At 31.8% G+C, this 52,882-nt stretch overlaps 1 protein-coding gene and 2 long non-coding RNA genes across 3 annotated transcripts; all 3 read right to left on the bottom strand.

Annotated features, from left to right (window-relative positions):
• Positions 1–28,566: 28,566 nt before the first annotated feature.
• Positions 28,567–47,658, bottom strand: LOC145325549 (uncharacterized). Its single transcript, XM_080168527.1, has 5 exons — positions 47,573–47,658; positions 47,058–47,154; positions 46,614–46,700; positions 43,587–44,951; positions 28,567–29,764 (listed from the first exon to the last, which is right to left on the bottom strand). Exons 4-5 carry the CDS (start codon positions 44,925–44,927, stop codon positions 28,727–28,729), a joined length of 2,379 nt encoding a protein of 792 aa, XP_080024653.1. The 5' UTR covers positions 44,928–44,951; positions 46,614–46,700; positions 47,058–47,154; positions 47,573–47,658; the 3' UTR covers positions 28,567–28,726.
• Positions 35,902–41,853, bottom strand: LOC145325745 (uncharacterized). The gene is made up of 3 exons (XR_013881563.1): positions 41,757–41,853; positions 41,278–41,374; positions 35,902–35,985 (listed from the first exon to the last, which is right to left on the bottom strand). It is a non-coding gene; the product is annotated as an uncharacterized LOC145325745 (long non-coding RNA).
• LOC145325746 (uncharacterized) lies at positions 47,656–51,267 on the bottom strand. Its single transcript, XR_013881564.1, has 3 exons — positions 51,208–51,267; positions 50,120–50,193; positions 47,656–48,549 (listed from the first exon to the last, which is right to left on the bottom strand). It is a non-coding gene; the product is annotated as an uncharacterized LOC145325746 (long non-coding RNA).
• Between the last annotated feature and the right edge of the window lie 1,615 nt (positions 51,268–52,882).

Genomic DNA, 52,882 nt, shown 5'->3' with positions numbered 1-52,882 from the left:
TATTAAATTATTGAGATGTCAGAAAAGTAGGCGGAGCAACTGTCATAATTAATCCTTTTCTCAAATAAGGGTTAATAAATAACCTAAAATTTGCAAATAATCAATTCATTCAGTAGTATTTTTTGCCATTAAAAATTTATATTTTTTGGTGGAATAAAAAAGAAATAATTAGTTAACTTGTTTTTCTTTGTGTCTCATTATTCAGTTGCCAGAAAAACATAATATAACCATCCAAAAAATAAGAGAAACAAAAAAAAATTCTTTTTCTCAGTCAGTTTTTCAAAACTTTAGCTCTAAAAATCTCCGGTGTTAATGGAGGTAAAAAAAATATTTTTATATCTTCTTTTGTGGAATACTATGGACAACAAGGACATATGCATTTTTTTATAATTCATTGAGAAATAAGGGCTGCAGATGCTTAAAAATACTTTTTCGAGGGTCATGCTGTACTATTAACAAATCACATACAAATTACCATGAATAGGCTAGCGTTACCCATATATGGTGTCATATAGGTAGAGATAGGCCTATGAATGCATAAAAGGATACAAATATTGCCTTGGGCCTAGCTAAAGTAATTGTGTCTTGCGCCTGATTGCTACTGGATAATTGCGGGGCACACGTCAATCAAATGTTCATAATCTGCTCTATAAAGTGTTGACTTTATATCAAGCATAGATAGATAGATGTGGATGCGAAGCATTTCTGTAAAAGTCTTATATGTACGTTCAAAGAATTTGAAAATTGAGGATCGCATCTCCAATGGGGGTAAGTTGTTAAAAAAGAAAAAAGAGAAAAAGAAAAAGTTTAGTAGTCCCAGTGTAGGCATATATAATAAACTATAAGTATGTATTCCAAGCTAAGTTAAATACGCTTTCCATTAAGAAAGTAAGCTTTGCGTATTTTCATGGCTGGGTATACAAGATGATAAACCTCCTAAATAGAATACATTCTTTTCTTGAGGGGTTTAGTTTTATCTAATATTGTCACATCAATAAATGCTTTTGCTTTGGTTATTCTGGATAGTTCAGCTTCTTCTGATGATGAGCTGGGTGGTGAAGTAATCTCTTTTGAAGTGTAGACTGAGGTTGGGGGTGAGGTAGATATGTAGCTAAGGGCGTCCACTTGTGCTACCTCGTTGCCATTCTCGTCCAAGGTGATTGAGTGATTTTCCAGGTCATAGTAGAGTTGGTTGAGGTCATCGGTAGAGAGGGATAGTGTGCTGCTGGAGCTAATGTCACTATCGGTCTCCACTCTACTCTCTTCTCTGGTATTCAGGGCTGTATTTAACAAGAAATTCCTAATGGTGATGGACAGGTTCTCTGAGAATCCATCGTACTCCGGTGTGGTGATAATGTTGTTGTTCTCGTCTATAGCGTCAAGGTGTTGACAGGAACACAACCGTAATCCGTCCAAGGTAGGGTGGTGGTAGGGCTCCAATACTCCATGATCATCTAGGTTATTTCCAGACTGGTCCATGGTAGATCCTAAAAAGAGTTAGTGCGCGTGCTCCAACCGGTTCCTTGGGGTATCCTGGCTATGGTAATCTGAACAAAAGAACTTTTAATAATCTTTTATTAATTATTTTATCCCTGGGATATTCTAGAAATTCTTTTCGTTACAGATAGACCTATAATGGATTGATTAGTTATCTCTATTTCTGTTAAATATAACTGTCTCCTGAATTTAAACAATATTTTATATAAAAATTATAAGTACAATTAATATTTACATATCGTATTAATTTCTTTGGTTACATTACTCGTAAATATGTATAAGTATAAGGTTTTACTGACAATAGTTGGTAACCCTTGTTTGTATATTTTGTATATGTACATTTGGTTTATACCATTGTTGGTATTAGCTATATTTCATTTTATTTTTAACATGAATAAATTTTAATCAATTTGAAACTAATTTCTTACGTTACATCGCTGTCAAGTATACCTTTTAGACTTAATATCTATGAAATATCTCGTTCGACGTCCGTAATTAAAATTTGCGTAACAATAAGTTGTCAACCCTTTGTTTATGTTTGGGCGGTCAAAAGTGATAGGGGTTGGATTTGAGCGAGGTTATAAATAGCTGCCGGCCCAATAATTATGCTCATTTTAACAACAATTGTCTTTGCGAGCGGAGCTTGCGTTCGAGTGTTTAATTTTACCGCTAGTTTCAAGAAAATTTATATAAAAGTGAAAAAATATAGTAATTCGTTTGTTTTATATAAATGTTTTTTTTATGTTATAGATTGTTGATACGCCCATTATTGCATTCGTTAGTCACTATTTAAGACTCAGGAAGTGTATTTTCTTCGTCGATAAGGCCTTTATCACTATATTTTTGATCAAAAGTGGGTTAGAAACAATATGGGTATATTTTCAATCTACGACGATTTTGTTTTATATAATATTGGTAGTTTTGATAGGACATATCTGAATCATCAGGTAAATTGACGTACCTTGTTTTGTTTACGTCTTCCATCTGCAAAAGTTGAATTTGTTCATCGTAAGCAAAACTTATGTTGATACAGATATGTTCCATCATTTTATTCGTTTTAACTTTTGATTACAGCGTCCCTTTTTGTAATCAAAATTTATTGAATATTGACTTAAATCTTCTAAAACAATTTTGCTATAGATTTTAAAATAAGATTTTTGTTTTACTTAATTCAGTTATAATGACGTTTAATTAATAGGTTATTTACGTTACAAGTAACTCAACCATATTTATTTTAAAATGGTCGCTTACAAAAATTATATTTAGCTAGCTTCATCGTAGGTACTTTTAAATAAATGGTTCATAAGAGTATGTTTTAGGTAGCTCAACTATAGGTACTTTTAAAACATCATTAAAAATATTCAGATTTAGCTAGTACATAAGTCTTAGTTGCTTGATACATCATACTGAAAATGTTTTGATAGCTCAGCGATAGCTATTTTTAAGCTTTGAATTATGTAAAATTAATTACACTTCTATTAGCCTAATTGAATCTACTTTTAAATGACAAGTCAGAATTTTAATGTTTGGATAGCTTGACGATAGCTATTTTTAAGCGTTAAATCATGTAAGATTAATTACACATTCTTTAACTTAAGTAAGTTGACTTTTAAATGATAAATCAAAGTTTTAATGGTTGGATAGCTTGACGATAGCTATTTTTAAGCGTTAAATTATGTAAGATTAATTACACATTCTTTAACTTAAGTAAATTTACTTTTAAATGATAAATCAAAGTTTTAATGTTTAGGTAGCTCAACCATAGTTGCTTTAAACACAAAAAAATTCGTGTGTACAGTCTTTCTCTTAAAATTAAATTTTACTATATTGCCTTTCAGAATCACTAGTCCTTTATTTTAAATTTACATCCGCTCATTATGTATATTCCGGACAGCCTGGACGCGCATTAGAATATTAAGGAGAGATTCGAGGAGTCGATGAGAGCAGCTGCGGCCACTCTCGCCAATTCCTCGCTTCTCGAAACCTCCTTAGACGACTCGAGTTCAGTGTACAGCGACGCGTCTGGGATGCCAAGCCTTGCTGACGTTGACGACTATGGGAGTACTTTTGATGCTGCAGAGTCCGAAAGGGATCAAGGGGAGATGTTTGGCAACGAGCATCTCTCACTGATGCTTAGTAGAACGATACAGATCATCTGGTCTCTCCTCAATTCGGTGATGCGGAATTCCTGCGGTGACATTGGTGACAATGTTGTCGGAGGTGATTCTGGGTCTGCCGAGTCGAGGAGAGACCAGAAGACGAGTCTGGACGCACTCAACATGGATGGCTTGTTCAACATGTTGTTGGGTTTAGGCTTATTTTCTTGTGCTCTCTTAGTTGTCTTCTTCGGCGCTGTAGGGCTTGAGACTCTAACTCGTTTAGATAACACCTCAGACAGGTCGCTGGCTCGCTGGATAAGAGATGTATGTACGCGCCTCCGTGATATAGGCGTCCGGACCATTGAGCTTCTTCACTGCAGTAACAGGACTAGATCTGGAGTTGCGTCGCCGACCGTGGAGCCGTCGGATACAGGCATCTACGAAGCCGCGTCGTCTGTGATGGATGATATTCTGTCAGATACACAGGTGAGCTTTTCTTCTTTTGTACTTTTGTTTTCTGTTTTGTATTCTTTTTTTTGTATAGCCACCCATTTTGTCTAGTAAAGCATCATGTTGTTGCAGGATTGTTCTGTCCTATTCTCACTTCCTCAACGTTGACTTTCGGCTCTTCCATATATATCGCTCACCGCTTGTCATCGTTTTATGTCACCAGAGAAATCCGCTCGGTTACCGCAATCAAATTGAGATACCAGTTAACTTTTACTATAATCTTAATTAGCAAATTAATATTATTTCCCTCTGGGAAGGTTGAGAGTCTGCTCGTGCCACACGCTTCTCATTGGGGTTTTGAAGTTATTTCAAGGCTTTAATATTTTCCTTTTGTTTTAGGCTCCCTCTGTTAGTCCATCAACTCCAGCTGAGGTGAGGTCCAGAGTTGGGCTGTTTGCTGTACACTGCCTATCTACCACCAAGGATCGACCTACTGGAAGTAATGTGCCTGCGGGATTAGACAGCCCGTCAGGGAGTCTTGGCTTCCGCCCATTGATATTTGATCAATCAGAGCGTCTTCATGTAAGTATAGATGCTTTAGTCTTTTCTATATTAATTTTCAGAAAGAGGCTGTACCTTTGTACACGTATCTAGAAGTGTTTGTAACTAAGATTCTTATATGGGTAGAATATTAACCTTAAAATGTATGGTTGCGCAAATATTTTTGAAACGTTTTAAGATTTTAATTCTATTATAAAGTAGGTTGAGTCGCTACCTAATCATATAGCTTTACAGGATTTTAGGCCTTCTCATTTCCTGATTTTCCTGAATTCTGTTTTAGTGTTGCGATTAAACTAATAAAATCTATTATTCTATTTTAGGCGACAAATTCAGTTAACCTGGAGCAGCATTATACAACCATGCTAAGGTTTAGCCCGCCCAGTACTGGAGTGTCCGCGGAGAGATCCAGCTATAGTTCATCTCTATGCCTTAGTCGCATTGATTCTCCATCTGCAGCAGACCTGTCAGCGGTAAGTTTGCTAAATTCTTTTAATATTATTATTTGCCAAAATTACGTGACTTAAAGTAAAGGCTTTGGTGGGTTTAGCTATGCTTATATACAATAATTTATTTTAACTATAATTTTATCCCTTTCCAATGGTTAGTATTATGAATTTGGAGGATTTATGTAAAAATCTTTTTTTTTTCTAAAAGTATCAGGATTGTCCAATAATCTATATGGGTAGACATTATTATATTTCTCCCTAGTATTTATTAAGACTTTCTGTTTAATTTATATTTCCTTCCTTATTTTTAGGAAGCGGAAAGCACAATTCCTCTAGTGGACGTTTTCGAGATCGATATCCCATCCAGCCAGTTCGGTTCTATGGGTAGTGAGATTCAGTTCCCTTTGCCGGAGAGAATTGTTGGAGGCTTAGAACGGCTGCGTCTTACAGTTGAGACCCCCACCCCTTCCCTTCCGCCAGAGACTGCCTCAGAGACGGCTAGCCTGAATTCAGTTGCGCGTTCGTCAGATAATAGCAGGGAGGAATCCGAGGCTGAGGGTGTCCCTCGGCGACGGGGTTCTGCCAGCCCTAAGCGTACGCGTTGAAGTGGCGATTGTTAGCTTGGTCGTAGACACTGCGATTTTATTAGACAAAAACTGTTCAGACATGTGTGACAAAACTCTTAATCTATGTAACTAGTCAAGTAGTGATCACTATTCAGTAAAATATTAGACGTTATGACTTTTATACTGTACAAGACCAAATAATTTACACCGTTGCTATTTTGTTATGTATATACATGTTAGCTTGTAAGGAACTTAGTATGTAAGGAAGTAATGATGTAAGGTTGTATTTTCTTTTGCCCATAATTTAAAACTTCATTTAATATCAATTACTTTCTTCGTAAACGAACTAAATTTCTTTTCTCAATAGTATATTAACAACTTTAATTTCAGCCTTATGTCACAATTTATTCATTCTTGTTAGCTTTTAAGGGTTATGTATATATAGATATTTAGTCGAACTTGCGCCTCAGTACCTTTTCTCTAATCTTTCATTTATATCCATCCCTGTGCATTAATCGTGAATTTTAATTGTGCTGTGATATAGAGAGGACTTGTAAATAGCATATAATTTTTTTTTGTAGCCAATATCTGAGTAGACTGAAAGACTGACGTTAGATAAAGTTATTTAAATACGCTTATTCAAGTACCTTTAAGAGATCTCATGTAAAGACTGTTTGTAATTTTTAATATTTGAGCAATTAAAGTAGTATCATTGATCGGGTAATCTGATTAAGGAAGAATTGTTTAATTAGTAAGGTTTATAGTAAATATCATTTCCCTTCAAAATTATAGAACTTAACATCCCTTTTAATTCTTACTACAATAGTCGTAAAACTTAAGTTTCGGGGTAAAATTTTCTTAGGTCCGTCATTAAGCTAAATCTAAGTTTATTTCCATCAAATAGAATTTTCCTGATTCGAGTAGAATCGTTGATAGGCTATGTGCCTATATATATATTTATAAGTTTTTGCATTTATCGCTCAATTACTTTCAATGATCTCGAAGTTTTTCTTATGTGCCAGTATACAGCTTAAGTCCAACATTATTTAAACTTGTCAGAAATTTTGCTTATTATCGCAATTTTATTTCCAAAGATTTGTTAAATAAAAGTTTATATTCTGTTTTCAAAAATTGTTTTAACTTTATATTTTCACCAAAGAGAAATATTTGTCAAATTTTTATACCTTTTTCTAAAGATTATCTACTTTTGTTAAAATAAATATAGAGATTTTTGTAGTAACATATATACTTGTTAATTACTGGTTTAATATATGTTGTGTAAAATTCCCATCTACGTAGTTACTCTATAAGCGTTACTTGTTCGTTTGTCACGTTAGTAATGATAATAATTAAATTAAATTGTTACCTTTATGAAGCGTTTAGCCTGGTTTAAAATTCGCTTATTTTATAACGATTAAATAAGTAATAACATTACCCACACCCCACCCAAAGGCGTGTTAGGTTAGAAAAAACCCCCCGCAGAAACGGTTTACACAGGATGTACTGGGACCTCATGGTGGTTTCAGAACATGCTTTCCCTAAATTGAGTTAGTAGCTTCCCATAGTAGAAAATTTTAAAATTACTTTTGGTGATCAAATTTTACTTTTATTTTTAGACTACCTTCACCTAACCTGCTTTATTGTCTTATTTTTCCTTCATTTTTATCATGCAAATTCGCTCACATTACAGTTGAAATGACATATATTGGAGCTTTCTAAAAAGGTCTCTAACATTTTTCTAGCTCTAATACTTTTTGAGATATCTTATTTCAAAGTATTGCTGTAAAATCATCTTTTATACAGCAAAAAGTTGAAATATAAAATTAGTTATTTTAGAGTAAATTACAAGTATCTTCATGTAAATCTCTCTAATATTGCTCCAAATTGACCAAATTGGACAGTTAAGGTGCCTAAAACTATCTACATTCAATGGACAATCCAAATCCACACTTTTTGAGACTTTATAAGTCAACAGGAGAATGCTAAAATGTAATATCAAATAAACAAATGTAATTTAATTTTAAATAAAAATCACTTGTAAGTCATTTTTAATATTGTAAAAGGTGTTTTAAGTTAATAGAAACTCCTAATTAATTATGATTTATGATTTTATAAATCGCAGTATTAGTTTAAAGTACCTAATAGTGTATATTAACAAAAAAAAATGTGGCCTAAGAATAAATTGTTTATTTTATTATATGTGAGATCATTTATGAAAGTCTTTTAATTGCTATGTTTTCTTAGTTAAGGTGGCAAAAACTAATTTTGTTTCATAAGGCTATAAAAAATTTAAAAGGCCAATCAACTATTCTTTAAAAAAATTGCTAGAATTAGTAGATTACATTTGTGAACTGCTTGGGAATGCTTAAAATTCTAACCAATTTTTGGTTTATTTTCTATGATTATGTCTATTTTTATTAAGATATGTTCAAAATTTGTTCAAAATATCAGATGATTGTGTTTTATTGGCTTACTAATTACAAAGTGACAACTTTATACACCATAACTTACCTTAAAATCCTTGCTAAAGTCGATTATATTTCAATTTGTTAAAAAAAAAACAAGAAATATTTTTTCCTTTAGCATTTTTAAAAATCACTTCAGTATGCTCCTATTGGCTTATATAGTCTTAAAAAGTATGTATTTGGATTGTCCATTGAATGTAGATAGTTTTAGGCACCTTAACTGTCCAATTTGGTCAATTTGGAGTAATATTAGAGAGATTTACATGAAGATACTTGTAATTTTCTATAAAATAACTAATTTTATATTTCAACTTTTTGCTGTGTAAAAGAGGATTTTACAGCAATACTTTGAAATAAGATATCTCAAAAAGTATTAGAGCTAGAAAAATGTTAGAGACCTTTTTAGAAAGCTCCAATATCTGTCATTTCAAATGTAATGTGAGCGAATTTGCATGATAAACATGAAAGACAAAATAAGACAATAAAGCAGGTTAGGTGAAGGTAGTCTAAAAATAAAAGTAAAATTTGATCACCAAAAGTAATTTTAAAATTTTCTACTATGGGAAGCTACTAACTCAATTTAGGGAAAGCATGTTCTGAAACCACCATGAGGTCCCAGTACATCCTGTGTAAACCATTTCTGCGGGGGGTTTTTTCTAACCTAACACGCCTTCGGGTGGGGTGTGTACCTGCTATGTTCTTTTGATATCATAGTTACTATATATGCGATTTATTTCTTACCGTTTCTATCACTATCTTTTAAGATAAATCATATAATAATTACATAGAGATTTTTTTTTTTTATAAGAACATACAAGAATATAAGTACAATATTATATAGGTAAGTACGAGAGTATTATATTTCCGTTTGGCAAAGTCTTTTATATTATTGGGGAATGTCCGTAGGTCTTTCTATCTGGATACATTAGAAATTAAGTCATAGAACTCAGGTTAACCTGTATGTTTATCTGACTATTCTGTTTGAATTTCTAGGTCGGTAACTAGCGGTAGTTGCGGCGGGGTGACCTCTCCTGCCGTAGATTACCGTAAGGTTATGATGATGTGCATCTGGTCGTTGAGGGACAAGCGTTCTACCACGTATACGCAAGCTCCTCTGAAATAATCTTAATATCCTTTTCAAGAGTCTGACTAAGAATGTAGTGACCCTGTCTAGTATGAGAACCATGATAATTGTTATTGACACGTATATAGCTATTTCTTCTATATGAGCGAAGATGGTTCTAATGGTCAATGGTTCTTTAGGTTTAGGTGGGCACAATGATTCTGATGCAAATGGTAAAGTTCGTGCCGTGGTCTGTCGGTCATAGCCTAGTGCGAACTGTGTGATCGTATCTCCCAATGTGAGATTATATGATCCTCCTGTTATAATAAAAGGAGTGGATGTAATAGTTATTGATGCATTCTCTAAACTGTGATTAGTATTCTCACTCAAGCTAGTGAAGACAATTCCATCTTGCACATGCGCATAAGGATAAGTTTAATTTGCCAAAGGACAGTGCTTGGTTATCAATGTTTCATTAACGCTAAGTAGTCCTTTAAGGCACTGGTCAGCCTCAACCGGTAGATAAGCGTTATAGTAAGATTGTCTGTATACTCTTTTGGTTTTATCCAAATAATAAATGGAATCGATGTAGCATTCATCAAAAGGAATTGGTGCATATCTGTAGATTTTTATTGGCTCAGAACTTAATTCCATGGATAGTATAGTGGTGAATGATGTTGTACCACCACTTAAACGGCTTTGGACTTCCAATCCGAGATTATGAATATAGTCCAGTTTAAGCTCTTGCCTTACAAAAGTTTTAATAGTGTCTGTGATGTCCGTTTTTGCAAGATCTTGAATTAGAGTAAGTCTGAAGTTTAAGTCTGCTTTAAGCTCTTCTAAGTTTGTGATGGCTAAGTTGCTCAGGCTATCAAAATAAGAATATTCTGCTGTTTGCACAAAGTTAGCTGCTTTGGCATGAAGAGTTATACCACTTACGATTTGTGGTACTATCTCCGCAAGCAATAACTGTGTAAAATCAAACTTATCATGATCTAGCTTATAAGAAAGTTTATTTACATTATTAGTCACTTCAAGTGTTCATGAAGCAAGGGATACATTTGAAACAAAAATTTGATACATAGTTGGAATTACTAAGTTATTTAGAATCATGGCCAAATTTTGCTAAATTTGATATAAAAAGTGCCTTAAAACTCCTATTTTTAAATTTGCTACAGTATAACGAAAATTTATTGACACAATTCTGTGCTAAACAAACCTTTAGATTTGTTGACATTTCTCTTAACACAGATGGAGTTAATAAAATTCATACTTACGAAATAGAGATAAATTTCCGCTTTTTATACTGTTGTTATCAATTTTGCTTTATGACAACTGAAAAACTTGCAGGTAAGGTTTAAAAATGTTGTACCAAATGTCTAAAAAGATATTTTTCAGCTTATTTTAGTGCAACTATCATGACAGGCAATCAGAACTAGTGAGGAATAATTTATTATGGAAACACAACTTTAGGTGCCCTTAAATGGTTTTAGAGAGATGTAGTATTAGTTATGCACAGTTGTATTCAGTATAATTTTTGTTATAAATGTTGTGCCAAAGTGCCTCAATAAAATGACCCTCAGAACAGGAGGAAACTGGTAGTGGATGTATCATTTATTAAATAATACATAGATATCCAATTAAAAATATTTTGATTGTGTAATTGTAAAACAATAAAATATGTATAGTCTAAATATTTTTTACAGTTCTTTATTGATATCACAATTATAAATGGTGTTAATAGGAGCTCCTTTAAATCCACAAACAATAAAATATGTATAGTCTAAATATTTTTAACAGTTTTTCATTGATTTTATAATTACCAAAGAAGACCATTAGAGCCCCATAAAATCCACAAGCAATCAATTGGGTTATGAGGTGAAAGAGCATGCATTGATGTTCCCATTTGGCCATCATAAGTAGGTAGATTAGTAATTATACAATTCATTCATACCTCTTCTCAATGCAAATAAAAGGCTTCAGTATGGAAAAAAGCATGAGGCACTCTGAAATCAGAAGAAACAAATCATGTAAATAAGTGCCCTTTTAAATCTTCATGCCACCTATTGCTTTTAAAGGCACAATTGCCTTCTTGTAAGGTTCCATATAATCATCATTTTATGGGGAATTGGAAATCTAATTACTATTTGGTGTTGTGTGAGGGTCTACAAGTGTACACAAAAAGGGCAGGGGGAATGAAATATTTTCCCCTCATCAAAGATTATTTATATATATATAGATGTTCATCACTCATTCATCACTTCTCTGGTCTGATCATACATAAATGTTCTGCTATTAAATTACCCAAGGATTGAGAAGATGATTCTATATATGTACCACTAAAAGGGTCCCTTCAACATTGCCTATTTATCCTCTCAAACATGATACTATCTTGTAAAGAAATACTTTTACAATTGCTATTTTTATTGTATAGAGGGCTCTACTTGTCTATTCTATGATGATTTGGGGGTGACTCCAAATAGGGGAAGGCAGTTCAATATTTACAGTACAAAGGTTTATTTTGTACAGCCTTCCCTTGTACAAAGGCAGCCCTAAAACATCATAGACTATACAAAAAAAGGGCATGGGGAATTAAATATTTTTCCTTCATCAAAGATTATTTATACAGGGTGCGCCACATAAATCCGGACTTTTTTTAAACAGCCATAGCGCCAAAACTACTTAACCAATCAGGACGTTTGACCCCACTATAAAAAGCTTAGGTAATGTCCTTTTTGCCCATGAAAATCTTGGGACGATGGAAGACGTGTACGCCGAGCTGGCCTTGCATATGTTCAACAAGGCAGATTCGAATTGCGCAGATAGTTTACCGTGGATTTATGACTTGGGCCTCCTAAATCTGACCTCAGGCCATCTGTAGGTGAGATGGACTAATGAAACTTGCTGGAGATACTATCAGATACCTAGTGAAAACACTAGAAAAGACTAGAGCTCTCTATCCCAGCTGACTTGGCTGAAGGACTTCAACAAAGTGGATCGTAGTAGATTTTAAGATGTAAAAACGTCAAAAATCTTGAAAATTTCTCGATTCTTGACTTCAGGGGCACACATGGAACCTTGAAACCTTTAGACTATGTATTGCGCTAATAACCCTATCTTAATCTTCATGCCATTTTAAAAAGGTATAAAATGTTGTTCTAGCTTAACTGTGGCCTAAATAAGAGCCGCCGTGTCAAAGGGTAGCTTTAAAGATGGGTTAATTTGGATCCTGCGGTTACTCACGTCCTTAAGGAGATGTGGCCTCCCAGCAGCCCCGATCTTAACCCAATGGACTTTTGGGCCTAAAGCGCCATTTAAGCATGAACCAATAGACGCGCCCATACCAAAAAGACCTCTCTCATTGCCCCTATCATGGAGAACTTCGCCTGCTTGAACAGGGACATGGTGACCAGGGTCGGCGGGCGGTTCAGGGGGCGGGTAGAGGCGGTGATTGAGGCTGGCGGCGATTTTATCAAATAATCCAACAGTCATATACCCAGGTTGCTTCCCAATTTTTAAAATTTAATAAAATCTTTAAAATTGACGATTTTATGTTTATTTGTTTAAAAATAAGAAAAAGTCCGGATTTATGTGGCGCACCCTGTATATGTATGATTTGGGGGTGCCTTTAAAAAGGATAAGGCAGTACAAAAATTACCTCATCTGAGTAAATTATGTAGAACTTAACAAATTTTTATTGTCATAATAATAAATATGTTAAATAGAACATTGATACAGGAAAGGCATTATTTCCTATAAGTTATATTTATGTGGCATTGCAATAAGTATATTTTCTAACTAAAATTTTTTCTGTATCAATGTCCTATTTTACAAAATCATTATTTTTTTAAATAGCTATTTTATTTCATACTGGGCTCTATTTGTATAGTCTATGATGTGTTGGGGCTGCCTTTGAACAAGGGAAGGCTGTACAAAATAAACCTTTGTACTGTAAATATTGAACTGCCTTCCCCTATTTGGAGTCATCCCCATATCATCATAGAATAGACAAATAGAGCCCACTATAAAATAAAAATAGCAATTGTAAAAGTATTTCTTTACAAGATAGTATCATGTTTGAGAGGATTAATAGGCAATGTTGAAGGGTCCCTCTTAGTGGTACATATATAGAATCATCTTCTCAATCCTTGGGTAATTTAATAGCAGAACATTTATGTATGATCAGACCAGAGAAGTGATGAATGATGCTTTTTAAAGTAACTGTATGAATGTAAAAAATCAAACTACTATCACAATAAAAGAAATGGCTCTAGAAATATTCTTCAAATTTATTTATTTCTTTTTAATCTAAACATCTATATATATATATAAATAATCTTTGATGAGGGGAAAATATTTCATTCCCCCTGCCCTTTTTGTGTACATTTGTAGACCCTCACACAATACCAAATAATAATTAGATTTCCAATTCCCCTTAAAATGATGATTATATGGCACCTTACAAGAAGGCAATTTTGTCTTTAAAAGCAATAGGTGGCATGAAGATTTAAAAGGGCACTTATTTACATGATTTGTTTCTCCTGATTTCAGAGTGCCTCATGCTTTTTTTCCATACTGAAGCCTTTTATTTGCATTGAGAAGAGGTATGAATGAATTGTATAATTACTAATCTACCTACTTATGATGGCCAAATGGGAACATCAATGCATGCTCTTTCACCTCATAGCCCAATTGATTGCTTGTGGATTTAATGGGGCTCTAATGGTCTTCTTTGGTAATTATAAAATCAATGAAAAACTGTTAAAAATATTTAGACTATACATATTTTATTGTTTGTGGATTAAAAGGAGCTCCTATTGTCATCATTTATAATTGTAATATCAATAAAGAACTGTAAAAAATATTTAGACTATACATGTTTTATTGTTTTACAATTACACAATCAAAATGTTTTTAATTGGATATCTATGTATTATTTAATAAATGATACATCCACTACCAGTTTCCTCCTGTTCTAAGGATCATTTTATTGAGGCACTTTGGCACAACATTTATAACAAAAATTATACTGAATACAACTGTGAATTATTAATACTACATCTCTCTTAAACCATTTTAGGGCGCCTAAACTTGTGTTTCCATAATACATTATTCCTTACTAGTTCTGATTGCCTGTTATGTTAGTTGCACTAAAATAAGCTGAAAAATATCTTTTTAGACATTTGGTCCAACGTTTTTAAACCTTAATTGCAACTTTTTCAGTTGTCAATAAGCACAATTGATAATAACTGCATAATAAGCAGTAATTTATCTCTTATTTTACAAGCATTAGTTTATTAACTCCATCTGTGTTAAGAGAAATGCCAACAAATCTAAAGGTTTGTTTAGCACAGAATTGTGTCAATGAATTTTAGATATACTGTAGCAAATTTAAAAATAGGAGTTTTAAGGCACTTTTTATATCAAATTTAGCAGAATTTTTGTCACAATTCTGATTAACTAAGTAATTCCAAATATATATCAAATTTTTAAAACTTGCTTCGCGATCACTTTCAATATGGTTAGAACTTATTAAGGGAGTTATTGTTTCAATAGCTTCCTTGATCGTGCGGATAAGTTCCATTACATCAATAAGCAAGTCCCTAATCTTATTGGTATATAACTTGCCTATGAGTTTAGTTTGTGCTGAGGTGAAAGTGCGTCCATCGTAGTTAATGTCTAATTGCGTCTTCAGGCCATCATAGATTGCTATTTCAGGCGCTGTATTGCCTATAGATATATCAACTTGAATGGATTGAATTGCTACCGCTGTGTAGCCTATATACTCTCCACTTTGATAGTGAGTGGGTATCAAATCTGTCATTGTGTTTGCTGTTGTACTATAGTAGTACATACTTAGTATTATTAATATTATCTTAGGATACATTGTTAAACAGCTAAGTTTATTTAGTAAATGCTTATATCCAAAATCAAAAGTTACTTTTCTGATTGATACACTTACACTAATAAATAAGGTCTTCACTGCTGGGAGTTCTATGATAAACTAACTTATTTTTCCAAAATCTATTTATTATCCCACTTTCGCTACTGCTAGATTCTGAGTGGGCGTTTCCGGTTTCTAACTATAATTAAAGTTTTGACATATTTTTTGTATGTAGATTGGTTATAGGCTTAATAACTAATCAAGTTCATCTCTGTTCAAGGCATATATATAGGTTGTCTAATAATATTGTTATGCCTGTGTAATTTACATGGTTTATAATAAGTATTTTAACTCAATTCTGTATATATTGGGTTATGTAGTACCATGCGTATATTTGCACAGTTTGAATTACTCGTTTGACTCTGTTTAGACTATACAGATTCAAAACTTATACATATACAATTTACCTTCTATATATTTTTGCGTATAAATATTTTTGAAGGGATCGACTTATTTAGTCGACGTGTATTGTATATGGTTGGTCTCCCCCTGTTAATAGAGAAGACGTAAATTTTACCACTGGATATATAACCTTGAGTGGGAAAATTCTACATAAATTATGATATCTCAGTTATCAAATTAGAATAACATACTATTATATTGTTCCCGAGTTTACAGGGTAAACGGAAATGTAAGTAATTGTTATTGGAGTGAACTTATACCTTTTGAAATTTGATATTTATAATTTACGTTCAATGTTTCTTTAGATATGAACTCTGTACGTGTCCAGAATTATAGGTTTTGTATTATTTAAGTTTGCATTTTTGTTATAATGGTAATTATTTCGCTGCTTATTTGTGCATAGAGAGATGAATGTGCACATATTTCTGGTTGCAGATTTTGCTTTAGCCGGAAATATAAGCGGAAGCGTATTCGTTTAGTTAATTATCTTTTAGTCCATGAGTTTATTGTAAGACTTTATAATTACTCTTTTGTATCCTCTAGAAAGTGTCAAAATATTCGTCAATTGGTTTGAAATTCTTTGATTTTGAAAGGGTATTTAACTTGTCTGTATTTATATCAGATCTCCTTTCAACCATGTTTATTTTGAAAACTTGCAATTTACTATGTACTGTGAGAGGATATGTGAGCTGTTTAGAGTTGGTCTTATGTAGAAAGTGTTGCTTTAATTAAGTCCACGAATTTTCTGTAAGTTTACCTTATATTTTTATGTGTTTTAGTTGTATTTGCATTCTTTTAATTAGCAATTAAAGCAGGTTTTGATACGTTTTGGTATTTTTAAATTAGAAATAGGGGAATTTTGTTATTTAAACTTTTAACTATCCCTGTTTCTCAGAAATTGCGTACAGCATATAATATCGCTTTAAAGAAAGAAGAGCAAAAGTGTTCTCTTCTTATAGAATGAAATATAATTTAGCTTATATGCGTTTACAACTTAAATATTTTATGGCATTTTTATTAATTATGTTTGTGTTATAACAGTTCAAACTTTTACATTGGGGCTAGTGTTTTTTTTTAAAGTCAGTAGATGAGTATTTGTTACTGCATTATTTTTAGGCTTGTTAACATAGCTTTTATGTGTCTCTGTTAAGAGTTGATACTTGTCCTTTCTTCTCAGGAAGGATATTGTTATTTTAGTCTCAGGATTAAACAAGTAATAAATTGATTCTTTGGTATATTTAGCGATACTAAATATACTTTGGTTAGAAATGTAATAAACCCTTTATTCATTCGTTGACATGATGCATTGGTATTTGGGTTATATTAAAGTTCTGAATGAATTTTCGCATAAAATTTTTAAGTTTTCAAAGATGTCTGAGTACAATATGCAATGCCAAAAAGTTTTATTTTTTTGTTTGACTGAAATTTTCTTTGAGGTTTGCAATGGCTTCTTGCTTAATTACTAGATCTTTAAAATAAAGTCATTGATGGGTGAGATTGTGGTATATCACAATATATTAGTTGCTGTGTTCTCATAATAAAAGCATGAAAAGTATAGTTTTGTTCGCACAGATCTTCAATCGATAGTTATTTTTATCACTGTTATATACAAATTATATATACTTTTGTCGCAATATGGTTTTGGGCATATATTTCAGGCATTATTATATGTTGATAGGTTAAGTATCTGACATGTGTTTCCTAGACTTAATGTTGACTGCAAGGTCACTTAAGAATTATAACTTAAGGGTTTTCAGGATAACAAAAAGAAATCTTGAATTTAGGTGTTCCAATACTGTTTTCCTTGACTTGCAAACGCAATGATAAGCTTGGTATTTTGTCACCAGGAATGATATAGTATTATATGATTATATAAGGAATAGATCAGGTGATAAAAGTGGTCTGTGAGTTCTGGCAACGCAATTTATAATAAGACTACTGCATAAAAGCTAGAGGTGGTGCCAGCTTCATTTGACAGGATTATTTTACATGTCAATATGCTAGTTAATTTACTAAAATTGGTCCAGCTGCCAAAATTATCTTAATGTCCTCTAAGCTTCACCTTTGTGCTAGTATTGAGACGAAAGTTTTATTTAACTTGAAAATATAAGTGAGATCGAGTGTGCTATTGGTTCATTTATGCATACTGTTGTGAATATGTGCATAAAAAGTCTTATTTCAGTAAAATCTGTAAGTCCATATATCTTTTGAAAACTGCTAGGCTTGCTTTCAATTTATACTGCGATAGACATGTAAACTTAGAACCAAGGAAAAGTCAAAACTTTTCAAAGTAAGTGAAAATTTTCTTAAACTAATTTTCTCTCTTTTATGTGCGTATTTTTCCACAACTTTCTTCAGAATATTTAAAATGTATGCTCAATGATTTAGACTTCGGCCTTAGATAGTTCAATCAATTTAATGATATTCCCTAAGTATACTGGGCTCCTGGGGTGGAGGAGTGTACTATCTAGGTCATGTCCTATATATTTTTTTTTATACAATTTTGTCTTGTCTATCATAAGTTGAATTTTAGTGTAAGATTTGCTCCACAAGTAATGACAGTCTTTAGGAAAAATCCCAGAGTTATTTTGGCACATCTGATTGTCCAGGACTTTTCTGTCTACTTGTGAATGTATGAAGATTCTAGAGCTATACCTTAAAACATTAGCTTTATTACTACCCAATTTTGTATATTGATCTAAAATATTAGTGTGTGAGATTGCCAATCTTAATCATATATCTTAACCTAAACTCTACAACATCATTTCTGTTTTCAACGAGTCTACTTCATTCAGGATTAGATGAGACTAGGAATTTTATTAGCATTAGGATGATAATCAGAATAAGTTCACTCATGATATGTGAGTGCCCTGTTCAATAGCTGTATGATTTAGAGTGTATCTATCAACTTGAAAAGTTAATCGATTTGATTAATGATTTTGTGTTTCGGATTGGTATAAGAATACTATTGGGTTGGTTACTAGTAACTAGGGTGATCTAGTTAATAGCTGGTGTGTTTCGGGCTATGGCAAGTTGCTCCAATTCGTCATCAGAATCATCTATTTCTGGTAGCATAGGTAGTCCATATATGAATGATCCTGTGAAATCGAAATCAACGACTACCTCTCTGACAATGGATTGGTCGCTGGACTCTATGTAACCAGTGATAACTGTATTGGTGATAGTGTGATTGGAGTTGTTGATTATTAGAGCTCTGCCACTGAGTTGTCCATCATCATTGATAATGAGTTGTGTTTGTCCAGGTAAGATCTTAACTCCTGCGTTTCTGTTTGAAATATGATCGTCGCTGAGGATCACTTGTGTTCCAGGTGCCAGGTTGAAAAAGTGGTTGATATTCATCACTATCACTTGGGTTTCTTTAGCTTTGATCTTTTTAACTACTCCTGTACAGAGCTGGAGCTCGAAGTCAGAACAGAAGACACTGATCAGTGGTCCTTCAGGGTGGAGAATAGAATACAAACACGGTGCTAATCGGTACTTGTCTGTGAAGGGAGTCCATGTTAGTTGTAGACTTCTAATACCATCCAGTCCAATTATCATAGGTGCGACATCCTCATGGTCTTCAGATACAATTGAAAAGAGAATTGGGTAATGACGGCTTGAAAATGATGTGGGACGAATCATAAGAGTTACATCTCCGGGTTCGGGGATCTTGTGATCTGCACCTGTAACTGGTGGCTCATGACTTTCTTCCAACTGATTTTTATCATCGTTCAGTACTATGCCAAACAACTTGCTATAGTACCTGGCTGATATGATGTTTTTATCTGTTGCTGAGTCAAGTAAGGCTGTCATATGTACGTCATAGTCATATTTACAATCTATTTCTTCTGGCATACAACCAGAGCAATGAAGGTACAATTTCCTTTCTTCCTCCTTAGTTGGTGTACTGTTGTCTCCTATTTGATCGTTAGGCTCATTGGGAATTATTTCCGCTGTGGTAGCTTTGACTCCACTGAGGTTACAATCTTTAGGTGATTCCATAGCATTGGTTTTAGCCCATTCTTCATATGTTTGCCTGAATACGCCACTGGGTTTCACCTTACCACTATGGTACAGTTCCATCATGGCTGGCCTTCCAGGACATAGGTGTCGAGAATGGTATAACTCTTTACCATATATCTTATAACAGTTTGTGCAGAATGCTGATGTCAATACAGTTGGGTATAACCTTCCTGTATCATCACACAATAATCTACATCCATCTGATATGTTGTGAGAATATTGTCCACATGCTACACAGTAGCGTCCAGGTGATAATCTATAAGAAGCCTGATAATCCCGCTTGGTATTCCTTTGAAAATGCCTGTCCCTGTTATCCCTGTGATAAGGTTTGGGATTGGGTGATTTTGCAGCCATTTCTCTAACAGTGGATTTTCTTTTATAATAATTTGAGATGGCCTCTATTTTGGCAGTTTGTTTGTCTCTGTGGTTAGCTCTTCTCTCTTTAGACTTCGAACTGTTGGTGTTGTTGGTTCTCTTGTGCACTACACTCTTTGTACAGTTTGTGCAGAGATTCCTCCCAACTTCAAGTGAACCACTCGTGTTAGGTCTACCAAGTTGTATTGTGTTCAGTTTCTGTGAGAGTAGAAGCTCTTCTGCTGGTTCTGCTGCTATTGTTTGCACACAGGAATCAGTTTTCCATGAATCTGGTGAGTTAGCTTGAGTTGATAGTGAGTCTAGAGATATCTCATTCAATTCAGGGCTCCTATTCTTCTCACCAATTTGTTCTGGCTCTACTAGGTTGGATATTTGTATCTCCTCATAAGCATCAGAGTCTCTAGTGTCTGTATTAGCTGAAGGGGTTTTTGTACCAGGTATTGTCGAGCGTCCCCGACAAGGAGTGGTTTCCTTATCAGCTTCATCATCCTCCTTGCCTTGCTTGCGGGAAGATGACATGATAGTTGTTGTAAAGCCTTAGAACTATTTGTAAGTCCTTTAAAAGCCTGTGAGATGTTGTACTATTTTTGAGATAAAAATAGCGAAAGTTCGAGAGGAGTACAAATAATGGGTGTAGTCTAAAACGGTTAAGAACTTGTTTAAACTAACAATTCTTTACTTTGAATTTATTTAGCTATAGATGGGTGTGGTATCTACTTCACCTATAGTTGTTTCTACGTCGTATATACTTGCGTGTGAGCTTTGATTGATATTCTGAAGTGTGCGCTAATGCACTCTTATCCTTAATTAAGCTCAACTGTAGAAACACTTCTACTTAACTTTTATATAGGTTTATTTATGAAGTCAATTTGAGCTAGTTAGCTATTCAAATTAGTTATCAAGTTAAGTAATATTTGCAGCAGAGTTAATTTGGGTAGGCTTATATACTATCACAAATTAACTTTTAGTTTGCTCAGGAGTCGACTTTCCTAGCAATGTACGGTTGTCGAGAAAAAGAAACAGCAATTTATAATCCTTGTTGAATTCTTACTTCACTCAAAGGATATGTGTTTATAGCCTACGATCTACTTATTCCTGTAAGGCTATTATGAATATAACTTACTAAGGTTCACTCCCAAAGGATCGTCTATATTCTAATGATATTGCAACAATTTTGCCTGAATGTCAAAGATCTCGCCACCTCTTACTTATAGTTGTATTAGGGGTTTTTCCTTCCAATCCTATAAAGTAATTTGCGCAAAAATTGGGGCTTCACTTATGACTTCAATTCTTATAACTGTAGTAAGATATACAATTTAGATACACCTATATTTATGTAAAGATTGTTTTCAAAATTATCTAACCGGATGTAATCTAATTATAATTAGTAGTAATACAATATTCAAGTGCAAGTTTACTCTGAGGAAATGTGAAATCCTACACTAGGTGGCCAACCTATATTGTGGAGGTTGCCAATCAAACTTCAAAGGAACCTATCAACTTTGAATTAAACAAACACTTATACTTTTGAAAACTAATCCAACTGGTTTTAGTGCACTTCTTTCTTATTTATCTAAAGGTATTCTGTTAGGTTATAAAAACTCTGGGCTATATGTAGACACACTTTTATGTTACTTGGTTATAGTCTGTGTGCTAATAAGCCTAAGTAAACATACGTTTCTCGATATATAAAGATTTTTTTTATAATAATTCCGGAAATTTAAAGACAGTAGGGTACTTTCCGTAGTACTTCTGCTACTTCTTTTAGAGACGTCCTACTCTCCCAAGGTAGGCTGCTGCAACCTCCTGCTGCGTTTGGTTTATAGAACTTTGTCTCTTAAAGCGTGCTATTCAATACATATAGGGCCTATATTGTTGACTATACTTTTATATCACTAATGGTCACTATCACTAGTAATTAACTTGTCTTCACTTTCACTGCTGAATCCTGGTGGTACATGAAATAGAAATGTTAGCATTAACAAAGTAAGTAAAAATTTAGTTTTCATGTCCTACTTATTGTTGAGTGAACTGCTTATTGTATTTATGTATGTGTTTATAAGGAACATACAAATAAAAATTTTCTAAGTTAAGATTGAATTAAAACTTTCTAAGTCAAAATAAAATAGAATCACTCTAAGTCCAAAGTTGGAAAATTTTGACTAAGTCCAAAAAGTTTCTAATGAAATTACTCTAAGTACAAAAGTCAAATAGAATTTTGACTAAGTCCAAAAAAAATTTTCGATGAAATTATGCTAAGTACAAAATTAGTGAATTTTGACTAAGTCCAAAAACTTTTCAATGAAATTATGCTAAGTACAAAATTAGTGAATTTTGACTAAGTCCAAAAACTTTTCAATGAAATTATGCTAAGTACAAAATTAGTGAATTTTGACTAAGTCCAAAAACTTTTCAATGAAATTATGCTAAGTACAAAATTAGTGAATTTTGACTAAGTTCAAAAACTTTTCAATGAAATTATGCTAAGTACAAAATTAGTGAAATTATCCTGAGACAAAAGAAATAGAATCACTCTAAGTCCAGACGTGGAGTATTTTGTCCAAGATAAAATTTCCCAACAGCTCACTTCACAAAGCTACTTTAGAGATTGCCCTTAAATCAAAAGAAATAGAATCACTCTAAGTCCACTATTGGAATATTTTGACTAAGTGCAAATCTCGCTAAGTTAAGGATTTTAAAGTCATAAAGTATTAAGAGTGTTAGAATTATCCTTCACCAAAAGAAATAGAATCTCTCTAAGTCCATAATTGGAATATTTTGGCTAAGACAGAATTACTCTAAAACTAAATTTTCTCTTAAGTGTGGAAAGTGAAATTTGTTAATCTAGTTGGAAAAATTGCAATTATTACAAGTCCAAATTTTGGTAAATTTCCAACCAAGTTCACAATTTCATAAAAGTTACTATAAGTCCAGAAATTCAAAATTCTCTCTGTAACAAAAGAAATAGAACGGTGCTAAGTCCAAAAGTGGAATATTTTGCTCAGAGCATCAGGAAATCTTTGGAAATTTTTTTTTTTTTGCTGATTGCATAAAGTAACTTGTTTATACTTATATCATTCTAACCGATCGATGTTGAGAATATCTTTGAGACTTTGAAATATTTTGTTTAACTCAAAATTTTGGAGGAAATAGTTATTTTGATACATCCGCATATAAATCAGAATTACATTAGGAATATAAGACCTATGCATGTATAAGTAAGTGCAAATCTCAGAAAATCGGTTCTAATGGTACCAAAGTATTAGTACAATTTAACTTGAGTATAAATGCTACAAGTTTGTAATAATCTTTTGGCCCTTTACTACGACTCAAGAGTACTAACTGCTTTCGGCATATTGTTTCAGAAACATGGCTCCAAAGACAATATGTATCCCAACTAACAGCGTTTCCCGTGTTCTATAAGATTTGCTCCTAAGTTTTCATTTAATAAGACAGTTCAAAATGGTCCTTTACAAATAGTATTTTGATAGCTTATAAATGAAAAGTTACTCCATGCTTGATTCTTAATAAGTTCTGGTTTAAGTATCAAAGATTCAAGTATTTCAACACTTAGAGAATTTCCGAATAAGTAAAAATCATACTAAGTCCGAAGATTTATATATATACTCTGCCACCTAGCACAACTCCTAGATTTCAAAAATCTGACTAAGTCCGAAAATCAAAGTTTTGCACATAGCTCGATCATAGATTATTCCAACCCAAGCGTTTTACTAAAGAGAGGCGGACATGGAGGTGCCGGTGTGCTGGTATTCTCTAGGGCCTCTAGAGTGTCAACCAGTGCGAGTGTCCTTATAGGGCGGCGACCAATGGCCACAAATATGCTAGCATTCTCTAGGGCCTCTAGAGTGTCAGCTAGTGCAACTGCTCGTACACGAGGCTCTCAATTCCATTTGTGTCGTGCCTTTCAGTCCCTATCTCTTCAAACGCCTCATAGTCCTAACCTTGCTCTCAAATAGTTTCACAGGTTTTGGAAAATCCGATTTTGCCATAACTACAACTATTCGATTTTGGTAAAAATACCTGCCTTAGGCGGTTCGGGTACGGTAAGGAAAAAAAAGAAAAAAAATTTATGAAGTAAAATTTTTCCAAGATACAACCGGTAAGTTGCACCATTGTGTGTGCGAATGGGGCGTTTGTCCAACTTTAGGTATGGAGACCGCTCTTCTATGAGTACTACTAAAAACCTACTTTTACTGCAATACACATAGACATTCTCATCGTCGGTTCGTTTGTTTAGAATGCTTAACCCTCTATTCCCACAAGTATAATACGAATTTGGTTGAGCTGGTGGAAGCTCAACAAAAGACCCACGCGAAGTATTATGTTGCTTTAATCTAAGAATAAATGGTTGGTTTTGATATTCGATCAGAATTATATAAGTATATTAAGTATTAAGGAAGGAAAATGTTTTTATAAAGTGTATTTATATTACAAGTGCATAAGTTAAGTATGAAAATATTTACAGGATAAGTGTTAAAATTATAAGTAGAGTAGGACAGAAATGTGCCCTAAGTCCCAAGCAGTGAATTGTGCTAAGTGTTAGAACTCTAACATAGGGCCTAAGCTCAATTCATGCTAAGTACTAAGGGGCCTAAATTTAAACTACAATGCATGCCAAACAACTAAGTCATTACCTTTTAAAGCCAGAAAGAGAAGTTGATGGTTGGAGAGTCAATAAATAACTAACTAAATTTAAGAGGTACATGCTATAACATTAGCTTTGGACCAGGATCTTAGTGTTTGTCTGTACAATTAAATGTCTGTGTGTTAATATGTGACGTAAATCAGGCATGGTTGTAGGCATACATATTTGTACTGATTATTTACATGATTACTTTAACAATAAACATAATGTCTTTAATAAACATATACTATTAACAAATCACATACAAATTACCATGAATAGGCTAGCGTTACCCATATATGGTGTCATATAGGTAGAGATAGGCCTATGAATGCATAAAAGGATACAAATATTGCCTTGGGCCTAGCTAAAGTAATTGTGTCTTGCGCCTGATTGCTACTGGATAATTGCGGGGCACACGTCAATCAAATGTTCATAATCTGCTCTATAAAGTGTTGACTTTATATCAAGCATAGATAGATAGATGTGGATGCGAAGCATTTCTGTAAAAGTCTTATATGTACGTTCAAAGAATTTGAAAATTGAGGATCGCATCTCCACTGAAGTGTTTCAAAAGGTAGATGGTTCTTGCTGCTTGGTCTGGTTGTCCGCGCCCGCTCATATCATCTTTTTCTGCGCTCTCGGTTGAGCTCAGTTGTGGTATCTAAAAGTTTTTCAGGGGTGTTACAAAATGTGTAACATACTGCTAAAAATGGTGTGCTGGTATGATCTGTACGTTCAGCCGTTTGGCAGCTCACGCTTCGTTTTTTATTAAAGAAATATGTTTGGGGTACAATGTTTGGCACTTTCGATATAAGTAAATGATAATAAAAAAACCATAGAATGCAATAATAACTTCAGAAAAATCAAAGAAAATAGTTTTCATACTTAATTAACATTTTAAAGCTTTTCTTTAAAAAGTTTAGATAAGATGCCTTTAAAAGTTGTTAATGATTTTGTCAGGGATAAAAATGTAACTTTAAAATAAGAATTACAACATATTTTTTTAATTAAATGTAAAATTTTGAACATTTTATTGATCAGTATATTTTTTAAAATGTGAAGTAGAAACCTGAATATTTTATCATGAAAATTGTGTTATGATTTGATTGTCTGCTAGATGACAAGAAAATAGATACTGACAGTACTTGTTGGTTCTTTAAAAAAAATTAGGTAGATTACTTTCAGAACCCCTCGTTTTGCAACATTATTTCAATAGAATAGAGCCATAATCTTAGTGTACTCAATATCTAGACAGCCAACCATTGTTTTAGAATTGTTCAATTTTTTAACTTCTGATGAAAACAAAATTAATGGTATTTTTGTAAATATTATACCTCCAAGAAATGGCTATACTTCCCAATCATATGTTGTGTGATATCTAAGAGAAATTATTTTGATATAATGTTATTAAAATATTCGTTGAAAAAAGTGCTATTCTAGCTTATACTTCACATTTTAAGGTGTATGATAATTCAAATAAAAGATAATGAAGATTTAAATGTATTATATTTAATTGTTAAAATTATAAAGAAAAACCTGGAAACAGTAAAAAACTGACTTTATTTTATTGACGCAGGGAAAATTTTGTCAAATATTTGAATAAAAAAACAATATAAAACAAAATGAATTATTTTTAATATAGTCACAAAAAGGCTTAATGAGTTTAGGAAATTTTTCATTTACTAACACACCCCACCCAAAGGCGTGTTAGGTTAGAAAAAACCCCCCGCAGAAACGGTTTACACAGGATGTACTGGGACCTCATGGTGGTTTCAGAACATGCTTTCCCTAAATTGAGTTAGTAGCTTCCCATAGTAGAAAATTTTAAAATTACTTTTGGTGATCAAATTTTACTTTTATTTTTAGACTACCTTCACCTAACCTGCTTTATTGTCTTATTTTTCCTTCATTTTTATCATGCAAATTCGCTCACATTACAGTTGAAATGACATATATTGGAGCTTTCTAAAAAGGTCTCTAACATTTTTCTAGCTCTAATACTTTTTGAGATATCTTATTTCAAAGTATTGCTGTAAAATCATCTTTTATACAGCAAAAAGTTGAAATATAAAATTAGTTATTTTAGAGTAAATTACAAGTATCTTCATGTAAATCTCTCTAATATTGCTCCAAATTGACCAAATTGGACAGTTAAGGTGCCTAAAACTATCTACATTCAATGGACAATCCAAATCCACACTTTTTGAGACTTTATAAGTCAACAGGAGAATGCTAAAATGTAATATCAAATAAACAAATGTAATTTAATTTTAAATAAAAATCACTTGTAAGTCATTTTTAATATTGTAAAAGGTGTTTTAAGTTAATAGAAACTCCTAATTAATTATGATTTATGATTTTATAAATCGCAGTATTAGTTTAAAGTACCTAATAGTGTATATTAACAAAAAAAAATGTGGCCTAAGAATAAATTGTTTATTTTATTATATGTGAGATCATTTATGAAAGTCTTTTAATTGCTATGTTTTCTTAGTTAAGGTGGCAAAAACTAATTTTGTTTCATAAGGCTATAAAAAATTTAAAAGGCCAATCAACTATTCTTTAAAAAAATTGCTAGAATTAGTAGATTACATTTGTGAACTGCTTGGGAATGCTTAAAATTCTAACCAATTTTTGGTTTATTTTCTATGATTATGTCTATTTTTATTAAGATATGTTCAAAATTTGTTCAAAATATCAGATGATTGTGTTTTATTGGCTTACTAATTACAAAGTGACAACTTTATACACCATAACTTACCTTAAAATCCTTGCTAAAGTCGATTATATTTCAATTTGTTAAAAAAAAAACAAGAAATATTTTTTCCTTTAGCATTTTTAAAAATCACTTCAGTATGCTCCTATTGGCTTATATAGTCTTAAAAAGTATGTATTTGGATTGTCCATTGAATGTAGATAGTTTTAGGCACCTTAACTGTCCAATTTGGTCAATTTGGAGTAATATTAGAGAGATTTACATGAAGATACTTGTAATTTTCTATAAAATAACTAATTTTATATTTCAACTTTTTGCTGTGTAAAAGAGGATTTTACAGCAATACTTTGAAATAAGATATCTCAAAAAGTATTAGAGCTAGAAAAATGTTAGAGACCTTTTTAGAAAGCTCCAATATCTGTCATTTCAAATGTAATGTGAGCGAATTTGCATGATAAACATGAAAGACAAAATAAGACAATAAAGCAGGTTAGGTGAAGGTAGTCTAAAAATAAAAGTAAAATTTGATCACCAAAAGTAATTTTAAAATTTTCTACTATGGGAAGCTACTAACTCAATTTAGGGAAAGCATGTTCTGAAACCACCATGAGGTCCCAGTACATCCTGTGTAAACCATTTCTGCGGGGGGTTTTTTCTAACCTAACACGCCTTCGGGTGGGGTGTGCATAGTATTTAAACCGTATGCAAAATTGCGTAAATAAACAGGAATAAGGTATAAGAAAGAAGCGAAATTATTCTAAAATAATATTTGGGGGGCAAATGGAGAGGTGGTCAATTTTTACGATGTGTTGCCCCCAAACGACAGCTGAAAAACACGTATAGGTTTCATGTTTTTTTCCCGAATTAATTTCGTTATTGGTATAAGCTGGTAAATAAAGGATTCTGTTAAAAACAAAATTACATTTTAGGACTTAATTATAGTAATGCTTCTCTTAAATATTTACCTTTTTGAATAAAAAGTGGTTTTCTGCAAAGGTGTATCTAAAGAGTATCTAATTGCTAAAGATATCATTATTTAAAGTATAAAATCGATAGGACATTTCTAAAAAGTCTAAAAAGAGCTAACCATGACGTGCATACGGACCCAAGTTATAGAAAAGCTTAAAAAAGAAAAAAAAATGTTGTAGTTAATTTTACAATATTTATTGTACATTATAAAGCATGTTGTCAAAATATTAACAAAATAATTATAATTCTAAATACAAATTTTATATTATATACACTAATAGGATGTCATTTCTTATGTATGTATGCATGGTCAATACTATCTCATAAACGGCTGGGAGTTTATATTACACTGATAAAAATTCTGTGCGCAAGTGGCGATGTATTTAGTAATATGATAAATTAGAGATTTTACGGATATTACGGATATAAATTGGATTTTGTGTCAGAAAGTAAAATATTTTTTTTAATTCTCTTGTGAAATTATTTACATTACTCTCATTCATTTAATAGAGAGAGGATCAATATTGTCAGCTCTCATCTGGATAGAGAGAGGATCCTCTTCAAATATTTCTTCTTCTTTAATTTCTTCCTTGATATAAACTTCTTCACATTCAATTAAACTAATAGATACAGAAGTTGGAACTGTATTATTATAGCTTTTACATGAGTATGGCTTCTCACAGGTATGAAGTCTTTTATGGACAGTCAATGTACTTTTATCAGAGAAAGTCTTTTTACATTGATCACAAGAGTATGACTTCTCACCCGAATGGGCCCTTTTGTGCTGAGTCAAATGGCTAGTTTGAGAAAATGTCTTTCCACATTGATCACATGAATATGGCTTCTCACCTGTATGGATTCTTTTGTGCTTAGTCAAATTAGCAATTTGAGAAAATGTCTTTCCACATTGATCACATGAGTATGGTTTCTCACCTGTATGGACTCTTTTGTGTCTAATAAAAGAACTATTATCAGAGAAAGTCTTTTCACATTGATCACATGAGAATGGTTTATCACCAGTATGGATCCTTTTGTGTCTAGTCAAAGCATCACTTTGTATGAATGTCTTTTCACATTGATCACATGAGTATGGCTTTTCACCTGTATGGATCCGTTTGTGTTTAGTCAAATCACTATTCTTAGAAAATGTCTTTCCACATTGGTCACATGAGTATGGTGTCTCTCCTGAATGGATCCTTTCATGAAGGGTCAAGTTATTTTTCCGTGCAAAGGTCTTTCCACATTGATCACAAGTATATGGCTTCTCGCCGGTATGAACTCTTTTATGGTTAGTCAAATTACCACCAGTTGTGAATGTCTTTTCACATTGGTCACATGAGTATGGCTTCTCACCTGTATGGACTCTTTTATGTATAGTAAAATCACTATTACTAGAAAATGTCTTTTCACATTGATCACAAGAGTATGGTTTCTCTCCAGTATGAACCCTCATATGAACAACCAAGCTATCTCTCCGTGTAAAATTCTTGCTACAAATATCACAGGTATTCATGATGGTATATCCTCTCTCAATCTTCTGAAATTATTTATGTGAATTAGAATAAGAACAAGATATATTTTTATTTAGATATTTCTAGGTGAGCAACTAAAACAAGGATGACAATATACAATACATAGAAGATTTTATTTTTCAACTGTTTTATTCAAAATGTTTAAAAAGTTAAAGCTAAATAATCATCATGTTTAAAAGGGACAAACGGTTTCCTAGTAATAATTATATAGATCCGATGCTTTCTCATTTATACCTAACTGTTGATTCTTGAAGAAATCATCAAAATCATTAAATTATCCTTACATGCCTAAATTAACATAAGAGCTATCCTTCACCTAAGTACTGACGGAAATTGTAAGGTAAAAGTAATAAACAAGGAGGACAACATCTATAAAAGCGAAGCTTAACAAATCAAACGAACAAACTTACAATGAGGATGATATAGGCGGGGTTAAATTTCAATAATTTTTGGTGTGATAATAAAAATTGGGATAAAATGAAACATAAGTATAGATCATCAACACATTAGAAAGCAGAAAAGAAAGCTGTACAATTTATATGCAGGAAAAATAATTTTAACAGTGTTCAAATAAAAAAACAACATGACAGAAAGACAGACGGGCGTAAAAAAGAGGGGGGGGGGGTAGTGTTTACTGTAAACCCTAAAATGGTAAATCTTTGCTTTATTCTTTTTAAGATAGTAGGCTGGATTTTCTTAGAATTGCATTATTCCCACAACATAACTTATTGACGTTTAAAAAAAAATATATTTCGTCATCTTTCTTCTAGAGGATAGGGGGGGTAATTATAAAAGCAAAGCTTGACAAATCAGACTGATAACCTTACATTGACAAAAATAGAGTGATTGCATAGAGGCTAATATGCTTTTATATACTCCTCTCCCTTATTTATTGTTTATAATCAAAAAATATTTATCAACTACTCCTAATTTAATTGTTCTAAATCAATGGGCCAAGTTATATTTAAATAATTAAAATAATATAAAAATTGGGGACGGGAGGAAATAGAACTGGCAATAACTTTTTTATAGAAGAAAAACATTGATAACAATATCTTGAAAAACCAAGCTCAACAATTAGACTGTCAGAAAAATCACACAAAACCTTAGCAATTTATTTTTGATAAAAGTTGAGAATATGCATATTTCTTATTAAAAATGCTTCAGAGCAGTACAGACAATTTGGAAATAGTCAGCAAATTATTTACAAAACAAGGATGACAACATCCAAAAAAGTGAAGCTCTGAAACAGTAAGACAAAGGAACATTAACACTTGTAAAGTGACTGAACTGAATAACCAGAATAAATTTATAAAATCAGAAACAAGCTGTAATCACTCCACAGGGGCAGCATAGGCCGCTGATAATTTGCCAGTTTTTCTATAACAATGTGGCTTTTTTATGGATATTGGATAGGATTGTCAGCCCTAAGCCCTATGATTGCAGTGTAAAGCTTCCATTTGCCCATCAGACAACAAACCCTTTGATTGCACGACCTTTGTCTGAGAAGTCCTAAATGTACATGGTAGTGAGTTGCGCCTGTTTTTTGGCCAAGGCATCTCTCCTATTCTAACTATTTATGTCGTGCACCTGACATAGCAGCAGTAGGAACCATTTTTAACGTCTTTAGATCTGATGCAGTGTCGGAACGAGATTCGAACCTATCACCTTCCCGACGACGAGCGGATGCGCTACGTGTTAAGCCACAGTCGCGGGAATAAATGTATAAGTCTAAACAAAATTATAAATAAAAGGGGGAGGTAGGTTGTGCTAAAATTCCGTAAAGGTGTGAGTTTTAAGCCTTAAAAGCAGTAGGTAGTAGAACAATAAAATTTATGTTAACTTTAAATAAAATTTTTTTTGTACATTCTTTTCAATGATGAATACACATATTTAGTTAATATTATCGTTTTACTACTGTTTTTAAGCTTCAAAATTCACACCTCTATGGAATTTGAGCACAACCTACCTCGCCCTTTGTTGCAAAACTGCTTAATTACAGGATACTGTTTAAAGAACATACTTACAATTTAAGGACTTTATTATAGAAATGATTACTTATAACATTGTACATTGTTGTAATAGGAATCAGTATTTAAAAACTCAGAAGAGGATAATTATATCATATAAAAATTTGTTGTCAAAAAAGTAAAAAATCAACATTTTAAATGAACGTACAGACATTCTGGTAATTATTATACAGTTGCTACGCTTTCTAAATTGTACCTAACTGTTATAGGAATTATCATGCAAAGTTTGAAATCGATAAGACAATCCTAACATGACCAAATTAACGAAAAGAGCTGACCGTTACGGATGGTCAGACCGTAATTATAGAAAATCTTCGCAGTTAAAGATATAAATACCTTATAAAATAAAGTAGATCCGTATGATGGATTTTTCTCTGTCCACTGTGAATGTTAGTTGCTGACTGACATTGATTCAATTATAAACCTAAATTATAAACAATAGTTAACTCTTGTTCTATAAATAATAAAGCCTCACAAAATCTCCGCCCATTTACTTAAATATAATGCTCAATGCGTGGACTCCTCCCTTTTTCAATCAGAAACTGGACAAGCTAATTTTTTTATAAAGGGTGTGTAGTTATTTTAAAGAAAATTCTGGCGGTAAATTATTGTTTAGATAAATGAGAAACTTGAGTAGGTTCAAGAAAAGATTTGGTTACAAAAAAGTGTCATGAAAAATTGTCATATAAATTGAATGGATATTATAGGTAAGTTTGTTAAGAAGTAAAACTCCCCCCTCCCCCCTCAAAAAAATATTTGGAATTTATCCACCCTCCCCAAACTAAACCCTTTATAACCCCTAAAAAATGTGCTCTTCTCACTATGGTTAAGAGCCCTTGGTTTTTACAATTAAGATACAGCTTACCCGAGAGGTAAATCTTTTAGATGCGTCTTTTAACCAAATAATGATAAAATACCCCCCCCCCCCCCACCCACAAAAAAAGGCTTTGAGTTCCTTGACAAGCATCTAACATTTTTATTATCGGCGAATATTTACAGCCCTTTCCTTATGAATATAAATATACTCAAAGATCTTGCAAACAGCTACACAAATCAGGAAAGTTTATCATTGGCCACAAATAGGAAAATAACACCATTAAGGTAGTTGTCACTCTACCTAAGAGATTTGACTCTCTTTATTTCCTCTTGGGGTAAAACCTTTAGTAATAAAAAAGTGAATAACCTGTGTGTTTGTTTCTTGTTGATATCTATACTCTGTGCATTTTTATTTGTTAGAAATTAATCTGAAAATAATATATATTTATATTAGACAATTATTTTATTTACACTACAAGAAAAATAAACAAATAAATGATGTGTCTTTATACTGAAAACAATAAAAACATTCGCATAAAAAAAATTAACAGTAATGTAATTGAAATAAAATGGAGACAGGATTAATGTGGAGATCCTGTAAAACCAAGTGTAAGGTAAGTTTATTTAGAATTTAGAAACAACATAAAATATTCACATATTAATTGAAATAAACACAATAGCTACCTATTTATAAATGAATTAAAAATTGCAACAAATAAATATAAAATGCAGATTTTTAATGTGAAAAATAAGATTTAGATTTTTATTTGAATTGAGCATTGATTCTGTCTCTCTAAATAAACATTTGTATCTAATGACAATTAAAGGTTTATATTTTATGATGAACAATATCAATAGTATCAATTCTATCTTCATCATAATTCTGTTGACAAGAAAGAGGATCTTCTATTTTAATATTTTCTTCAATATTGTCAGCTCTCATCTGGATAGAGAGAGGATCTTCATCAAATATTTCTTCTTCTTTAATTTCTTCTTTAACATCAATTTCTTCACATTCAATGAAACTAATAGATACAGAAGTTAGAACTGTATTATTACAGGTTTTCATCAATTCTAAATGTCCCTGGGATTTTTTGATATATCTGAACTAGAGATATAATCTTTATCACAAAGTTTACATGAGAATGGCTTCTCACCAGAATGACTGCTTTTATGTCTAGTCAAATGACTATTTCTGTTAAAGGTCTTTTCACATTGATCACATGAATATGGTTTATCTCCAGTATGGATTCTTTTATGGACAGTCAAATGGCTAATTTGAGAAAATGTCTTTCCACATTGATCACACGAGTATGGCTTCTCACTAGTATGAATTCTTTTATGTCTGTTCAAGTGACTGCTAGTCATAAATGACTTTTCACATTGATCACATGAGTGAGGTTTCTCACCAGTATGAATCTTTTTGTGCTGAGTCAAATTACCTTTATCAGAGAAAGACTTTCCACATTGATCACATGAGAATGGTTTCTCACCTGAGTGGATCCTTTTGTGCTGAGTCAATGTACTTCTAGTTGTAAATGTCTTTCCACATTGATCACACGAGTATGGCTTCTCACTAGTATAAATTCTTTTATGTATGTTCAAGTGACTGCTAGTCGTAAATGACTTTTCACATTGATCACATGAGAATGGTTTTTCACCAGTATGAACTCTTTTGTGCTTAGTCAAATTAGCAATTTGAGAAAATGTCTTTTCACATTGACCACATGAGAATGGCTTTTCTCCCGTATGGACCCTCATATGATCAACCAAGTGAGATTTCTTTGTAAAATTCTTGTTGCAAATATCACAGGTATTCATGATGATATATCCTCTCTCAATTTCCTGAAATAATATTTGAATTAATAAAAACATATAATATATTTTTTCCAATGTTTTCAATTAACACAACATTCAGGAAACTGAAACAAGGATGACAACTTCCATAGAAGCAAAGCAAGAAAAACAGACGGCAAAACACGCAACAAAAATTGTAAAAGTCATATCTAAGTTGTTGTCAATAAAGCTAAATAATTTTTAAAGAACAAACGACCTTTCTTTAACAATTTTACAAATCCTTTCCTTATTGTTAAAGGATTCATCAAGATAATTCTGAAATGCCTAAATGTACGATAAGAACTACTGTTATAGCCGTACAGACAAATGTAAGAAAGCTTCGCTTTAAAATTGTAGAAAGAAAGTAATAAACAAGGATGACAACATTTGTAAAAAGCAAATCTGACAAACATGGAATTTACAGCATTTATATTTGTGTACATAGGTTGATATTGTTTTACAACCCAACCAACTCCACCCCCCTCTCCCCAGATTTAGTTTTTATAATTATTTTTTATAATATTTAGCAACTCCTCCTACTTTAATTGTTCTAAATCAATGATGAGTAGGCGGAATTACAATTTAATATATGAGGCAGGGGAGTAAAATGAGGGATTTCAAAGTTTGGGGTAAGCACCCCTTTACCCCCATCCCAGGACGTATATGAGTTAGGGTGGTAAGGTAAATATAAATAATACATTCATATAAAACTGGATAAAGGTTTTATCATAGAAGAAAAACACTGATGATAACATAAACCAGACTAGCAGAAAAATCCAGGTTTCTAAAGGGACAATGGCCAATAAATTGATGTAAATTGTACATTCTCTATGATAACGCACATAATTACCCCTTCTGTAGATTAAAATTAGTTTTAAAAACGATTGAACACTCTACGTAATGAATCAAACAATTAAAATTCACTAGTATTCCCGCAGTTGTTAAGCAAATGAATAAGGAAACATTATTATATAAAACTTTGGGGACCTCTGAGAAAAATCTACAATCTCAGCTTTTATCAAAGATAAACTTGAATAACAGCCGAGAAATTCACATTTTCTCCGCTCCATTTCTTTCTAACAGATAGATGGACGAAAAGACGATGAAAATGAAATTTAAGTGCAGTTAGCTTGGTATACTAAAAATCAAATACTTTGGATAAGGCATAAATTGTTAAAAACCAGGATAATTTTTACAATTTTTGATAATAGTTTATCTAATGCAGAGTTTCGTAAAGAATAGTAAAGTAAAAGAATAGAGGTTGGCAAGGGTCAAATAAATGTATGTTTAATGTTCAAGGATCGGAAACCCTGTAGTGACTTTCAATTGGGTCTTTAAAAATCAGCCTTTAGCATCTGAAATGTTAAAACAGCTAAAAAGAGAAATAAAATTGAACAGACAACAAATTTAAACTTAACTATTTCTGGAGTAAATAACAAAAGAACTACAAATACCTTTTATCATATAAAGTAGATCTGTATAATGGATTTCTCTCTGTTCACTATAAAGGTTAGTTACTGACTGACAATGATTCAATTATCAACCTAAATCATAAACAATAGTTATATTCATTAAACAATTAACTAAATCTCCGCTCATTTACTTAAATATGATGCATAAGGCGGACTCCTCCCACTTTTAATCAGAAACTGGACAAGCAAATATGATATGGTGTTATTTTAAATAAAGATAATGGCGGCAAATTCAGGGAGGGAGGAGACATTGAGCTGATTATTACACTAGTCCCCAAAGGTTTTATAATTAAGTTTTCTTTTTAGTTTGACCAACAACTTTGGGGACTATAAATGCATTCCGATTTGTGGGTATATTAAGATGAGTGTCCAAACGTTTCAACCAAAAATTTATATCTACACAAGGAGTAATTTTGTGTATGAATATTAGGGATGTACATTAAGTTATCGGCCAATGTCTTATACCTTTATATTCCTGCGGGAAATTAGGAAGAAAAATATACTAACTTTAAAATAGGGAAATTATTCTTTATTTATATGAAATAGTCTGTTTAGAAAGAGCACAATTCAAAGGTTACTTGAAGTGCATAAACTGACAGATAACAATATTGTAGATTTGCTTTCCATATTAAACATGATATGAAAATAAAACAAGATATCCTTACATCCTTATAATAAAGTAACAGGATTTCTGTTTGTCTATCTGTTTAAAATGATCTCGCTAACCACTGAACCGATGTGATTCCCCTTTACAGGGTAGCTTCTCATAAGTCCTGGGAAGGGTTATACTTAATTTGAAGGAGGGTACCACCACCCTAAAAAACAAAATTCCCCACTCCAAAAAAATAAATATTTTTCTCTTAAAATATAAGATAAAATATTTTGTTATTGGATGAAAATCCCTTCTAAATCAAGTGCCTCTAGAGGCCTCTCGGGGGCGTAGCCGCTATTACAAAAATATGAACCCATTGGCATGTGTTGTAATTACAATTAATTGACAAACAAAAAACATTACAACTTTATAAAATAGGAAGAAATGTTAATTTTATAACATTCTATTATAACAGAATTATGCAAGAAATATTGTTTACCTGATTTCATCTTATATAGTGGATCCAATGAAGGCTAGAAGAATTCAATTTATTTCATATCATTTCATTGTTTTGCTTTATCTGAAAAAATATTATAATGAAAAAAAAATATAAGTTTTCATTTGCAAAATAGAAAAAAATAATTTTAAACAAAATCATCTTAAAATAACAGTAAAAGTAGAAAAATTGTATTTACAAAATAAAGATAAAAAATATTATGATTATTTTTCATATTGAAATTAATACCTAGAATATTTACAAATTCAGATATTTTATAAAGGAAAACCTATTTATTTATCAGATTTTAATCTTATGCTCAATGATATTAATTGTATTTATCATATCTTCATCTGAATTTTGTTCACAAGAAAGAGAATCATTATCCTGAATTTCTTCTTCTATTTCCTGTTTTATAGTTTCTTCAACATTCTCAGCCTCCATGTTGATAGTGAGAGGATCGACATCTACAGTTTCTTCTTCTTTTATTTCTAGTTTAATATCAGCAAAACTTTTAGAAGCAGAAGATGAAACTGTATTCTTGGAATATTCTAACGTTTTGAGATGTCCAGCTGATTTTTTATGATGTGACAGGTTTGAACTATTGAAAAAAAGATTTCTGGCATAATTCACAAGAGAATGGCTTCTCTCCTGTATGAATCCTAATATGGCGATTTAGTTCTAGATTTGAACGGAAAGCTTTTTCACATGTATCACAAGAGTATGGTTTCTCTCCTGTATGATGGATCCTCTTATGTACTGCTAACTCATCACTTCTATGAAAAGACTTTTTACATATATCACAAGAGTAAGGCTTCTCACCAGTATGGATCCTCTTATGGACAGTTAACTGATTATTTGTCCGAAATGCTTTTTCACATGTATCACAAGAGTATGACTTCTCACCAGTATGGATCCTCTTATGAATATTTAAACTACTTTGTTGTGAGAAAGTTTTATCACATGTATCACATGAGTATGGTTTCTCTCCAGTATGGATTCTACTGTGAATTGTTAAACCATTTCTATCTGTAAATGCTTTCTCACATGTATCACATTTGAAATGATTTCTAATATGTAATGTTAAAAGGCTTTTTCTATCGAATTGCTTGCAGCAGATATTATACTTCATGATGGATTATGAATTGCACCTGAAATAAATATCTTTAAGAGAGCATAAGCATCTCCCCCCCCCCCCACACGCCTATTTTTAACTACTTAATTAAATACCTGTGGTGTACAAGCCCTATGGTGCTACTCTTACCCTATATAACTTTACCTAATCTGACCAAATGTAAATAAAACATAACATATGAAAGAATACTCCCTACATACATAGAAATGGGGGAGGGGTGTCTGAGTTTGACTGAGCACTTTGAGAGAAACCATTATTATTTCAAATGAAAGAAAAAAATTTCCAGTGGCCTTTTCCCATTATAGCTAGGTTTGTACTACACACCAACAAAAAAAATCATACCTTTACTTATATCAAGATTCCTTAAAAGAGATAAGGATTATTTTCAGTGGTCTTTATATGGACAGACAGACATTTAATTACTTTAATTTGATAACATAAAACATACCTAAGGCAAAGCTCTAAAATGGTAGGACAAATGAACATTAACACATTTAAGAATCAAAACTGAATAAGCAGAATATAAATGCATAAGTCTAAACAAGATTGTAAGTTAATTTGTTGCAAAGCTGCTTAAGATCTTGATTATAGAGATGCTTCGTTATAACATTGTACTTAGGAATTTGATGAATATGATAATTATAACACATAAAATTTATTTTATCAAAAAGTTAAAAATCAACATGACTTAAATGAACGTATGGACATTCCTGTAACGAATATAGAATTGCTACGCTTTCTAAATTGTACCTAACTACTAAGGAATCACCATGACAAGATTGAAATCGATAGGACAATTCTAACATTCTAAGAGCAAACAATTCCGGATGGACAAACCCTAATTATAAAAAAGCTTCGTTTATAAAAATCAGTATTGAATAGCATAAGAGAGTGGCTTTGAGATAGATTCTCAATCTCCACAAAAAAATCCGCAATAAATTTTTCTTATATAAATTTAACATACCCCAGAGCATTACCAACAGACAAATGGACCATGTAAATTAAATATTCGATGTTCATTGAAATAGAGAATCTTTACAAACAAACAAAAAAAACAGTCTAACTTGAATAGCATCCGAGAAATTCAAATTAACCCCGCTCTATTTCTTTCTAACAGATGTATGGACAAAAATACGTTGAAAAATTAAATTAATGAGTAATTAGCTTGGTATACTAAAAATTAAATACTTTGGATAAGGCATAAATTGTTAAAACTCGGGATATATTTTTGCATTTTTTGAAAATAGTTTAACTAATGAAGAGTTTCATATAGATCAGATATTAAAGAAAAAGAATAGTGGTGGCAGGGGTTAAATAACTGTGTTCAACGTTCAATATCAGACAACAAATCTAAACCCAACATTTTCTGTAATGAAGAACAAAAGAACTATAAATACCTTATAATATAAAGTAGATCTGTATAATGGATTTCTTTCTGTAAAAGTTAGTTACTGACTGACAATGATACTTTTGTCAACCTAAATCAAAAACAATAATTAACTCTTGTTTTTTTTTAAAATAAAACCTCCCAAAATCTCCGCCCATTTACTTTAATATGATGCTTAAATATGACTCCTCCCACTTTTAATAAAAAACTGGACAAGTAAATACTTTTGTTAAAGGGTTGTGATGTTCTTTTAAAATAAATAAAGATTTTGGTTGCAGCTTTCGCAGAATTCCGTAATGGTGTGAGTTTTAAGACTTTAGAATAGGAGTAGAACTCTAAAATTTTGGGATGACAGTTGCTCTAATATGGTACAATATAGAACTGTGAAGAAACTCCGCCAAAAACCACCGCTGACGCCGAAAACCGGTATGTCCCGCCAAATTTTTTTTGGCTTTTCTCGTTAAAGGGATAGTTCTATGAAGTGTATTTAAAGAGTTAAGGTACTTAGAGTAGTGAACTTTTATATGTCTTAGTAGAATATATTAGGCATTGGATAGATATGATTATATGTTAAAGAATTTTTAACATTGACCAGACCAAACTTTTTTTATTTAACAATATCTAAAAAAGTTAAAGTGATTTGCCACATAAATTACATGAGAATGGTCTATTTTTTTCCAAATATGTATAGCCAAAACACCAATATGAGAGAATCTTTTTCCACATATTTCACAAGAGTTATAAAAAAATTGAACAGGGGTTCCCCTTGGGACAAGTTACTTAAAAAACATAAAAAATAACGTCCGGTTCATTATAGGACAGGTTTTCTATAGATTCTTTTTAAAAAGAAAACCGTCCGGTTTACTTACAATATACACATTATCTCACGCGGAAATACCAACTAACCATACTACATATAATATATATATATATAAAAAGACCATTCTCATGTAATTTATGTTGCAAATCACTAACTTTTTTAGATATTGTCAAATAAAAAAAGTTCGGTCAGGTCAATATTAAAATTCTTTATCACAATCATATCTATCCAATGCCTATTATATTCTACTAAGACATATAAAAAGATCACTACTCTAAGTACTATACTAAATATTTTATTGGTCATTCTTTGTTGTTATGCATATTTTGTTGTATAAAAAGTTTGAAGTTCTATTAACTAGTAAATGCTATGTAAAGTTGTATTTATGACAATAAAGTTTTTGCCATATATAACATGTAACGAAGTTGAAAACAAAAATGAAAAACTAATTTTTTAAGGAAAATCCCTGGTCAAATCTTTTAATTTTAATCAATAACTTTATATTATGCACTAATACGTTATTTAAAATAGAAAAAACTTACAGTTCACTATTTTTTTTTAAATGCACTTCGTGAAACTATCCCTTTGAATATTAAAATCATGTACACACTTTAACAAAAAGAAAGTATCAGAAGAAAATATAGGGAAAATTTTTTTTTTAAAAAAGCTTGTCTAAATTTCTCAAATGATTCAAAATTGTCTAATTTGGCGAGAAAAAAATCGGCGGTTTTCGGCGGGAGCGGCCGCCGTTTTTTCACAAATCCACGTATCCATTAAAGCAACAATTTTAGAGTTCTACTCCTATTTTTGAGTCTTGAAACACCCACCTTTACAGAAAATACGCGAAAAATATGACCCTGATATATGTATTTTAATATAATGTAGCATCTATAACAAAACAAATGTAAACTGGGCACCTAAGAAATTAAATTACCTTTCATGAGTTTATTACATAATAAAAATTCCTCTACGGATTTCTCTCTGTTCACAATGAATGTTAGTTACTGACTGACATTGATTCAATTATCAATCTAAAATAAAAACAATAGTTAATTCTGTTTTTATAAATAGAACCTCACAAAATCTCCACCCATTTACTTAAATATGATGCTTAAACTTTTAATCAGAAACTGAACATGTTATTGATAAAAGGTTGTAATGTTATTTTATAATGAATAAAGATTCTGGTGGCAGATTATTATTTATCATGCATTATTTGATGATATACATTTTCAAAATATAAAAATGTTATTTGATGATATAGATTTTTAAAATATAAATATGTTATTTTGTCAACATATAATATAAATGTAATTTAGCGGCCTAAACAGAATAAATATGAACTTAATACGGACAGACGATTAAAATTGGAGAAAGGCTTTGTACATAAAATATGATAAGAAATAAGAGTACCTTTCATGAGTTTATTCCACAATCAAAATTCCTCTACAGATTTCTCTCTGTTCCCTGGAAATGTTAGTAACTGCCTGGCATTGATTCAATGAACAATCTAAAATAAAAACAATAGGTAGGTAACTCTTGTTTAATATTAAAACCTCATAAAATCTCCGCCCATTTACTTAATCAAGATGCTCAACGCGGACTCCTCCCACTAATACCTAATCAGAAACTGGACAAGCAAATCTATTTTTTGTTAAAAGGTGTGGGGTGTTATTTTTTAGATAAAGATTCTGGCGGCAAATTATTGTTTAGATAAATGAGAAACTTAAATAGGTTCAAGAAAAGATTTGGTTACAAAAAAGTGGCATGAAAAATTGTCATCTAAATTGAATGGATATTATAGGTAAGTTTGTTAAGGAGTGAAACTCCCCCCCCCCCCCCCTCAAAAAAGCACTATATAATGGTTGGAATTATATTAGATTATACCAATCCCCCCTCCTCCTTGAAATCCCTCAAAAACATTTGCTTGCCCTTGGTTTTAACAAATAAGAAGGCACAATTTCCCTTTTAAAAACTGCACTGGTTATAAACCGTCACTAATAAATTAGGGGGTAATCAGCCCCCTTCCCCCGTTTACCCAAGTGATAAAACTATTTTATGCGCCATTTACCCCAACCAATTTTAAATTACCCCCCCCCCCCCCCTAAAAAAGTCATGGATGTCCTTGACATGCAATTAAATCTTCAAGGATTTACAGCCACTTAATTGTCTAAATATAAATCACAAAGATCTCGTAAACAGCTACAATAATCAGGAAAGTTGGCCAAAAATATCGCTTTTAAGCTTTTAGGAAGGTGAAGGAAGTTGTTAATCTACCTAAGAAAAATAAAATAAGGAAGATAACACCCAGAAAAGCAAAGCTCTAAACTCAAAAGATTGGACAAACGAGTAATAATTTTTGCTGATTGTCATAACATAAATATATAAGTATATAAATAAAATTGAACATAAATTAGTTTCAATATTGCTTAAATACAGGATACAGTATAGGACATATTTAATTGTTTGGATTTTAAAAAAAAGACGCCTAGCTTACAATAATTATGATTATATAGTTACTATGCTTCCTAAATCGTGCCTAACTGTTATAGCTATCACAATGCAAAGTTAAAAAGAACAATTCTAACATGTCTAAATTAAAGAGTTTACCATTACGGACATATGTAAGTACAGACGGAAGGACGGAGGTACAGACTGACTGACTCCAATTACAGAAATATTTAGTAATAAAGTGAATAACCTGTGTGTGTTTGTAAACAAAATTAGGAGAAAACTTCTTTCTTATTGATATCTATACTCTGTGCATTTTTTCTTTGTTTGAAATTAATCTGAAAATAATATATTTACATTAGACAATTATTTTCTTTACACTACAAGATGAATAAACAAATTAATGATTTGTCTTTATACTAAAAAACATAAAAATAATGTTTAGTTAATTTTACAATATTTATTGTACATTATAGAAACATGTTGTCAAACAAAATATAACAAAATAATTATCATTCTAAATACAAATTTTATATTATATACACTAATAGGATGTCATTCCTTATGTATGTATACATGGTCAATACTATTTCATAAACGGCTGGACAAACAGTTCAATAATTTAGGGAGTTTATATTACACTGAATAAAAAGTCTGTGAGCAAGGGGTGATGTATTTAGTAATATGATAAATTAGAGATTTTACGGATATAAATTGGATTTTGTGTCAGAAAGTAAAATATTTTTTTTAATTCTCTTGTGAAATTATTTACATTACTCTCATTCATTTAATAGAGAGAGGATCAATATTGTCAGCTCTCATCTGGATAGAGAGAGGATCCTCTTCAAATATTTCTTCTTCTTTAATTTCTTCCTTGATATAAACTTCTTCACATTCAATTAAACTAATAGATACAGAAGTTGGAACTGTATTATTATAGCTTTTACATGAGTATGGCTTCTCACAGGTATGAAGTCTTTTATGGACAGTCAATGTACTTTTATCAGAGAAAGTCTTTTTACATTGATCACAAGAGTATGACTTCTCACCCGAATGGGCCCTTTTGTGCTGAGTCAAATGGCTAGTTTGAGAAAATGTCTTTCCACATTGATCACATGAATATGGCTTCTCACCTGTATGGTTCCTTTTGTGCTTAGTCAAATTAGCAATTTGAGAAAATGTCTTTCCACATTGATCACATGAGTATGGTTTCTCACCTGTATGGATTCTTTTATGTCGAGTCAAGTCACTACTAATTGTAAATGTCTTTTCACATTGATCACATGAGAATGGCTTTTCACCTGTATGGGCTCTTTTATGGACAGTCAAATTATATTTTTGAGAAAAAGTCTTTTCACATTGATCACATGAGTATGGCTTGTCACCTGTATGGATTCTTTTATGTTTAATCAAAGCACTATTGCTAGAAAAAACCTTTGCACATTGATCACATGAGTATGGCTTTTCGCCAATATGGAATCTTTTGTGTCGAGTCAAGTGACTACTAGTTTGAAAGGTCTTTTCACATTGATCACATGAATATGGCTTCTCTCCAGTATGGATTCTTTTGTGTTTAGTCAATTCATTTCTTTGTCTGAATGTCTTTTCACATTGATCACATGAGAATGGTTTTTCACCTGTATGGATCCTTTTATGGACAGTCAATTCACTATTTTGTGAAAATGTCTTTTCACATTGATCACATGAGAATGGCTTTTCACCGGTATGAATTCTTTTGTGTACATCCAAACTACTATTCTTGGTGAAAGATGCTCCACATTGGTCACATGAGTATGGTTTCTCACCAGTATGGATTCTCTTATGGACAGTCAATTGACTTCTATCTTTAAATGTCTTTACACATTGATCACATGAGTATGGTTTCTCACCCGTATGGATTCTTTTATGTACAGTCAAGTGACCACTAGTTGTAAATGACTTTTCACATTGATCACATGAGAATGGTTTCTCTCCTGTATGGATCCTTTTGTGTTTCGTCAAATCACCAATACTATAGAAAGACTTTTCACATTGATTACATGAGAATGGCTTTTCTCCTGTATGAACCCTCCTATGAACAACCAAAGAAGATTTCTGTGTAAAATTTTTATTACAAATATCACAGGTATTCATGCTGGTATATTCTCTCTTAAACTCCTGAAATATTATTTTTATTAATTAAAACACAAAATTTATTTTCCAATATTTTCAAATAAACACAACATTCAGGTTAAAACTGAAACAAGGATAACAACTTCCATATAAACAAGCAATAAAAATTGAAAGAGTCGTATCAAAGTTGTTGTCAATAAAGCTAATAATTTTAAAAGAACAAACGACCTTTCTTTAACAATTTTACAGATCCTTCAGTTTTTGTTAAAGGAATCATAGGAACAATTCTGATATGCCTAAATTTACGATAAGAGCTATCTGTTATAGACGTACAGACAAATGTAAGAAAGCTTCACTATTAAAATTATAGAAAGAAAGTAATAAACAAGGATAACAACATTCATAAAAGCGAAGCTGACAAACATGGAATGTTTGCATTTATATTTGTGTACAGAGGTTGATATAGTTTTATAACCCAACCATCCCCCCACCCCAGTTTTAGTTCATTATTTCAAGAATATTTAGCAACTCCTCCTACTTTAATTGTTCTAAATCAATGATAAATGGGCGGAGTTAGAATTTAATATTTGAGGCAGGGGAATAAGTTAAGGGATTTCAAAGTTTGGGGTAAGCACCTCTTTACCCCCTTCCCAGGACTTATATGAGTTAAGGAGGTAAATATAAATAAATACATAGAACTGGAAATAAATTGTTATCATATAAGAAAAACATTGAAAGCCAAGCTCAAATAAACCAAAGCATCAGAAAAATCCAGAGATCTAAAGGGATAAGACAATGGCCAATAAATTAATAGGCATTCCCTATGATAATGCACATAATTACCCCTTCCGTAGATTAAAATTAGCTCAAAAACGATTAAACACTCTACTTAATGAATCAAACAATTCAAATTCACTAGTATCCCCAAAGTTGTTAAGCAAACGAATAAAAAAACGTTACCATAAAACTTTGGGGGCCATTGTAATAAAAACAACTGATTGTCCTCTTTCTCTTTGCAAAATCTGCAATCTATCTTTGATAAAAGCTGAGGAAAGGCATATTTCTTATTAAAATTTGAAACAGAGCAGTACAGACAGACCAACTCATCAAGCGATATATAGAGTAGGTGTGATATTAGGAAATTGACAGACGAACATTAACACATTAAGAATGTCAGAACTGAATAAGCAGAATATACATGTATAAGTCTAAACAAAATTGTAATTAAAATTGTTACAAAGCAGCATAATTACAAGATAAGAACTTGATACTAGAGATGATTCTAAAATGACAATATGAATGAAAAGAGCAAACCATGGACTGGCCCTAATTATAGAAAAGCTTCGCTTTTAAGAATCAGTATTGAATAGCATAAGAGAATGGGTTTGAGATAGAAGCTCAAACTTGATTATAGAGATACTTCGCTCATAATATTGTAATTTGTTGTCCTAGGAATCAGTCTTCTAAAATTCAGATGTATAGGATAATTATATAACATAAATTTTTTTTATGTCAGAAAGATTAAAATCAACATGTTTTAAATGGACGTACAGACATTCTGGTAATGATTATACAGTTGCTACGCTACAGGAATACCCATACAATGTTTGAAATTGAAAGGACAATTTTAACATGTAGAAATTAACGAAAAGAGCTGACCGTTACGGACGGACGGGCCGACCAGAAATATAGAAAAGATATAAATACCTTATAATATAAATTAGATCTGTAAAATGGTTTCTCTCTGTTCACAGTGAAAGTTAGTTGCTGACTGACAATGATACTTTTGTCAACCTAAATCATAAACATTATTTAACTCTTGTTATATTAAAATAAATCTCCGCCCATTTACTCAAATATGATGCCCAATGCGCGGACTCCTCCCAATTTTAATCAGAAACTGGACAAGCAATTGATTTTGTTAAAAGGTTGTTATGTTATTTTATAATGAATAAAGATTCTGGCGGCAAATTATTATTTTATTATGCATTATTAAATGATATAGATTTTCAAAATATAAATATGTTAGTTTGTCATTATATAATAAGAATGTAATTTAGCGGCTCAAACAGAATAAATGTGAACTTATTACGGACAGACGGTCAAAATCGGAGAAAGGCTTTGCACATAAAATATGCTAAATTAGAGTACCTTTCATGAGTTTATTCCACAATCAAATTTCCTCTGTGGATTTCTCTCTGTTCCCTGGAAATGTTAGTAACTGCCTGGCATTGATTCAATGAACAATCTAAAATAAAAATAATAGTTAACTCTTGTTTAATATTAAAACCTCACAAAATCTCCGCCAATTTACTTAATCAAGATTCTCAACGCGGACTCCTCCCACTAATAACTAATCAGAAACTGGACAAGCAAATTTATTTTTTGTTAAAAGGTGTGGGGTGTTATTTTTTAGATAAAGATTCTTGCGGCAAATTATTGTTTAGATAAATGAGAAACTTGAGTAGGTTCAAGAAAAGATTTGGATTAATAAAAGTGACATGAAATATTGTCATCTAAATTGAATGGATATTATAGGTAAGTTTGTTAAGGAGCATTGACCACAAATAAGAAAATAATTAAGGGAGTGGTCACTCTATCTAAGAGATACGACTCTCTTTATTTCCTTTCAGGGTAAAACCTTTTGTAATAAAAAAGTGAATAACCTGTGTGTTTGTAAACCAAATTAATAGACAACTTCTTTCTTGTTGACTCTATACTCTGTGTATTTTTATTTGTTATAAATTAATCTGAAAATAATATATCTACATTAAACAATTATTTTATTTACACTACAAGATAAATAAACAAATTAATGATTTTCTTTAAACTATACAAAAAACAATAAAATCATTCGCATAAAAAAAAAATTTAACAGTAATGTTATTGAAATAAAATGGAGACTGGATTAATGTGGAGAAATAATTGTATGACAATTAAATGTTTATATTTATATTTTATGATGAACAATATCAATAGTATCAATTCTATCTTCATCATAATTCTTTTGACAAAAAAGAGGATATTCTATTTCATGTTTAATATTTTCTTCAATATTGTCAGCTCTCATCTGGATAGAGAGAGGATCTTCATCAAATATTTCTTCTTCTTTAATTTCTTCCTTGATATAAACTTCTCCACATTTAATGAAACTAATAGTTACAGAAGATGGAACTGTATTATTAAAGGTTTTCATCATTTCTAAATGTCCCCGGGATTTTTCATGTCTTGATAACTCTGAACTAGAGACATAATGTTTGTCACAAAGTTTACATGAGAATGGCTTCTCACCAGAATGACTGCTTTTATGTCTAGTCAAATGACTATTTCTGTTAAAGGTCTTTTTACATTGATCACATGAGTATGGCTTTTCGCCAGTATGAATTCTTTTGTGTTCAGTCAAGTTACTACTTAGTCTGAATGTCTTTTCACATTGATCACATGAGAATGGTTTCTCACCTGTGTGGACTCTTTTATGTTTATTTAAATCGCCATTACTAGAAAATGCCTTTTCACATTGATCACATGAGTATGGCTTCTCACCAGTATGTACCCTCCTATGAACCAGCAAATTAGATTTCTGTGTAAAATTCTTGTTACAAATATCACAGGTATTCATGGCGGTGTATCCTCTCTCAATCCCCTAAAACACAAATTTTGTTTTTCCAATTAACACAACATTCAGGTTAAAACTGAAACAAGGATAACAACTTCCATATAAACAAACAAAGAGTCCTATCTGAGTTGTTGTCAATAAAGCAAAATAATTTTTAAAGAACAAAAGATTTTTTTAGCAACAATTTTATACATCCTTTACTTATTGTTAAAGGAATCATTAGAACAATTCTGACATGTCTAAATTTACGATAAGAACTTATGTACGTATATACAAACGTACAAAGCTTTGTTATCAAAAATTGTAGAAAGATATTAAAAACAAGATGATTATAAAAAGCAAAGCGGTTGATAAGGTTTTATTACCCCCCCCCCAAAAAAAAAAAAAAATCTTTGTGTTATATAACCCAACCACCCCCCCCCCCCCTATTCTCCATATTTAGTTTTTATAATATTTAGCATGTCCTTCTACTTAAACTGTTCTAAATTAATGATAAATGGGCTGAGTTAGATTTTATTATTTGAGGCAGAGGAGTAAAATGAGGGATGCACCCGGCTTTACCCCCATCCCAGGACGTATATGAGTTAGGGCGGTAAATATAAATAAATAATATATTCACATAGAACTGGAAATATTTTTTTTTATGCATTAAAAACAGACTAGCAGAAAAATCCAGGTATCTAAAGGGATAAAACAATGGCAAATAAATTGATGAACATTCCCTATGATGATGCACGTAATTACCCCCAATGTAGATAAAAATTAGTGGTTGAAACGATTGAACATTCAACTTAATGAATCAACCAATCAAAATTCACTAATGTCCCCAAAGTTGTTAAGCAAACGGTTAAGAAAACGTTATTATAAAACTTTGGGGACCATTGTAATAAAACAACTCACTGTCCTCTTCCTCTCTGAGAAAAATCTATTTTTGATAAAAGCCGAGGAAAGGCATGTTTCTTATAATAGAGCAGTACAGACAGACCAACACATCAAGTGAAATATAGAGTAGGTGCAAAATTAGGAAATTGACAGCAAATTTTTACAAACATTAATAAAACAATAATGACATCATTCATAGCGGCGGAGCTCTAAAATGGTAGGACAAACGATCATGAACATTTGTAGAGTGTCAGAACTGAATAAGCCGATTAGGTATAAAAGTATGTGTCTAAACAAAATTGTAATTAAATTTGTTGCAAACGCTGCTTAATAAGATAAGAATTTAATTATAGAAATGATGACTAGTAAATGTGTACCTTATTGTAATAGGAATAAGTATTAAAAAAATGAGTTGAATATGATAATTATAACACATAAAAAATTTTTGTCAGAGGGTTAAAGATCAACATGTTTCAAATGGACGTACAGAAATTCTGGTAATGATTATACAGTTACTACGCTTTCTAAATAGTACCTAACTACTACTGGAATAACAATATAAGTTTGAGATTGAAAGGACAATTCTAACATGACTAAAACAATGAAAAGATCTTACAATTTCGGACAGAGGTACGGACGGACTGACCTTGAACATAAGCATTGAATAGCATAAGAGAATGAGTCTAGAGTTATGACATAAATAATAGATAAATACCTTATAATATAAATTGATTTCTCTCTGTTCACTATGAATGTTAGTTGCTGACTGACTATGATTCAATTATCAACCTAAATCATAAACAATAGTTATATTTATTAAAATTAGCTAAATCTCCGCCCATTTACTTAAATATGATGCTCAATGCGCGGACACCTCCCACTTTTAATTAGAAACTGAAAAAGCAAATATGATATGATGTTATTTTAAATAAAGATTATTGCGGGAAAAGGGAGGGAGGAGACATTGGGCTGATTATTACACCAGTCTTAGAGGTTTTATAATTATGTTTTATTATTCGTTTGACCAACAACTTTGGGGACTATAAATGCATTCCGATTGGTTGGTATTCTAAGTTGAGTGTCCAAACGTTTCAACCAAAAATTTATATCTACAGAAGGAGTAATTTTTTGTATTAATTTTATACATGTACATTAATTTATCGGACATTGTCTTATCCTTTTAGATCCCTGATTTTAATGTGTATAAACTGACAGATAGCAAAATTGTAGATTTGCTTTCCATAAAAAATATTAATATTAAATTAAAACAAGATACCCTTACATAAATTTTCGAGGTAAGGTACATGAATTTATAAAGAAAAATTATAAAAAGGATGACAACATCCATGAAAGCAAAGCTCTGAAATGGAAGGACAAACGAACATTAATCAGTATTCTAAAAATCCAATCGGATAATTATATAACATACAAATTTGTTGTTAAAAAAATTTGAAAATCAACATGTTTGAAATGGAGTACATTTTGGTAACAATTATAGAGTTGCTACGCTTTCTAAATCGTACCAGGAATCACCATGCAAAATTTGAAATCGATAGTAAAATTCTAACTTATTTAAATTTAAAAAAAGAGGTAACTGTTTGGGATGGACGGTCGGACAGACTCTAATTATAAATAGCTTGTATTTTAGTTAGATAATGACGACACAATTTTATAAAATCTATTTTTTACTTTAAGGTGTTGTTCTATAGGTATATAAAATATAAAATAGCCTAAAACCTTCCATAGACTATAAATAAACATTTAGCCAATTTCTAACCCATTAACTTAAGAGTGTCCAAATACCTGTTTTTATTTGTGATATTCTTATTATTCCATGGTATCAAATTTCATTTTCATGTTCTGAAAATAAATAATAATCAAGAAATAAAAAATGATATGTAAAGAAAACAAACAAGAATTACAGATTTACACAGAGAAATAACTTTAAAATTCTTATCAAATCAATTTAAAAATGTAGAAGAAATAGAATGAAAAAAGTTCTTGTTTACATAACAAAGTAAAAAATAAGTTAGTAGGTAGGTAATATCATCTTTTTATATACAGCTATTTAATTTAGGTACTGAAAATTGAGCTTTCTTTTTTTTAGATAAAAATATTATTATCTTAGAGTTAAGCATATTCAATTTAATCTTTCACAATGTCAATAGTCTTTATATATATTTCTCAACAGAACTCTGATCACAAGAAAGAGAATTATTATCCTGACTTTCTTCTTCTTCTATTTCCTGTTTTATAGTTTCTTCAATATTCTCAGCCTCCATATTGATAAAGAGAGGATCCTCATCAAGAGTTTCTTCTTCTTTTATCTCTAGTTTAATATTAGCTTTGCCACAATCAACAAAACTGGTAGAAGCAGAAAGTGAATCTGTATTCTTAGTAGATTCTAACTTCTTGAGATGTCCAGCGGATTTATAATGATTTGTTAAGCTTGAACTAAAGGAAAAAGATTTTAGGCATAATTCACAAGAGTATGGCTTCTCTCCTGTATGGATTCTCTTATGTTCAGCTAATGAACTTTGTTGTGAGAATGCCTTCTCACATGTGTCACATTTGAATGGCTTCTGCCCAGTATGGATCCTTTTATGTTCAATTAAATAACTTTGTCTTGAGAAAGACTTTTCACATGTATCACAAAAGTAAGGCATTTCTCCTGTGTGGATACGTTTATGTACAATTAAATTACTTGACGTTGAGAAAGCCTTTTCACATGTATCACATGTGAATGGCTTTTCACCTGTATGGATTCTCATGTGTAATGTTAAACTACCATTATGAATAAATGATTTATTGCATAAATTACATTTAAATGGCTTCTCTCCTGTATGAATTCTCATATGTGCTGTTAAATGGCTCTTGTAAGAGAATTCCTTGCTACAGACATGACAGTTCATGATGGTTTCTTAACTGTTCTTGCACCTGGAATAAATAGAAAACAATGTAATACTTGTGTAGAATTGGAAATTATAATTCCAAGCATTTGTTATTTTAGTGTATATTCTGAATAGAAAATAATTATGCTTTGCCTATTTTATTTTATCTTTGACTATGTTGTGCTCAAGGAAATTTGTGTTGTTGTGGGGGAGGGGGGGGGGGAATAGGATAACGTTTCACCACACACCCCACCCGAAGGCGTGTTAGGTTAGAAAAAACCCCCCGCAGAAACGGTTTACACAGGATGTACTGGGACCTTATGGTGGTTTCAGAACATGCTTTCCCTAAATTGAGTTAGTACCTTCCCATAGTTGAAAATTTTAAAATTACTTTTGGTGATCAAATATTACTTTTATTTTTAGACTACCTTAACCTAACCTGCTTTATTGTCTTATTTTGTCTTTCATGTTTATCATGCAAATTCGCTGACATTGCAGTTGAAATGTCAGATATTGGAGCTTTCTAAAAAGGTCTCTAACATTTTTCTAGCTCTAATACTTTTTTAGATATCTTATTTCACAGTATT

The sequence above is a fragment of the Acartia tonsa genome, chromosome 8, assembly GCF_053477335.1.
Source record: "Acartia tonsa isolate MP-2025a chromosome 8, ASM5347733v1, whole genome shotgun sequence".
Lineage (NCBI taxonomy): Eukaryota > Metazoa > Arthropoda > Copepoda > Calanoida > Acartiidae > Acartia > Acartia tonsa.
The sequence above is the reverse complement of the archived record's forward strand: the minus strand, read 5'-3'. Positions and strand labels throughout refer to the sequence as shown.

What these genes read in the sequence shown, in the direction of transcription:
- LOC145325549 (XM_080168527.1), bottom strand. Translation starts at nt 44,927, where the DNA reads ATGAATACCTGTGATATTTGTAATAAAAATTTTACACAGAAATCTTCT. An exon ending in ACAATATTGATCCTCTCTCT is followed by an intron (nt 29,765 to 43,586) that starts ATTAAATGAATG and finishes AAATAATTTCAG; the next exon opens with AAGATTGAGAGAGGATATAC.